Source organism: Schistocerca serialis, chromosome 1, assembly GCF_023864345.2.
Source record: "Schistocerca serialis cubense isolate TAMUIC-IGC-003099 chromosome 1, iqSchSeri2.2, whole genome shotgun sequence".
NCBI lineage: Eukaryota > Metazoa > Arthropoda > Insecta > Orthoptera > Acrididae > Schistocerca > Schistocerca serialis.
Window position 1 is genome coordinate 373723712 of NC_064638.1, and position 72089 is coordinate 373795800.

Genomic DNA, 72089 nt, shown 5'->3' on the forward strand with positions numbered 1-72089 from the left:
GCCATTTGAACCATTTTTCAACTAAGTCCCGTAAATTCCGGAGAGGGGGTGATGAGCTATGAGCCACGTTCAATCACATCCGAGATGTGTTCGATCGCGTTCGCATCTGGTGAGTTGGGGGGGGGGGGGGCAGCACATCAACTGGAACTCGCCACTGTGTTCCTCGAGCCACTCCATCACACTGCTGGCCTTGTGACATCGCACATTATCTTGTTGAAAAATGCCACTGCCTTCAGTTGAAACTTCCGGGCAGAGAGGCCGTGGTCGATGTATAAAATTTCCACCTAACGTTTCGTCTCCATCTGCGGGAGACATCTTCTGAGGTCGTCCGGTTTTGCCACTGAGGCTCTCGCATTTATAGAGCGCATAGAGGGCACCACCATTCGTCACGTGGTGCCGACGGTATGCCTATCTTTGGAAGGCGTCACCACTCTCGATTAAGATTAATCGACTTTCATTCATCTGGCGCAACGTCGACATCCATATTTTGTGTAACCTTAAAACTTCCTCTTTTCTATTAAAATTGTTTGTGAATCTCTATTGCTTCTCTATACAGGCGCGCATGATAATGGGATGTTCGTGCTAGAAGGCTTATCTCATTAAATACAATTTCGTGGTTCCCATCTCAAAAACAGGCTCAGCTACGGCCGATTTTTCGATGTGTCCTAAGCGACAGTTTCTTTTATGTTCGGCTTAGCGTGTGTTTACACTTCTTTTCGTTCTTCCAATATATACTTGTCCACAACTGCATGGAATTTTCTATACCCCACGTGTTGCTGGGGGGTGTCGGGCGTGTTTTGCAGTTCTTAAATATTCCTTAATCTTCTCGGTGGGTCTGAAGATTGTTTCGATCCCATACTTGGCCAGAACTTTCCCGATACGGTCCGTGACTTTATTAATGAACGGTAGGGAAACTTTTCCAGTAGGTGACCGTTGCCAGGAAGTTTCAACTGAAGACAATACCGGCCGTGAAAGCCTACATTGTATGAGTGCCACTGGCGTCAGGAACTTGATCAAAAATGGTTCAAATGACTCTGAGCACTATGGGACTCCATGGATGCCCACATCAAAATTCTTCGGAGCATAGTGGAGCCACCACCAGCTTTTCTCTGTCCTGCAGTACAGGTGTCAAGCAACCGTTCTCCTGGAAGACGACGGATTCACGCCCTCTCATTGGCGTGATGAAGAAGCCATCGGGATTCATCAGGCCAAGCAACGCTTTGCCAGTTCCAAAACGTCCATTTTCGACAGTCACTTGCCCATTTCAGTCGCAGATGCCGATGCCGTGACGTTAACATTGACACATGCGCGGGTCGTCGGCCGCGGAGGCCCGTCGCTAGGAGTGTTCGGTGCACTGTATGTTCAGACACACTTGTAATCAGCCCAGCATTAAAATCTGATGTTAGTTCTGCCACAGTTTGCCGCCTGCCCCGTTTTACCAGTTTCTCCAGACCAACCTGACGACGTCTGGAAGTGGTTTCATTTTGGCTTCACGACATGTTGAAGACATTCACCACAGCACTCCTCGACCATCCGACAAGTCTTGCAGTTTCCGAAACGCTCCTGCCGAGCATCCGGGCCATCACAATCTGCCCTCGGCTTAACTCAGATAGATCGCGTTCCTTCCCCATTATGCACACGGACAGCACGCTGACTGACACTACGCACACCTTGCGTGTGTCTGACTAGCCGTCGTTCCTCGCCAGGTGACACAGCTGTCGCCTGTACGGGTGTATGTCGATAGTAGGTCGGTGGACATAATGTTGTGGTTGATCAGTGTTTATCTATTGAAAAGATCATGCCGGCCGGGGTGGCCGAGCGGTTCTAGGCACTACAGTCTGGAACCGCGCGACCGCTACGGTCGCAGGTTCGGATCCTGCCTCGGGCATGGATGTGTGTGATGTCTTAGGTTAGTTAGGTTTAAGTAGTTCTAGGTTCTAGGGGACTGATGACCTTCGAGGTTAAGTCCCATAGTGCTCAGAGCCATTTGAACTAATTTGAAAAGATCATAATAATACAGTCGGTGAATATGGAGGCCATGTGGAAGCTGACCAATAGTCGTTCTTCTACGTAGCATTTGCGAGTGTTACATGAAAATGATAGTATCCTAACTGCTCTCTATTACAAACCGTTTAAAATGGTTCAAATGGCTCTGAGCACTATGGGACTTAACATCTGTGGTCATCAGTCCCCTAGAACTTAGAACTACTTAAACCTAACTAACCTAAGGACATCACACACATCCATGCCCGAGGCAGGATTCGAACCTGCGACCGTAGTAGTCGCGCGGTTCCGGACTGAGCGCCTGAACCGCTAGACCACCGCGGCCGGCCGTTACAAACCGTACATAGAGTGTAGATGTATGGTGAGTGAACTCCAAGGCCTTACAGGAGATTCAAGTTCATTACTATCAAACCAGTGTGAAGCAACGAGGAAGTAGTTCGTGTTGCACATGTACAATGAACATACGGATATTCCAAAATATGGTAAAGTACGCTGCAACGTTTCCGCATTATATTTCTCGGAGTGTATAGTGTAGAGTGTACGAAACTAATTATTTGATAATGTGATTACTTAAGCCCTATATTGTTCAGTCGAATGAACAGTGATGTGTTAACTGATTTCACAGTGGACAGTTTTCAACAATTTGAAAATACTTCAAAATGAAGCCAATAAAAATTACGCATCAAATGGACCTCTAAATTTTGTCTCAAGAAATTATTCAAATTATTTTAGTTAAAGCCCACTGCTGATTTATGTACCTAACTTGCGAAACAAAACTTGGAATACGAAAAGGTCTTACATACTGACATATTACACGGTTCACTGCAATGTACATTGTATAAAAAGAAAATAACTTTCAAAATGAATGGATCTAATGACTGACTAACATTAGCAGTGACATTGTTCTATATGTATAGTGTAACTGTATGACTGTGGTCCCGACTATTCTTGCACTTATCTTGCTACAACAAAAATGTTGTCTCGGTAGTGGATCACAGCAAGTTGTTACGCAGATCAGCTAAAGTAAAATGATACGCTAAAAATGATAATAAAAACCTTGTCTACCGCCACGGGCTAGCAGATACAAGCAACATGGAATTTCTTGCGTGGGAATAATTTTGGGTGCTTATATTCTACAAATCATTTTTTCTAAAAGAATTATATAGAAAAGATTTACTTTAAAACTTCACTTTCAAGATCGTGAACAATACCGACTTTACACAAAAACGACTTGCTTTATATACACCTCTAACTGATTGTAACTGTGTACCGGACCGAGACTCGAACGGGACCTTTGCCTTTCGCGGCCAAGTGCTCTACCAACTGAGCTACCTAAGCACGACTTATGCCCGGTCCTCACAGCTTTAATTCCGACAGTCCCTCGTCTCCTACCTTCCAAACTTCACAGAAGCTCTCCTGTTTTTGAAAGGTAGGAGACGAGGAACTGTCGTGCTAGGGTAGCTCGGTTGGTGGAGCGCTTGTCCGCGAAAGGCAAAGGTCCCGAGTTCGAGTCTCGGTCTGGCACAGTTTTAATCTGCCAGGAAGTTTCGTATCAGCGTACACTCCGCTGTAGAGTGAAAATTTCATTGTACCTTTAACTGATTAATTACTCAAAAATTTTTCGCTGTGAGCAGTACTTGAGATAAATGCTTCAACCAAAACTCGGTGTGAGAATTAATTTTACAACAGAAAGCTAACTACGCGGAATTATGTTAAGCTGAGAATTTACTTGAATCACAGTTTTTCACAAAACCCTTTTCAAAATCCATAAATACTCTCATCAACTTATTCAATCATTTCCAACAAATCCGGATTCAGTGCTTAGCAGCTCAATTACAGATAAAAAAATTCCTGACCATTCAGTTTCACATATGCTTCTTCACACACCGCGACTGATAATAGTCATGGTAATTTTGAAGAATGATTGCGTATCGAACGCGCGTCGCTAACGATATATATGGAACATGGGGTTCTATGTACACCATATGACTATGGTGGTGTGTGCTATAGATACTGTTTACAGCTTTCACTAGCGCCGCAGTAAAAGACGAACGTTTACTTAGTTACAATTCATTACAAATGACAGTAGTAACTTTACTTGCTAGTACTTTATTCGTCACCCACGTCTTCTTCAAGTGCTATTCTTCGTGTTGCATAAGATGGATAGCTTGGAACTGTCAAACCACGTGTTCTTTCTTATAGATGTTCTCTTGTGACGCTGGCCGCAGTATAATTGCAAAGGAAAATCAACATCCACAACTTTCTTGCGAAATTTCACGGAGCTGAGTCCATGACACTCGAAAGAATTCCTGCTATCCTCATTTGGAAGCAATCCGAAGTTACAACAAAATTTCAGATAACTTTCTACGCTGCATAACTGAGAAATTAGATTTCGGCATGTGAGACTGCAACGTTTTCACTCATCGTCATTCACGACAGAAAACGATAAATTATGTTCTCGTGGCAACGCACTAAACATTTACCAGAATTCGCGCCACCTGGGTCGTGTAGTCGACATACAGTCGCACTTTCGATGTCTTTCGATACATATCGTTAAGGGCCCTCGCGTTCGATAGACAATCGTACTTGTATTACCATAATCTCTCTCTGTACGATGTTACGCACATACGATGTAACAACACGACCAAAGATCGCGGATCAACATGGCTTCCTCTCAGAAATGTGCATATCGGTATATGACAGTAAGAAAATGTAATAACCAAGGCGAATCGCACACCTCACGTAGTCTCCTCCTTCCCCCAATCAGAATTTTGGTTATTTGCAAATGGCAGTGAGCCACAACAAATTCTAAGAAAGTGTGAAGAACTGTACTACAAAGTCCGATTGCAGAATAACATGAAGACATAACTCAAAAGTTTTGTTGATGCTAAATAAAATGACTTTACAAGAAATAGTAAGTAAAAATCTGACAACGAAAAACCTACAGGTAAGACAGTATATGTAACAAGTAACCAGTAACCAGTATATGAATGAAATCTAATCTTCCTTACTTATTTTGCAGTTATTGACGTAAAAATTCATAGAGCACGGTTCTGCGTCACATGGGAAAAATGTATAAACGTTATTCTGCACAGGGGCAAAGCGAGTACTTCACAACACAACTGGGCACACACAGCACTGTAAAAAACTGCGTAACAAATCTTGTTGTGTATAGAGATAGTAGGCAAACTAAGTGTTTGTTTGTTCGCACCGACAACCAACTATCACTGATGAGTGTAAGGTTCTTTTTTGGTGAACAAATGAGAGGCAGACTCGGTGAGGTATACTGATGTTTTCATCTGACAACCCACTCACTTCTTGAAGAAAATGTTGATAAACATGGTATATTTTGTACAGCACTGAAAATCGTCGTAGCTTCATTATGTGTCCTGCGACTTTATCATAATATCCAAAGCATGCATGGAAAAATAAGTCTCTCCCTAGCAGATCGCAGTGATCAATATTGTGTGTTATGAAACAAAATACAGAAAAGATTGCACTCTCTAACACTCACATTGAACAGCGAAAGTTAATATCGAGAGAAGAAATGATGATAAAAGCATGTAAACCATGAAGATGTACAGCACATGCAGTATTTTTTAAAACATATAAGAAAAGAAAATCTAACCACCAGGTTAGCCAGAGCGCTAATACACTGCATCCTGGACTCGGGTAGGTGGGCCGGCCCCGGATCGAATCCGCCCAGCGGATTAACGACGAGGGCCAGTGTGCCAGCCAGCCTGGATGTGGTTTTTAGGCGTTTTTCCACATCCCATTGGGTGAATACCGAGCTGGTCCCCACGTCTTGCCTCAGTTACACGACTCACGGACATCTGAAACACATTCGCTCTATTTCATGATTTACACTGGACACAGACAGCTGGGGTACACTGATTCCGTCCCGGGGGGTACAGGATGGCGGCAGGACGAGCATCTGGCCACCCCTTCATATTAACCTTGCCAAATCCCATTGTAACCACTGCGAAAACTGCGGGACAAAGGCGTACGCAAAAGAAGAAGAAGATAGGAAAAGAAAATCTGATGATTTGGTAAACTAGGATGTTTAGAAGTATGATATAGCGAAGAACATACTTCTGTGATAGACAAAACAGATAAAAATATCAAATACATGGTGTGATAAGAACATGAGAATTATTGAAAACTATAAAATCATTACCTACAATATTGTGTGCACATTGTAGCAGTCTTACAGTATTCAACAAAATGTGAAATTCTGAAACTACGTAACTAAACTTCATCACAACATGCTCAAAGAGAACTGATGCACCGAGAAAAAAAGAAATCTGTGTCATACAGATGTTCAGCAGGATAACACGTCTCTACACTTTGAAAATATCAATCGTCACGAAAATTAAGCACAAAAGCTTCAAAGAAACATTTCGTGCTCAGAAAATTTTTCATGGCAGCTGGGTGGCAACAAAATTCACTGCAATTCAACGAGACTCGTAACTGCAAAAACCGCTACTGAACGTTTGGTATTGAAACAAAGAGCGTAAAAAAGCACATATTTTCTCAAAATTCCTCAACAGCGGTGTATAACATCATTTGATGGTGAACATTCTTTACTCCATTTAGTATTTTCAAGATTGTCGCTGGATCTATACCATTTGTACCTGATGTCACGAAAACTTGACGTAAAAATAATACTTGTATTGTCTTTTATCTTATTGGTGTTACTTAACATTTCAGGTTTCTGCTGTGTTACTAATCAAGAAGTTGCTCATCACTTTTTTTTCACTACATACGAGCTAATGAAATACATTATATCCATGAAAAGAGAGAAATGAACTTCAGCAAAACAGCGTCCATTACCTGTTCATTCCCAACAATTACATTTCCTGTCATAGTGTAATTATTATCCTCATAATCATTGTCATTACGAACACTAATACTTACTGATCGAAATGCATGGGAGAATTCTGTGAAACCTCGAATATCTCTCCCTATAGAGCGCATCCTTGTAGCTCGCTTATTATCTAGGTATCAGCACATGAATTCTAATTTGTGACAAAGCGACCAATTAGGAGGTAATGAAAATTCAGATTGTCAACCTAAGCTTTCGAGTGAATCTCGTTACCAAAATTTCAAAGTACTTTGAATTTATAAATGTCAAGAAAAGTTTGTATTCGAAATTATCACTCTTCCTTGTTTTCCAATGTTTCTTACAGCACCATTGCGGTTGCCCACTATAATGCCTATGAAAGTAGTTTTGTTCTTTGGGATAATCACACAAACGCCATAAATTTGCATGTTCCTATACACTGTCTGAATGAGAATGAGCAAAATCACTAACATCATCGCTTCGAGTAAGCTTTCTTTCGATATTTGTGAGCTGATCACGTGCTGTGTTTACTTCTCGTTCCTGTCGTTGCTTTATTTTCGTTTGACTGTCTGTCAATCGTTTCAGAGTACAGTATTCGTCTGATCCCGAAAAATGAACCGGTAAAGTATTGTTAGTATCCTTATCTGCGCCGGGTGTCAAGTTGTCACTTTTGTGTTAAGTTCGTAAACTTTTTCAGAAATATCATCTAATTCATCGTTCACTGTTTGTGATCGAAACCTCAGTGCTCAAGCTTATTCACCTACTTCGCAAATAGTAGCCATCAAGTCGTTCTTTCTGTTGTTCTACTTGAGTGACCACAGCATTCGGCACTACATTGTTTATTCTTCCTAACAATTCCTTTTTATCCTGAATATAATCTTCTGATATAATATTTTCTCCTTTTCTGAACGTACTTTATTCTGTAGACGCTGTTATTTTTCAGTAGTACGAAACCTGGTCTGAGTTCTGTTTATTACTGGCTGTAAGTCATTACAGACCTCTTACCTAATTTGAACTGACATTTTCTGCATCTATGAACCTGTCTCTTCCAATTTCTCTTCCTGTGACTTGTTATTTTCTCCAGTTTGAAATGGTTGAAATGGCTCTGAGCACTATGGGACTTAACTTCTAAGGTCATCAGTCCCCTAGAACTTAGAACTACTTAAACCTAACTAACCTAAGGACATCACACACATCCATGCCCGAGGCAGGATTCGAACCTGCGACCGTAGCGGTCGCGCGGGTCCAGACTGTAGCGCCTAGAACCGCTCCGACACACCGGCCGGCCTTCTCCAGTTTCTTATTTATCTCCTCCCGTGTCTTTTCCTGTGACCTTTACACAGATAGCAACAATTCTACGATATTCACTTACTAGTTTCAACATTAATGCCAACAGAAGACGACGCGGGTATAGTTTGCACAAAAGAAGTTGACGCAAAACCGGAATCTGCCGTTGCGGTCTTCGTTTGTTGCGAAATGTCGCTGTGTTGCGGTGTCTCGTCCCTCATGGATTCTTCCTAAAAGACTAAACCTCCATTAGCGATGTCCTGTCCTATACTTCGACTCGACAACGTATTAATATAAGAAGCCAGCACGTCTGAGATGTTGTCAAGATTTTCGATCATGTTACTAATTTCTGGTAATTGTTCAAAAAGTTAATTTCCCTCGTGTAGAATACTCATTCTGAACTTCTCTCATTTCTCTTACACGATGACTGGAGTGTTTTAGCCATAGCGCTAGTTCGAAACAAGAATGAAATACAACACAAAGATTTATATTACCCACAAAAATGAAACTTCCTGTCACACACTATTTGCAAAAACCAAAAATAAATGAGTCTAAAAATCTTGCATAATCCAATGGAAAAATGAAAAATTACAACTGCAGCAACTTCAGGTAGCACAATTATTATCTACCAAAACCGCGAAAATGTCACGCAAATTCTCACAAAATAGCACATATCAGGACATACAAATAACAATACAGAAAGAGAAATACACAAAATTTCTTACACTACCTTTAGCCAGCAAAGCAGCTCATGCGCAAAAATGTTACCCGACGTGGTTGTCACTGCTTCAGTAACTAACTTCTCTTCACTATAACACTGTGTTTGTAGTGTAGAGTGTAAGTGGACGAAACTACTTACAGAAAAATGTGGTTATTTAAGACCTGTATTGTGCAGTCGAGTGAACAGTGACGTCTCGCCTGAAGTCAAAAAATGGTTCAAATGGCTCTGAGCACTATGGGACTCAACATCTGAGGTCATCAGTCCCCTAGCGCTTAGAACTACTTAAACCTAACTAACCTAAGGACATCACACGCATCCATGCCCGAGGCAGGATTCGAACCTGCGACCATAGCGGTCAGGCGGTTTCAAACTGAAGCGCTTAGAACCGCACGGCTACACCGGTTGGATCGCCTGAAGTCACTGTGGACACTGTTCAACATCTCAAAAATATGCACACCTCACAACAAGAGCACGTCATCTGACGTTTACTTCAAAGAGTAAAAAATAACGGAGGTTCCAGTTTATCAAACATAAACATGGCATATACTAGGATACAACTACCACATTTACAGGAAAAATCCATCGTGTGACTTGTGACACGTTCATAATCCTTCTGTCGACGTATATTAATATGTATCGTGACTTACGAGGTTAAGTGAGTTTTCCCGGCGTTCGTGTGGTCATTTATTATATTCCGGAATATGTGCTACACTCTTTACGCTGTGACAGGCCGTTAAAAGAGAGTCTAGCATGCAACAGCGAGTAATTGTATCCGGAGATAAGAGCTTGTTCTGGGCGACCTGGATGATCAAGAACTTTTGTTGTTCATAACTGAACTGGCGAGTTACACTATGGGCCACTAATGTGCACATCTGTAGCGACAGAACTCGGACTTCTGTTAGTTTAGATGATATAGCCAATACTTTAAAATACAATTCACTATGTTTATTTCTTTAGTATTCGGTGGTGTTTATAATACCACGATGTTATATGCATTGTCGGACGTTCCAAGTACCACGTCTTCTTTCCTCAAGATTAAGATCCAGAGTAATTTACACTACATTAGCTGTTTCTTGTTTTTTTCTGGTTTCAGCGATATATACGACGAAAGAGACTAGCCAGCATAAGCAATTCTCTGCTTTATCGCTCACTGCTAATGCAAAAATAATTACCATCAACTGAAACTTTTATTACTTTATTACTACGGCAAAAGAAATTCCGCTGCTGCCGGTTGTGGTGTAGTGTTATAGAGTGTTCTGTTGTCACGAGCAGAGCTGTTGCCGAGCAGCGGTGTCTTCAGCATCTTGATCAACACCTGAATTCGTTCGGAAGCGATGACTTTCCTTAGATTAAGGTAGGCCTACACGCAGCAGAGAATAGAAATTAACACCTGTGAGGAGTGATTGCACGTATTTGGCGATGAAATTTGCTGAGTGCCGATGATGGTGCCTCGGTTGAATCCACTGTAATCTTGTGTTAACCTAAACTGGACATTCGCCGAGGCTAAAAGAGCACCATCTCTTCGAACTCGGCGTCGGTGAATCACGGTATTCTTTCAAAAGCTTTACATCGCAGCACAATTTTCAAGAGCTTCCGAGTGCAAATAAGGCATTTAAAGCCGTAGCGCGCATTAAATTTTCTTGTATCAGAGTGATCCAGTTGTAAACTCTACCTTTCAATACACTTTTTGTTATTCCTCTCACCTATAACAGAAATTAAGTTGAATACTGAAAGTGTCTCGTAACTAAAGACGCAAGAATTTTACTTACATCTAGCATTGTCCTCGATAGACGTTCAAAACCGTGTTGTCTTGAAACACGTAGTGCTGTTATGCTGTATTTGGTAAAGAAATTTCTTACAGTATATCACTTAATAATCTTGGATAATCGATGTCTGATGATTGACATTTGTATGTATTATTTTTAATTCAGAACTTAATTAATTAGTTCTTAATTGGGATACCAACCGGTTTGTCGTGTACAATCCATTATAACTGAAATGTGTTGTCATTTAAGGCTGTGAGAATGAACGGAATTGATGCTGAAATTTTACCTTTTAAGTTTCTGGCGAGGTCGGGCTTCGTGCATGCAAAATTTATTCCTAGCGATGACGTCGGAACAGATGAGAAACGAGCGTGAACGGAGGTGCGAAACGGGCGAACAAAGCGTGCAATTAAGCAAGTTGGAGATTCGTTACGTGAGAGAAGCCGGACTGAAAAAACAGCCGCAGTCAGCGTCGCTTCTCCAGCTCCGAGTTTATAGAGACCCTGCGTGGACGGTTACTTACGAACGTGTGAAGTAAGCAGGGACACTTAAGAATAATTATGTGAAGGTATTTACAAGAAACTGAAAACATTTTATTTCATTTTTAAATAGTGGAATGTCCCAGCAATAATTACTGTGCGCTAGTCACTTGGTGACAAACACCGTTTTACTATAAAAGTTAGTCAATTTTTGTTCACGTGTAATTGGAGGGTATATTTAAGTTGAAAAATGTGCTCTAGAGCCACATGAGTCACGAAACCTGTCACTGTCGACTGATTGAAAAGAAATGATGAACACTTCGATTACATTCCGTCAAGGATGTCTTCGTTATCTCTTAGCCGAAATAATGGTGCAAAGCACGGCAGCGTATTTGAGCACGAGTGCACGCTCCGACTCTGTTTCAGTAGTGCATTGCTCAGTCAACATTTGAGTGACTCGTATTCGAAAGAATACGTTGTTTTATTGTCTTAAAGGCGCTGTCGACGCATATTAAGGTCTGCCTCATCTCTAATGACATCCCTCTCGAGAAAAACTCTTAAAGTCAACCGTCTATGCCTATTCTCACTCTATGAACAGTGAGTGAAATATTCTTAGTAACTTATAATCTTTAATGTGCAGTTCACCTCCCAATAAATCCCTTCTCCCTGTGACTGCTTCACCCTTTCTCAACGTTCAGGAATGAGGGTAATGTTCGGCTAACAATAATCAACCTTTCCTTGAGATACAAAACACAGTATATACAGTTCCACACAGTAAATGGAATGACACCATTGATAAATATAGATTTCGATCAGAAATCGGTAGCTAAGGTAGAATATTCAAAATATCTAGGTGTATGCATTGATGAATGGTTGAACTGGAAAAAACACACTGAGGATCTGCTGAAACGTTTGAGTTCAGCTACTTATGCTATTAGGGTCATTGCAAATTTTGGCGATTTACATCTGAGTAAATTAGCTTACGATGCCTGTTTTCATTCTCTGCTTTCCTATGGCATCATATTCTGGGGTAACTTATCATTAAGTAAAAGAGTGTTCATTGCACAAAAGCGTGTAATCAGAATAATTGCTGGAGCTCATCCAAGATCATCCTGCAGACACTTATTTAAAGAGCTAGAGATCTTCAATGTAGCCTCACAATAGATATATATCCACTTATGAAATTTGTTATTAACAATCCGAACGAATTCAACAGTAACAGTTGTGTACATGGCTACAACACTAGGAGAAAGGATGATCTTCACTACTCAAGATAAAATCTAACTTTGGCTCAGAAGAGGGTAAATTATGCTGCCACAAAAGTCTTTGGTCACTTACCTAATAGCATCAAAAGTCTGACAGATAGCCATATAGCCTTCACAAGGAAATTAAAAGAATTTCTTAATGGCAACTCCTTCTACTCATTAGATGAATTTTTGGATATAATAAGTGGGTAATTTCCCCAATCCCCACAGAAAAATTGAGTGTCATGTAATATTTTGTGTAATGTAATATCTTGTATAGACACCCTTTATTAACCTGACACGTTCCACATCATTACGAAGAGTCGTATTCATGATCTATGGAACAAGTACTAATCTAATCTAATCTAATCTAATCTCTTGTACTACGAAATCGTTATCAGATGGTGCCACTGCAGGATATCAAAGAAGTTTGCTTGTAAAGCTAAAGCAGCTATATATAAAACTTTTGATCACAAAGGATCCATTACAAAACAAATCGGGACTTGTACTTTCTTTCGGTTACCAGCCGTGTCTTCAAATAAACCCGACGCACTTGTGGCACTAACCGCTGAATGTCTTTCTTTTAAATATATAGGGACTAATTTTGTGTGTACTGCTGCTTTCAGGTGACTTATTCCTACGTTTCAAGCAATATTTTACCAGAAAACTGAAACTTATGAATGACACTTGTTAATAACGATTTACTTTTGACAAAAGCCGTAAGAAACAATTTTCAAACTAATTAACAAAATTTGAAAATCTTATTTCTGCTCCGAAGAAGAAATTACAGACCTAGTCGATAGCGTTGAATCTTCCATGAGGCTATTCACGGATGATGCTGTTGCACATAGAGAAATCACAATGTTAGAAAATTGTAGCGAAGTGCAGGAAGATCTACCTGCAGAAAACCCAGACTCGATGCAGTGACTTCTAGTCGACCATGAACATAAAAATATGTAAAGCATTACGCATAAATAGGCGGAAAGGCCAGTTATTGTACTGACCGACCACGTACAATTAATGGTAAGAAAGGCATTTGCAAGACAGATTGATTGGAAGAATCCTCATGGAGTGTAGTTCCCACACGAGGAAGATGCCAAACATAACTGTCGATCGCCGATACTTGAATATTCATCGTCAGTCCGGACCCCTTACCAGACACGATTAACAGAGAAAATAGAAATGATCCAAACAAGAGCAGTGCCTTTCGTCACAGTAACGTTTAGATAGTGCTCCTGCATCACTGCTCCGACTCCAGAGGCAGACGTTACAAGAGAAACGTAGGGCATCACGGAGTAGTTTATTGGTAAACTTGGAAGCCATACAGTACAAGAAGAGTCGACAAATATATTTGTTGCTTCGATATATACTTACCAGAAAGACCATGAAGGTAAAATTAGAGGGATATTCGACATCATACCACTCGTACATCCAGCACACGATTCGCGACTGGAACAGGAAAGGGGGCAACTGACAGTGGTACGCAAAGTACCCTCCGCCACACAGTAGAACGTGGCTTGCGGAACTCCAGAGTACTACATACACAAAAATGGGCATTCATTTTTAAGACCCTTTGCTGGAATGCCATACAAAATTCTTTCTTCTTTTGCTGGTACCTTGTCCCACAGTTTCGCAAGGTCGGCATAGTTAGGACGGATTTGGCAAGGTTAAATTTAAGGGGTGGCCAGATGCCCTTCCTGCCGCCACGCCGTACTCCCTGGGACGGAATTAGTGTACCCCGGCTGTCTGTGTCTAGTGTAATCCATGGAATAGTGCCAAAGAGTTTCAGATGTCTGAGAGACGTGTAACTGGGGCGGAACGTGGGAACCAACCCGGTATTTACTAAGCAGGATGTGGAAAACCGCCTAAAAACCACATCCAGGCTGGCTGGCACACAGGCCGATGTCGGTAATCCTCCGGGCTGATTCCATCTGGGGTAGTGCGCCTGCCTGAGTGCAGGAAGCAGCGCATTACCACTCTCCGCTAACCTGGCGGGTCTGGAATGTTAGACGAAATATTTCGTTTAATGTATGTTGTGGGCCTCTTGTCCGCAGCTCGTGGTCTAGTAGTTAGTCTCTATATTACAATACCACAGTGTTCTATTCCCTGCTGGGTCGGACATTTTCTTCGCCGGGAAACTGGGTGTTTGCGTTGTCCTAATTATTCATCTTATCTTCATAGACACAAAAGCCGCCGAACTGGCGTCAAATAAAAAGGGTTATACTAAGCGGCCTGACGACCCTAGATGGGGCCTCCCGGTCATTAATGCCATACCATCATTTCATTCTTTCCGCCTATCGAAATGTTCCGATACTAAAAAGTAAAATTCCTTATCGTCGCAGGCAGTTTCGTTGTATAAGGTTGGTGCATAAGTTCGCAGCGTTTTTCCATAACTTTAATAAATGCACTAAATACACATAGCAGATACTTAAGTCATGAATACTATATTGTCCTTCACTGTTTACAGCAGTCTGTCAACGCTCGGGCAACTTTTCGATTCCGCGACTGTAGAAATCACATGGTTTTGAGGCGATGAACTCGTCGAACCATGTTCGGAGCTCATTTTCATCCGGAGAGCAAGTTCCTTGATGGCTGTTCGATAGAGAGCGGAAAAGGCGAAAATCTGAGGGCGCGATATCCACGAATATGTTGGGTGCAGAATGACTTCACAATCCAACTGTTGTGCAGTGTTTTTTGTCAGTCTAGCAGCAAGCGGGCGGGCATTACCTTGGAGCAGCATCACTTCACTCAATCTTCCTCTTCGTTCTTCTTGGATACCGGCTGCAAGATGTCTTAGCTGTCGATAGTGGTTACACTTCGGCGAAGGAATTCGTAATACACCATACAGCCGCTGTTCTTCCAGATGCGTAACATTATCTTTTGGGGATGCGCGAAGGCCTTTGTACGGGGCGTTGCTGCTTTGTTTGGGTTCAACCGTTAGTTTCTGTTTCTCGCGTTAGCATAAAGGCACCATACCTCGTCAGCAGTAACGACATAGGGTAGTAATGGTCGGTGCTGGTCACGAACGAAATGACGACGAGCAAGCAGAAATGCACATATGACCTGTTAATTTTTGTGATTTTGGCTTGGAGCATGTGGTACCCATACACCCAATTTTTGAACCTTCCCCATTGCATGCAAATGTCGCAGGATGGTGGAATGATAACAGTTCATCACATCTGCCAGTTATCGAGTACAGTGACGTGGCTCATTGTGGATTAATGCGATTAAAATCATCAAACCCCGTAGGTCTTCCTGAATGTGGAGTCACTAATGTCAGAACTATCCTCCTTAAAACGAGAAAATCATTTTCTTGCCGTGTACTGTCCAATGGCATTATCCCCATACACGGCTGCTGTCACCCCTCTATTGAAGTGAAACTCAATACGTGGGAAATGATTCGATTTCTCTTCCTGGCACTCCATTTTCTAGTGTCCACAGCAATACTGTATGGATGTAGTGGAAATGAGATTTAATATCTGCCCCACTTTTCTTTCGATGTCTGCAATTAATTTCAGTCACGAAATGAACACAGAGGTCTAATTAATATTGTGCTGTTTACTCGCGTAGCAATAATGACACCGTTTTTCTTACCTTGCAATAAAAACCTGAAATTAGATTAACGTACCTTTAGTGAGTTCTCCATACAAAATAAACAAGTAAAATACCCTACTGGCCACTAAAATTGCCACACCACTAAGATGACGTGCTACATACGCGAAATTTAACCGACAGGAAGAACATGCTGTGATATGCAAATGATTAGATTTTCAGAGCATCCACACAAGGTTGGCGCCGGTGGCGACACCTACAACGTGCTGACATGAGGTAAGTTTCCAACCGATTTCTCATACACAAACAGCAGTTGACCCGCGTTGCCTGATGAAACGTTGTTGTGATGCCTCATGTAACGAGGATAAATGCGTACCATCACGTTTCCGACTTTGATTAAGGTCGGATTGTAGCCTATCGCGATTGCGGTTTATCGTATCGCGACATTGCTACTCGCGTTGATCGAGATCCAATGACTGTTAGCAGAATGTGGAATTGGTGGGTTCAGGAGGGTAATACGGAACGCCGTGCTGGATCCCAACGGCCTCGTATCACTAGCAGTCGAGATGACAGGCATCGTATCCGCATGGCTGTAATGGATCGTGCAGCCACGTCTCGATCCCTGAGTCAACAGATGGGGACGTTTGCAAGACAACAACCATCTGCACGAACAGTTTGACGACGTTTGCAGCAACATGGACTATCAGCTCGGAGACCATGGCTGCGGTTATCCTTGACACTGCATCACAGACAGGAGTGCCTGCGATGGTGTACTCAGTGTCGAACCTGGGTGCACGAATGGCAAAACGTCATTTTTTCGGATGAATCCAGGTTGTGTTTACAGCATCATGATGGTCGCATCCGTGTTTGGCGACATCACGGTGAACGCACATTGGAAGCGTGTATTCGTCGTCGCCATACTGGCGTATCACCCGGCGTGATGGTATGGGGTGCCATTGGCTACACGTCTCGGTCACCTCTTGTTCGCATTGACGGCACTTTGAACAGTGGACGTTACATTTCAGATGTGTTACGACCAGTGGCTCTACCCTTCATTCGATCCCTGCGAAACCGTGCATTTCAGCAGGATAATGCACGACCGCATGTTGAAGGTCCTGCACGGGCCTTTCTAGATACAGAAAATGTTCGACTGCTGCCCTGGCCAGCACATTCTCCAGATCTATCACCAATTGAAAACGTCTCGTGACAATACGCCAGTCACTACTCTTGATGAACTGTGGCATTGTGTTGAAGCTGCATGGGCAGCTGTATCTCTACTCGCCATCCAAGCTCTGCTTTACTGAATGCCCAGGCGTATCAAGGCCGTTATTATGGCCAGAGGTGGTTGTTCTGGGTACTAATTTCTCAGGTTCTATGCACCCAAAGTGCGTGAAAATGTAATCACATGTCAGTTCTAGTATTATATATTTGTCCAATGAATACCCGTTTATCATCTGCATTTCTTCTTGGTGTAGCAATTTTAATGGCCAGTAGTGTATAAGTTAGATTCATCTCACAAATAAAACGAGAGATCAAATAAGACAATGAAGGAAACAGGTAGGCAATTAAGCCTTATTTTAGATCATTCAGTTCTACTACTGTTGGCGGGACTTCTTAGATACACTTAAAGTCATAAATTGAACGTGGCCTTTAGTTATAAAGGAAGTCTTTCGTGATTCATTCACATAGATAGCAAATTACTCAAATGCAGTCCACTTGTCTTCAGGTAGAACATCAGTTGTTCATTAATTACGCACAACACGGAGTGATGGAGAGGTCACGGATACTCATTAGATGTCCGCGGAATGCTGTAATTGAAAGGAAACATTGCCAACAGTGACAGCGTGTGTTCAGAGTGAGGAAAGTGTCTGCGCTGAACAATGCGGCAGGAGCAGCGAGGAGTGGGTGTGGAGCGTGTCGATTTATGGAGACTCGGCCCGCCGTGCTGCCGTGCCGTGTTATTACCATCCCCGCTGGCAAGGCAAATGCCCTGGGCGATGTTTATCGCCTGCACACCCGGCTCTGAGGACGGAACGCGTCTCACGTTCTGCTGCCGAGTCCAGGCGCTCAAGGACGAGTGTAGGGCAACCTGCGGCACGGTCCTGCAGCTAGTGGAGGGAGCTGCTGGCGTCGTGACTCACCTCGGAAGACGCAACGTAAATCAGCGGGGCACTCTCTGCTGCGCTCCGTGACAGTCACGGGATGCGATAAATATTCGACGGGGGTAGCATTACCGGTACTCAACTAAATTTTTTCGCTATATTATGCACAACGTTACAGTTCTTATGTCGCCTGCGCAGTTAGCTGTGCGCTCTAACGCACGGCTTTCCGGGTTTGGTAGGAGTGCTTTGTCCCCGGCACGAATCCGCCCGGCAGACTTGTGTCGAGGTCCGGTGAGCCGGCCAGCCTTTGGATGGTTTTTAGGCGGTTTTCCATCTGCCTCGGCGAATGCTAGCTGATTCCCCTTATTCCGCCTCAGCTACACTATGTCGGCGATTGCTGAGCAAATAAGTTCTCCACGTAAGCGTACACCACCTTTACTCTACCACGCAAACATAAGGGTTACACTCGTCTGGTGTGTGACGTTGCCTGGGGGAGGGGAGGGGGGGGAGGGGTTTCCACTGGGGACCGAACTGAACAGTACCCCTGAAAGAGTGGTTCGGTGTGGGGCGCCGGAGGGGTGAAGTGGACTGCGGTAGTCGTCGTGCGGTTGTGGACCACTGCGGCTGCCGCGGTGATGGAACCTATCCGCCGTTTCTAGGCCCCCACTTAACATACAATACAATACATACAATACGAAATAAAGGGTGTTTCAAACACATCCATTCGATTTTAACAGACGTCTTCGATATTGCAGAGCCTGTGTTGTTCACAATACGATGCAAACTTCCTTCGGACATGTGTGCATGTCCGAAGGAACAGGCATTGCGGCGACTACTGCCGTTATGGAATACATGAAATATGGGCAACCATCAGCTGTATAGTGGAATAACGACAGAGGAAATTTGGTCCCCACCGGGACTCGAACCCGGATTTCCCACTTATCGTGAGCTGTCGCCTATTAGGTCATCTGAGCACGAACACGTCGTCAATCATGTGTCGTATTTACCATCCGACCTTGGGCAAGCGACTTTCAGTTAAAATGTCTACACTATATGGAAATATACGTAACCGATGGACGAGTTAAAATTTTTTGTTTGTTTATAGTCGCAATCACATTCTTATGACTGTCATAAGAATGTGACTGCGTCTATAAATAAACAAAAAAAAATTACTAAATAATCAATCACTCACTCCATGGACAAAATGTCGTTTTTTTCCAAAATGTACGAGTGCAGCTTCTAGACGCATGGTTGACGACGTCTGGATTTGTAAGTCTCGCCATAGGGCCGCGCGGGGTAGCCGTGCGGTCTTAAGGACGCCTTGCCACAGTTCGCGCTGCTCCCTCCGTCGGAGGTTCGAGTCCTCCCTTGAGCATGGGGCTGTGTGTTGTCCTTAGCGTAAGTTAGTTTAAGTTAGATTAAGTAGTGGGTAAGCCTAGGGATCGATGACCTCAGCAGTTAGGTCCCATAGAACTTACCACAAATTTGCAAATGTCTCGCCATAGGTCGTGCTCGGAGAGCCCAATAGTAAGGCGACCGCTCGCAATAAGCGGGAAAACACGGTTCGTGTCTCAGTTCGACACAAATTTTCATTGCCATCATTCCATTATACAGATGATGGTTGTCCATATTCGCAACTGCTAACACATTTCATGGGCTACATCTTCTGTATTAACGAAGACAGAAACTTGAGGTAAATTTTAAGTTAGATATAGACCTACAAAGGTTTTATTTTCAAATTATAAATCGAATTTACAAGGCTTTGTAATGGGTGAGAAAGTTAAGACAGGTCACATAAAATACATCCAGCATAAATAAATATATAGAGGTGAAGTTTTCGCCAAGTTATAGCAGACAATATGGCGAATTCCCCAACGTCCGCAAGTAATTTATATCGTTCATAGTCGCCAAATTACGTTTTTTCTGATGGAATTACATATTTTTTTCCATGGCATGTGAAAGAGGCTTCTTTAGGGACCTTCGACATAACATTTATGGTAACTGGTCAAATACTCTCAAGGTAACAACGTCGCAAACCACTGCCCCACCATCATAAGAACAGCTGCCACAAACTTTTGTCTAGTTATGAAAAATATAAATAAGCACATAACCGAGGTACGGTTAATGTCGGTCATACCAAGTGCTCAAAATGTTCACCTTGAGCACTGACACGTGCTATAAAGTGATTCTTCAAAAATAACACTACACATCGAATTTCGTCCACTGTCAAGGGCACCACAGACTCACAGAACCCTGTCGTAGGGCATTTCATGCCTCCGAGAGCCGTCAGTGTTTCATAATAGAACTTTTGTTTTAATTTTCGCCGCAGATTAAGCTGTAGATGTGTTAGGTTTGATGAGTGTGTATACCATCTTCTGTTGCCTGAATGACCACTCCAGTACTCCCCAAATGTTCTGCCGGCCGCGGTGGTCTAGCGGTTCAGGCGCTCAGTCCGGAACCGCGCGACTGCTACGGTCGCAGGTTCGAATCCTGCCTCGGGCATGGATGTGTGTGATGTCCTTAGATTAGTTAGGTTTAAGTAGTTCTAAGTTCTGGGGGACTGATGACCTCAGCAGTTAAGTTCCATAGTGCTCAGAGCCATTTGAACCCAAATGTTCTCATGTCGTTACCTATGCGGAATGGGAGGGACATCTGTCATGTTGGTACCTTACTGGATGCCTTACGTCCAGTGCGATGTCTTCCAGCTGCGTATCTAACTAACTCGAAATACCTGAGTGTTGTTAGATTCCCTTCAATAAAACAAGGATCAATAATGCGGGTCCTGAAAACCATGCACCAAACGTTGGTAGACCAAGAGCGTTCTTTTTATCCGACTCTTTGAGTCAGCGTGGATTTTCAGCTAGCGATTGGTGCATATTGCGAAAGTTGACTTACATAGGGTTTGTTTACGATGCTTCCTCCTTAAACAAAATTTAGCACAGATATGCCGTATTATTTTGCACCATTTTTAAATAAATTTCGGAGAACTGTAACCAATTTTGGAAGTTATTGCTAAGTAGCTGTAGAGCAGAGAGATGTGAAGAGGATGAAATGCGACGAAATGTATGTTCACAGAACACGCGTTTGCTTGATCACCGCCGGCCCGGGTGGATGAGTGGTTCTAGGCGCTACAGTCTGGAAAAAAAGAAAAATATGACAAACCGTGAGATGAGGCAACCTTGGAGACCAATGTTGCAATGCTAGATCCTTAAACCTGTCACAGCCAATCAATTTTTGACGCAGCTCAGCGTTAAAAAATGCTCTTTCTCACCCACACTGCTCCATATTGCTGAAAAACGATGTATTCGGCACATTCTCGCAAACTTGTAAAAAGTCGGATATGCAACAAACCAGGAACGTGATTACTGTAACTGCCTCTTCAGTAAAAAGGAACGGGCCATAAATCGTTTCCCTGTAAAGAACGCGAAACACATAAATCTCTGCAGACTATTTCTTGCGTTCGACTACGGTATGCGACTGTGGCGTACCCTATACTGTATTCTGACGTTGTGGCGGTTCAGTTTTCCACTTAAATGGGATTCAGCCTCATCACTGAACTGTTCAGGAAACTGTTGTTTTCTACGCCCAGAACGAATTCATATGCACAGAACGCCCAGAACGAATTCATAAAATTTTACACGAGTTTGCCATCAGCGTCCTGAAGGGCTTCTAGCAGTTGATTCCTGTATGATATGAAACACAAACGTTGCCGCAAAACCCGCCTGACAGACGCATGACAAATGCGTAACTCACAGATAGCCCGATTAGACTTCCTTGCACGACGTGGAAAACTTAGTTGAATGCGCTCTAGGTCTTGATCGAGCGCCCGTGAGCGACATGTCAATTTCTCCTTACGTAATCAAACCATTGTCTTGAAACAACGGGTGCCTTCGTCGAGTCCTTTGAGTTGTAGGAGGTGCACTTCCGTGCTCTAGATGAAATTAACGCTATAGAATGCTTCAAATGGCTCTGAGCACTATGGGACTTAACATCTGACGTTATCAGTCCCCTAGAGCTTAGAACTACTCAAACCTAACTAACCTAAGGACATCACACACATCCATGCCTGAGGCAGGATTCGAACCTGCGACCGTAGCGGTCGCGCGGTTCCAGACTGAAGAGCCTAGAACCGCTCGGTCACAACGGCCGGCGTGACGCCATAGAGTTCTAAGTAAATTGTATCCCTGGAAACGAGAAACACAAAACCCTTTCTGTTATGGCCACCTCGACTCGAAGTAATGAAGCGAACCAGCGAAGTAGGTAGCTGTATCAGGATCTCGCATCTGGCGCTAAGGTGAACTTTTAGTATAGTGCGTAAGTTAAAACGTACTCATAGTTTTCATCTTCATTGATATATACGGTCCAGTCTCATAGATATAGTCACCTGTCAAAAGCTCAAATAACCGCCTTTTGCAGCGCGAACGTGCTGTAAGAGAGTCAGTGAGGCTCCGGGAGGTACCGACTGGTATGTGCTGGAGTCATGCCGACTCCAGAGTCGTGGGCAGTGGCGCTAGGTTTCTCCACGGCGCGAACATCTCGATCGAGTGGCTCCGCTGATTCTAGAACTAGTTTAAAGCCGGGGAGTTCGTTGGCCAGGGGAACACGGTAAACTCATACCGGTGCTGTCAGAACTATACTAGTAGATGCCGTAGTGCCGAGCAAAAACAAACTACATGTGAGGGTGGACGTGGTTTTCAAGAATAGGTCCATACTTGTGTTGATCCATTGTCTCTTCCAGAATCGCGAGATCACACAGGGAATGCCACGAAAACATTCTGCATGCCATTACGCTCTCTCCTCTGACCTGGACACTTCCTGCCGATTACTACAGGGACGTACACGCCAACTGCCATCTGTCCGATGGAGCATAGAAAGTGATTATCTGAAAACGTCATCTGTAGCTACGCACGGGACGTCCAGTTGCGCCGGCCCTGTGGATGAGCGATTCTAGGCGTTTCAGTCCGGAACCGCGCGGCTGCTACGGTCGCAGGTTTGAATCCTGCCTCGGGTATGGATGTGTATGATGTCCTTAGGTTAGTTAGGTTTAAGTAGTTCTAAGTTCTAGGGGACTGATGACCTCAGATGTTAAGTCCCATAGTGCTTAGAGCCATTTGAACCATTTTCGTCCAGTTGCGGCACTGGAGTCTAAATTCAAGCCTTCGACCCCGATAAACAGCAGTCAGCATGGTGCATGGACCAAAAAATGGCTCTCAGCACTATGGGACTTAACATCTATGGTCATCAGTCCCCTAGAACTTAGAACTACTTAAACCTAACTAACCTAAGGACAGCACACAACACCCAGCCATCACGAGGCAGAGAAAATCCCTGACCCCGCCGGGAATCGAACCCGGGAACCCGGGCGTGTGAAGCGAGAACGCTACCGCACGCCCACGAGATGCGGGCGGTGCATGGACCAGAAACCTGCTGCGGATGTCCATACGCATCAACGTTTACTGGATGGTCGTTGAGGAGACAGTGTTGATAGCCCCTTGGTTCATCTGGGTGGCCAGTTGTTCAACAGGCACTTGTCTATTCGCTCGTACACGTCTCCGCAGCTGTCGTTCACCCCTCTCATCTATGGGCCATGGTGCACCACAGTTACCTCGGTGTCACTTTTGGATAGCGCCATTTTCCCATGCGCGATATATTGCGGCACGCGGACAGTTTGAAGACTTAACCGTTCCTGAAATGCTTCCACCCTTGGCATGAAAGCCAATGATCGTCCACTTTTGGACATCAGATAAATCGCTCCGCCGCGCGGCATTAGCCGAGAGGTCTAAGGCGCTGCAGTCATGGACTGTGCGGCTGGTCACGGCGGAGGTTCGAGTCCTCTCTCGGGCATGGGTGTCTGTGTTTGTCCTTAGGATAATTTAGGTTAAGTTGTGTGTAAGCTTAGGGACTGATGATCTTAGCAGTTAAGACCCATAAGATTTCACACACATTTGAACATTTTTTAAATCGCTCCGTTTCTACATAAAGACAATGACTGCACAGGTTTTCGAGTCCCTCCCGCCCTCCAACACGCTTTGTATACCTGTCACTGGTAGTGGTGCCACCTGCCGTCTGTGAGTAGTTACTGGACGTTGGCGTCGAACACAGGCGGGAATAGCTGGACCTTGTGTGAGGTATCGAAAAAAGACGCTTTCTGTAGAAACAAGCACTGCGTCTCTGCCAAAACGGACAGTCAATTCCACAAGAAAGTGTAAGTCGTTGTCTGAATGAAATAAAAGAAACTATTATAAATATGTGTTTACATGAAAATACATGTTATTAACAACTGCACAATTACCTAATAGTTAATCCAGTTGCCGGCATTATCGATTGTAGCTTGGCCCTTAGCCCTCTCTCCGGTAAATCATCCACGATTACAACGTCTAGATACCGTTTAACTCACTTTGCAAGGAACATCTTTGACTTTATAAGAATTTTGCAGCAGCTCCACATGAAAACTTGAGTCCCTTTGGATGATTTTCAAGAAACACTGTCTCGTGACGCTTCAGATATTTTGCACTCATTTAAAACTGCAACCAACAAAACAAAACATTAACTCTCACACTGTTTATCTATACACTGTGCAAAAGCGCATTGATTACAGATTCGAGAGCACTACCATTGATGTCGCTGCGGACGTTACATTTACACATTTACAGTTCTTGCAGAACTGATTGTACCTCGCCTGCTCAAAATGTTCCCATAAACGTAAAGTATAATAGCATTAATGATTACCACTATTGTTGACGTCCATTGCAATGAGAAAATCGGAAAAGTCTATAGTTCGAGATAGTCAAGTAACTCATTTCACACCAATTTATCTTGCACCAAATGTTGAGTACGAATCTACCTAATTCATTTATATAGGTAAATGAATGGCAAGGTGGATGATTGTAAAGAATGTTCAAATGTAAATTGTTGTAAATGAGCTCAAAAAATGAATAAGTCATAGCAATACAGGTGTAACTTGCGCCTAGTGCTCACGTGGCACACAGACAACGTGTAAGAAAATTTAATGAAATATGGTGCAATACACATCGCAAAAAACTTATGAAGGTTCACAATAAGGAGTGACTAAATTAGCTGTATCAACAGTCGGATCAGTTAATAGCAAGCAGATTTTGTTCCGAGTCTAGAAACGTAACCTCCTCAGAAATACACAAAGAACCGATAGCAAAATATGAGACGCAAGTCCAGCACGTGAAAGTTGTAGCAATTCCGCGACGCAAGTCAAAGAAAAGCATGAAACAACCAAGCTACATGTTATTACCTCACCGTACAGCAGCACAGTAACACGCGGCATTGGACATTAAACACCTCTTCCTTCCACACGAGGGAACACAGTAACAGCTATCCAAACCGAGGCTCCAGCATTTTCAATGAACCATCTCGTTTGTTCCCACGCCTGGAACTCAAAGATGACTATCAAGTGCCTCACAGACCAATCCCAAAGATAACTAAGTTGTTAGTAGAATAGCATCTCTGCTGTAACATTGGGTTAATTAGCACGAGAAAAAGATTAAATTGTAGAACAGCGTTATCTCCGCCTAGAGAGACCTTTTCTGGTTACGTACAATCTGAAATCGCGATTAGCACTTGATTTTTGTTTTGTTTGACTGAATGAAATTCTAAAATATTTAACCTTGAACGTTTTATTCCTACATTCATTGGACAACTGATCGTTACATTCTAAATTATCGTTCCCTTATAATTAACGAGACACCTGATCGTGATATTCTAAATTATCAGACTCCTCATACCATAAGCTATTACGTGAAGTCCTACTGCACTGAAAGCACTCGAGTATGGAATAACTTTCCCCGTAACATCATAGAACTTACGCACTTCTTCATTTTGAGAAACAGTTTATCTCCTGAAACAACGATAGCTTCCCCTTACCTCTAAGGTGGTCCATATACTTCACTGATCACAACCTCAATACTTTGCCCTAAGTATTAAGGAAGTTGGAATTCCTTGTCTCGTCTTTTTTTTCATTTTCTTCACTCTGTAAGTATTGATTCTGTATGACAGTTACTGTGGTACAAGTGCATGCACAAGTACCAGTTCCCGTCTGTATCTGACAAAACGTGACTGCTATTGCACTGTATTTTCTCCACTCCTATCCTAGGCTCTTGCGTCGTTGGTGAAGGCATGTTGGCAGATGGAATACGCAAGATTAGCGCACTGCACATCTCTGTTCGCCGTTTCTTGGAAATAAATTTTTGTTACGACCTGCTTTCAGTTCGATATTTGCAATTTTGCCGCTTATTATGTTTGAACCGTCTGTTTGTGTATTCTTTGGCGCCATTTAGCAAGCTGTTCAACCTTCACACCTCCTACTTGCAGTGCCTCATGCTATGCCTGACTGCATCCTTGAAACGAAATCTTCGACTTCTCTTTCTATAGCTCACTATATAACATCCTCTTACGATGGTGATAATGCTGCATTCGTATCCTGTATCCGTTTATATGTGTTGGTTTTTCAACAAGAGTGTCTCGGTAGATGACATGTTTATCGCCTTAAGTGTAGCTCAATTCCTGATATAATCACGATGTTTCTGAAACGTAAGGAAGACCAGGAGCGACAACGGCTCTGCGTACGGAGGGTTTCGTGCGTAATTGCAGGTGATATGCGATGAAGACACGTTTACGAAACACAGCGGCCATTAGCTTCAGCGGCATGCTATTTTATTTTAGTTTTTTACATCAATAAGCTATTCAGGTCGTTAAATTTATCCACGAATGTAAGTTTCCTGACGTCATTGTGGACAACTACAGGTCCTTTATCTTTAAAACGCACTTCACACGCCGTTATTGAGTTTTAGTCCAAATCAGCTGTACGATTCATATAGTCTTTTGCACTGCAGTTATGGCATTATTAGATAACACCACTGCGTCTATTTCTTCTAATTGAGTTTTCCTTCATTTACGAAGCTTAACTGTGTTTGAATGGAAGAGGCATTATAATATTAGAAATGTCTTATAACAAATATCCTTTAGACATTTACGTGCAACATCTTTAATTCTCACTTAATAATATGTAAGTCCGCTTTGTGAATTGCCTGATGAAAGCTCTGCTCAGCAACAACGTACTATCCCAACCTTCAACCCTCTGATTATCAATAGCCTTGGACCGTATGGTAGAAATTAAATAAGGCAGCGTACTGGAGGTCATCCCACCGAGGACAAACCATGAGTTGCGGACTACAACAACCAGAAGATGATCTTCCGTGTCAGAGGAATTAGTGTCCCACTTTTTGCGCTGGAACTATAATCCTCCCCCAAACACACACAGATAATGTTTTGGCATGAACTCAGATACAACATAACTGATCAAACATCTCAAACACAAGTGAGGAAATGATGCCATTGTTTCGAAAGCAAAATTTAGCAGCGACCTGTCTGTACCAAAACAATGTACACATTTTGTTTGTTGTTTTGCTTTGAATCCTAGCTCTTGCATTTTCTGTGTTTTGTTACGATACTGAAAACACACTACATAATTTTAAAGAACGGCTGTAGAATGTGTCCATCAAGCTCTATCTGGTGTTTCAGCCGTTTTAAAATAATGTAAATTAGGGAGCTGATGTGCATGGCTATCAAGCTTCCAATGGACCACAAACTTCAGGACACACCGACAGTACGTGCCATGTATGCACACAAATTTAAGAATCCCTCAATAATGCACACTTTAGCTGCCGACTTCCAGGTTCGCATTTGTTTCATACCACAGACCAGTCATACCATATTCACAGTTGGTGTTCAGTTATCGCCGGTCTAACACGATCCTATTAAAAATAAAGTCTAATAATACATTCGGAGAGTGAACACAACGAAATCGGCAAACTGTCAAACTACAGCCTTCTACTTTCAGAAATCTATTAGGACGTTTCCATGATAATTATAAGTGGTTTGCTTCAACATTGACAACTGAACTTGGTTAATCTAGTCGAAGTTCCGTCAATCATTTATTTTTCCACCAACAAATCGTATTTCGTAAATACCATCATGAAGAGGAATCTTATGAGATGTGAAACGGGCAGAGTTATACATTAAAAGGCAGAAGCAGGCCATGCAGGTTAACTCAGTAAAGTATGCTAACAACAAATTATGATAAAAACTTTTATATATTTATTCATTTACAAACAAACGTTAAAGCGCATCTACTCACAGATTCCTTTAGTTGCATACATGTACATTAGCATGAAATCTGGTACTTTGAAGAAAACCTACGATTCTTTCCCTTGTATTACTCTTCTTTCGACTGTGTCTGACTCTTCGAACAAAGCATTTCCGTAGCTTTTCACGGAGTAGTATCAGCAGTACTAGTAATGTCAAGATACGTTTAATACAAAAATTAGATTATGCAAATTTGCTTCCCTGACGTCATATAATCTGATAAATTGTAGAAAGAGAAGACAACGAAGTATCTAATTACTCAGTTTTTGATTATCTGGATATATTCAGTTCCCTGCGTGATGTCTGTTGGTAACTTGTTATAGACTTTAGTACAAGCGTGATGTCTGTTGGTAACTTGTTATAGACTTTAGTACAAAAGTATAAAACTACATTCTGAGTCCTAGACAGGGATGCATAGTCTATATGGAAATTATTTTTACTTCTAGTATTGTAGTTGTGAATTGCACAGCTCATCACGAATTCACTTCTTGCTCCAAGCTACTAATACCATTATGGAGTATATGTACTGGCAATTTTGGCACATAAGTGTATGAATTCTTAGATACCTGAAGGAGCTACGGCAAGACGTATTCTTATTGCATGTTTCTGTAGAATAAATACTTTTTTGATATTAACTGAATAGCTGCAAAAAATTTTTTGCCGACGGAAAGTACTGAGTAGAAGCATTCAAAGTGTTCCGTTTTGCAGGTGTGCATAACCAGAGATTTGTGAGCGCAGAGGAAACACAATTGCTCCTTTTGGTGAACTCAGACACGTTTTCGTGCAGCCACAGTTAATCATCCATTTCTGGGAACTCTTTCATCTCTGCATCTAGTTGTTTGGAAGTAAATTATATGCATTTTTTTAAAATTAATGGTCAAGGTATCAGCCGTAAACCAGTTGTAACCCTGCTCCATTATTGTTCTGTCTGTGTCTGGTATGAATGTGCTTGGACCCTTTATCTGTATACTAGTGTCATCAGTAGACAACACAGATTAATACGAGATAAATGAGATATGTGCTTCAAAAGATACTGAAACCATGTGAAATGCAAAAAGAACACCTTTAAATACATGAGATAGAAATATTAGATTTGCATGGTCCGCTTTTATTGGGCTCTAAAGGTAGTCGCCAAAGCGCAAATTTGTGTGTGGCGTAGGACCAATATAGTGAGCACGAAAACCTTGAGACCGGAAGAATGGTATGTGGCTTTCTGAAAGAATGATCTCTAAGTATCGCATTAGATTAATGAACATTTCAGACCTACTACAATGTTTTATAGGAGCATAATTTGTGCATGTAACTGAATCTGAGTGAGATCTGAGGGATGTTGGATAGCCACTCCGAAAAACTGCCTGTAGCACTGGACATGTGTTTTCATATTTGCATCAGTGTTCGTGCTAGAGCTCTCAGGAAGATGCTGATGCGTATCGTCTTTGTTACGATACACACCTGTAACCAGATGCAGACATACACCTGGACCACAATGCCAGACTAATTCAAATCTGATTCAGCGAGGGCAGCACAGATTGAGACAAAATCCAGCCACACTGTTACCAGGACTTGTTTCCAGGAAGTTAAGATGCGATCGAGAGTGCCAGTTTTCCTCTCGCACCACATTGTTATGTGGTTCTCCCCGATTGGTCTACACTGATGCGACAAAAGTCATCGGATAGCGATATGCACGTGTACAGATGGCGGTAGTATCGTGTGCACAAGGTATTTAAAAGGGAGTACGTTTGCGAAACTGTCATTTGTACTCCGGTAAATCTTGGGAAATGGTATCTGGTGTGATTATGGATGTAAGATGGGAATTAACAGGATTTGAACGCTGAGTGGTAGTTGGGGCTAGACGGAAGAGACATTCCATTTCGAAAATGATTAGGAAATTCAGTATTCCGAGATCCACAGTGTCAAGAGTATGCCGAGAATACCACATTTCAGGCTTTATCTTTCACTACGAACAAAGCAGTGGCCGACGGCTTTCACTTAACAACCGAGAGCAGCGGGTTTTTCGTAAAGTTGTCAGTACTGACAGACAAGTGGCATCCATGAAATAACAGGAAAAATAAATGTGGAGCAAACGACGAACGTATCCATCACAACAGTGCGGCGAAATTTGCCGTTAATTGGCTATGGCAGCAGACGACCGACTCGAGTGCTTTTGCTTTCAGCACGACATCGCCTGCAATATCTCTCCTGGGCTGGTGACCATATTGGTTGGATCCTACACGAATGGAAAACCGCAGCCTGCTCAGATGAGTCCCGATTTCAGTTGTTAAGGGGTTAAGGAGTGTGGCGCAGATCCCACGAAGCCATGAACCTAGGTTATCAACAAGGCACTGTGCAAGCTGGTGACAGCTCCATAAAGATGTGAGCTGTGTTTACGTGGAATGGAGTGGATCCATTGGTCCAACTGAAAACGATCATTGACTGGAGTGTATTATCTGCAGCCATTCAACGAGTTTGTGTTCTCAAAAAAAGATGGAGTTTTTATGGATGACCATGTGCCATGTGACAGGGTTACAGCAGTTCACGATTGGCTTGAAAAAAATTCTGGACAATTCGAACGAATGATACGGCCATCCAGATCGCCCGACGTAAATCCAACCGCACATTTATCAGACATAACCGAGAGGTCATTCGTACACAACATCCTACACCAGAAACACTTACGCAGTTATTGACGGTTGTAGAGGCAGTATGGCTCCATATTTCTGAGAGGATTTCCAGCGACTTGTTGGGTCCATGCCGAGTCGAGGTGCAGCATTACACGGGGCAAAAAGAAGTCCGACGCGATATTACAAGGTCTCCCAGAACTTTTGTTATCTCAGTGTAGTAGCGGTAGACACAATTCAAGAGTTCAGTACGTTTATTGATGAGAACAGAGTTTTCTTTGGTCTCACTAATAATCGTCTGTGACTGCGATATCGATCAGGCAGATAAAGCAATGTGGCGCAGTGGTAAATTCACTGGACTCATATTCAGGATGACGGCGGTTCAAACCCTCATACGTTCATTTATAATTGGGTTTACTGTGATGTCTCCAAGTCATTTGAGGCAAATTTTAGGGTGGTTCCTTTGACAGAACATGGCTGTCTTCCTCCCGAGGCCTTCTTCAACACGAGTTTGGGCTCGGTCTCTAATGATCTTATCATTTGCAGGACGTTAAACAGTTTCCATTATCTTACGGCCTACAAAATAAAATCGGCGCGTTATGGTATGGAGAGACATAGACATACAGTGAGTGCACACTTCCGGTGATTGTTGAGTTGACACTCGACAAAGCAGGACTCATTAAGAGTATCATACACGCCATCTCTAACTATTCCTACAACACTAAAAAGACATACAGCTCCAGCTGGTCAGTAGTGCTCACTTTACATAATACATTCTCCAAGACGTACAGTACGCTCATTATATTTATTCTCCAATGAGCGTCTAAGGGAACTTGTGAGGCGTCTAGCCTAGTCTTCAAATTCATTAGTATTACTTGACGATGCAACAATTGGAGACTGCATGGGGCACTACCACCTTGGCTACATTCGACCTTTCTGCGATCGTCTCTTTGCACTACTGCAAAACCGCTCTGCAGCAAGAGAGTGTTACAGCAGACAATGGAATTTTTATCCGAGGTATCCGTCCCTGTGCTTGTAATAACTACAAATAATTTATGCAGTATTTGGCACTTCATCCTCCGTTATTCCATCTTTTCATCATCCATACCATAACATAATCTCGCAAATTGACCTTGCTCAGCATTCTTCTTATAGTAGTGTAATGTTCAGTGTTACATAGTTAGTAGTGATAGTTCGCGTATATGTGTTGCTGAGTTCCCTTCATGATGTTGCATTGAAGTCTCCAGAGCGTTGATAGACATCTCCTTATTACCTCCTCCAAATATACGAAAACCAAAGAGTTTCCAGCAGAAGATGTCCTCCGTCAGAGGTATCGGAACAATTTTCACACATAACTGTCGACTCGGTCATTTCCGGAACTCAGTCCAAGATCTGAAATTGATACATCATCGCTGAAAGTCTGTGACGTCATCACGTAGACACGCTATAGGTGAGAAAAATACGAGTCTGAGAAAAATTAGGTCCGTTGCTGACGACAGAGTTGTGCGGTGCAGCCCCCCTGGCCCCTTGACCTCCGGCAGCGGAAAGCCCGGTGTGCGGGCGCGGCCACTGAACTGAGGCGGGAGGCAGCGTCAATGGCGGCGTCAGCGCCGTGTGTTCCCGGTAGCGGCGCTGCCCGGCCGCGGATATATAGGGCCGGCCGCGGCTGCAGTCGCCAGTCCACCGGCAACAGCACGATGGCCGCCAACGCTCACAGACTGCTGGCCGCGAGCGCAACTCTCCTGCTGCTGCTAGCCGCCGTCACGGCGCGCCCAGAAGAAAAGGGTGAGTCCGACAGCAGCACCGTACTTCTCATACGTGACAGGACCGCAGTTCCATACTCCGGGATGTCAGTACTAAGTTACACTTGTGGTCAGAGTGTTAGGAACATCGAATTTAGACTAACTGTCTCACAAACTGCCCAGTTTCAAAAAGGGATCTACGATGACCTTCTTCTTGCCGACAAGTGTGAAAGATTGTGAGGACACCGCTTTTACAACGGCTGCAATGCATGACATGTGTTCAGCTGCTTTACTCCGCTAGTTTATGTATTAACATATTTTAAATTCCGTTTTAGAGAAATAATACGCAAACCCGTAACAGAGAAAGACCCCAGAAAAGATGGGAACACCAGTTTCGAATCTTAATAAGTGTAATAATTGATTACCATTGCCTGTCTGGTGTCTGTTGTTTCGCGAATGGCGGAAAGAACAGACGCCACACGTATAATAGTATCATCTAGACCTTGGCGGAATTTCATGATATCTTCATTGTGGATGCATCCTAAGTCCGACCGCTCTGCGGGAAACATGCGAGATGCGAGCAATGAGGAAAATGTACTGGGGGCGCTACGAAAGGAGTGTGCGACAAGTTGGGAATTTGGATGGCCATGAAGCGTGCTCGGATATCCGAAGCATTTAAGGCGCGTAGGCAAGAAATCCGGTTTGTAGTCCCGGTCCGGCGCCAATGTTCACTTGTCACCATTGAATATTTCAACGCCCTCATGCGACTGATATCGGTATTTCTCTTTCATCGTGTAATCGTCGATATTGATGATTATCACGACAGTAGTTATAGTGTAGATGTCAACAACCTTTAAATAAAACGAAGATATTGGAAAAAGGTATCATGAGATGAAAAAAAAACTGTTTACTAGAGTAAGGGAAACGGAAATTTAACTGTGGTGGGAGGCTGGAATTCGACAGTAGGAAAAGGAGGAGAAGGAATATTACTAGGAGAACATGGACAGATGGAAAGCAATGTAATGGGAAGGCACCTGGTAGAATTACATCAAAGCAAGGTTTAATTCTTAACACTTAGTTTAAGAATCACGAATGATGGGTTGTGCGTGGAGGAATGGTTCAAATGGCTCTGAGCGCTATGGGACTTAACAGCTGTGGTCATCAGTCCCCTAGAACTTAGAACTACTTAAACCTAACTAACCTAAGGACATCACACACATCCATGCCCGAGGCAGGATTCGAACCTGCGACCGTAGCAGTCGCACGGTTCCGGACTGCGCGCCTAGAACCGCGAGACCACCACGGCCGGCTTGTGCGTGGAGGACATCTAGAGCCACCGAAAGGTTCCGAATAGGTTATATAATTGCGAGAAACAGATTGAAAAAACAAATTTTAACGGGCAAACTGTTTCCAAGAGAGGATATGCACTCTGACCTAGTTTATGAGTTTCGAAATGCAGATTAAAGACTTTCCAGTCGCAAAGCTTCCCTTATAGCACCTTGTGCATTGTAAAAATATCAAAACCTACCTGTCGTTAATCAGCACGATTTCCTTTTTTTCTCGTGCCTTTGTCCAGAATTTTCTCAGGCTCGGCATTGTTATGGTCGGATTTGGCAAGGGTAACTGAAGAGGGTGGCCGGATGCCCTACTTGTCGCCACCGAGTTATATGAGATGATGACAGCCGAACGCAACACCCAGTCCCTAAGCGGAGAAAATCTCCGAACCAGCAGGGAATCGAACCCGCCCCCTTCGTAAGGCATTCCGTCGTGTTAACCACTCAGCTATCGAGGCGGACTCGATTTCTAACATACATTGTATTTAATACCAATTCAATCTCCTGGAAGTGAATGTTCCGATATCCGACTCCAATACGATCCACGAAAACAAGTCGTTCTTGAATCTCATAGCATTTTTAATCTGTTGTGCTAGTTAACCACCATGTTTGTTTGTCTCAGTTATCCATTGCTAATGTACCTCCAACTTAAAAATATTCGGCGTTCCGCTGAACCGATGGGTGTATTGTATAAAACTTCGTTACCTGGAAAATCTTTCTCTCGTTTCTATCACAGCTCGTTTTTTTGCGATCATTTAATATTTTAAAAAATCTAATGTCTCATCTTATCTCATTTTGAGGCTATAGCTAGCGCTCATTTTGCTTACAAAAATCCCATTAGCGATACTTCAGACACATCTTCACTCGGCCGTTATTACCAATCGGCTTCAGTATTCCATCAAACTCCACTTCTGCAGGTACGTTAAGAGACGCAACACATTCCATGGGTTTCATATCATCGAAGAACTTGTATCAGAGTAGCTGGTGCAGCACCCTACTATCAAATAAACTGATGGGGGCGCGTCTGGGAAATTGCTTTTTCAGATATTGCATCTCTGTAGATTTGCTAATATTTACCGTTAAATCTCACATTATGGAAGCGGCTGCGCTCAACCTACTCGTTTCTATGTAAAAATAACCGTCTACGAAATCTTTTTTCCCGAGTTCAAAACTTTTTGTAAGTACCTTTTTCCCAAGTAACGTTACGTTCGTGCAGCTCGCTGTGTAGGGGACAGTATTAGCGAATAAAAGAGCCCGATGACATCAGCTCATCTTCAGAGCTGCAATAAACGAGGTTCTGCACGTCATACGGAATGATTGTGCAACTCTATTACGAAAGGTCAGTCCACATGAGCGTCGCTAGCAAGAGGATGACACGTGCCTTAGAAAAACAGGGTTCTTTACCGTAGCAGAAACCTCTCTCGCAAGAAGACTAATTTAACGGGACTTGTAACGTCTACAGAACTGCGATCTGTGTGACTTGCTTTCCGTTACATACTCAATATTTTCTCATTCATTGCTTCCCCCACATGCTCTCATTTTGAATATAAAGTGATTTATCGACGCGGTACTGGTCTTCCACAGAATGAAGCAAGCTTAGCATACGACCGCGCCTCTATGCAAATTTGCAGCACCGTACGGGCGTTTAACACGTACTGTCAAATGTTGCTTCAATCTTTCAGAGACGTCATTTATCCAGTGTCACGAGCAACGCGTATGTTATTAACAAAACTGTGTTCCTTAACAAATGTAAAACATCACTTCACTACGTACAGTGTCCGAAAGACAATGCCGGAAATTAGAGGTAACAAACTCGCACAAGTTAATTTTGTTCCGTTCTTATCACACAATAGAAAACATTTCCCCAGTGCATAAAATTTCTGTCTGGTATCAATAATCCAGGAAACAACCACCGACATAATTCGCTTTATGGTGAGCGGAAATGTATCTCTTTCAAGCTGGACGTTGAAACTAGAAATCATTTAGATATTTTTGAAATAATTTCTTCATTTTAGTATACGATTTCGAAAAGCATCAGGATACTTGTACTCTACTGAGGTCGCCACTGAGTAACCCCTATACTGACTACACACTACACATAGTCTAAATGCCGGCCGGTGTGGCCGTGCGGTTCTAAGCGCGTCAGTTTGGAACCGCATGACCGCTACGGTCGCAGGTTCGAATCCTGCCTCGGGCATGGATGTGTGTGATGTCTTTAGATTAGTTAGGTTTAAGTAGTTCTAAGTTCTAGGGGACTGACGACCTCAGTAGTTAAGTCCCATAGTGCTCAGAGCCATTTGAACCAAGCCATAGTCTAAATCAGACTGAACCCACATGGTGTTAATGTATGAGTAACCCACCGTCAATTGACTTGTATTTTATTTGTTATGCACACTGCATCCTGAGGCCTGTGGTTTCATTATCCGGTACAGGTTGTTGAAATTATACGTTTCCCTCTTCTGCGGGCGAACAGGTTTGTTAGCTCATGATACAAGATTACAGGTTGTCGCAGATGAAATGTAATTAGATTAGTTACAGCACTTTACGGTGAAATGATACATCTGCCGTGACGTTTTACTGCACAGAAATTGAGGTAACTGGTATTTATAACGTACAGCTGCGATGTCTGAAAACTAAACTGAAGTCTATTGCGGAACGAGAGATATGGAATCTGTTATCAGTCGCAGTGGTCTCGTGTAGCCTGATAATAAATTTTTAGTAATGCAATGTGATTTTCATTTATCGTGCGTCATTAACTAAAACAGAATATATCTGAGACAAAGGAAAAAAGAGTTAAAAATTAATAACTTCCTCTTTGCAGATGGAAATGAGACATTTCGGTAATATGCACATGCCTTTATTCATTTATGCTTTTTATTACAAGCGGTAACATCGTGAAATATCACAACCAGCTGTTCTCTTTGGGAGTGGAACAGGGAGAAAAGATGCTAGTTGTGGTACGAGGTACCCTCCGCCACTCACCGTATTGTGGATTGTGGAGTACGTATGTAGATGTAGATGTACATCCAAAAATGGAGGTGATTAGTAAACAACAAACCTGTATGACAACTGTCGATTTTCATACTTACTTGTGGCGCAAGAAGTAATAAACTCGAAGTTTTAACTTCTGTCTTCTCTCACCATTATCGTTTCCGAAGATCGTTCATAATAGACACTGTCTCATCCAAGATTCATCAAGCATTGTGTTTGTGTTGCTGTACACCAGCTTTGTCATCACACCGTCGTTTGCCCGAGGTGCCCTAGGATAGAAGAAAAAGTCGTATATTAAAGCTGTATGTCAGTTGTGCAAATTTTCTCTTTTTGAGACAATGTTAATGTCCCAGCCTATTGTTTGGCTAGAAGGGTGAGGAGACTGCTTAAAAAATCACACCCCAGCAGATTATTTTACAGAGACAACAGTTGTTAATATGGTGAACGGTTTCAGTCCGGGTGTGGCTCGCCTCCCTGTCTCGCTAGTTGGGCAACTGCGCTTTAAGTGTTCTGAAATACTCTAATTTCAGTAGTAGTGGAGAAAGGGACTAAGGGATGCTTAAGAGCCCACTGGCAACGAGGTCGTTGGAGACAGAGTGCTATTTCAATTTGTGATAATGGGAGAAGTAATCTATTATGACCATTTTCAAGGAACTATCCCGTAATTGGCCTGCGATGATTTAGTAAAATTAGCAAACGAACAACTCAAAGAAACTCTGAAACAGATTAGAACTCCGCTTCCCCGAACCTGAGTCTATTACAGGAACAGCCGCCCCACATCGCTTGGTTACTAGTATTGTAAGTGTACGCAGTGGAGACGCAGGAGACATTACGCTGATACCTTGTAGCTCCGCGTCTAGTCTCGATAAAGCCTCAAATTCAGTAAGAAAGTCCGTACAGAAGATTCTTTAACTATGTCATACCAAGCTGAACTCAATTGTTGATGATAATATTTCTTAGCGCAACTACACTGCAGGGACATTGATTGCTAACTTTGACCCGTTGATTCAGACAGGTCCAGACACTTTCTGTGAGATTAAGATCGGGTGGTTTAGTGCGCCAATTCAAATGAGTTTTCGTCATACCAGGGACATGTGAATACTGCAGTCGTCCTCTTGGGAGGTGGGAGTGGCCACAGTTACCAGTCTTGGAGAAGTAGAAGAAAAGGTAACAGTTGTCCGCAGAGAATGTCGAAGTAAACAAACCTGTTTACGTCCCGGTAATCTGTTGAGTTGGCCCAAGTAACAGCAGGAAAACATCCCCAAAAACCATTTCCGGCTTGGATTAAAACCTCCACACATTGAACGCTAAAAAGCCAAGATTTGCATCATTTGAAAAGAGCCAAAATGGCGACTCGTCGGCCCATGCCACACGCTTCCGGTCAGCAGGTGACAAGTTTCTTTGTTGGTTAACACACTGAGCAAATGGCTCTGAGCACTATGGGACTTAACATCTATGGTCATCAGTCGGTTAACACACTGACTACGTGTAGCATTATTTGTCGTTACTAGCATTGACCTTTCGCGGGGTACCCGAATGGTTTCACGCAGTACGCTTATCAATGTCGTTTCGTAGCTGGGTGAGCTGGCTCACCACTGGGTGTCCACTGACAGCTGAAGTTGGTACTAGGTTTAAAACAGAGTGTAATTGACAAGCTACGATCTTTTAAGCAGCACTGTTCTTACGGTGTGTTACACGGCTGGGAGTCGTCGACAATTTCTCACAGACACGTTTTACTGTCTGCGTGAATACAGCAAAAAATAGGGCAACGTTCACAGTGTAGTCAAGCACGCTAGCTTCTTTCTACCGCCGGTCGGAGTGGCCGAGCGGTTCTAGGCGCTACAGTCCGGAACCGCGCGACCGCTACGGTCGCAGGTTCGAATCCTGCCTCGGGCATGAATGTGTGTGGTGTCCTTAGGTTAGTTAGGTTTAAGTAGTTCTAAGTTCTAGTGGACTGATGACCACAGCAGTTAAGTCCCATAGTGGTCAGAGCCATTTAACCATTCTTTCTACCATTGTGTCTCCATGTTCAACCGCCTAACGACGCTTATTCCATACAACCGACTGACGCGCCACTTCATAACGTCAGGGGTGGAGAGTTTGAAGATCCGCATGATAACAGTTCTGCACCATCTACACCGCTCCAAAGCGACCATTTTTTGTTTTCACGAGTTTCTGGCTGATGAGCTTAGAGTTTCTGGCTGATGAGCTTATGGCTCTGAGCACTATGGAACTTAACTTCTGAGGTCATCAGTCCCCTAGAACTTAGAACTACTTAAACCTAACTAACCTAAGGACATCACACACATCCATGCCCGAGGCAGGACTCGAACCTGCGACCGTAGCGGTCATGCGGTTCCAGACTGTAGCGCCTTTAACCGCTTGGCCACCCCGACCGGCCGATGAGCTTGAGTCGCATGTCTAATAACACTTTTAGGCAAGCAAACAGCTGTCACTGCTCGTTCTAGTGCAGTGGGTCTTCAGCAAAGAGCAGAGATGCGTTCCGCTGAGAGACGTAGCGTCAGCAGCAAGTCATCGTGCTACAGGTGGTCACGCACAGCAACCAGTTTCAAGCGAGCGCCTGTCAGACAAGGCCGCTTGCCACGTCACACGGTGTTTATTGCGAGGGATTAGCATGTGGCGCGGCCCCGCCAGTAGTGCTGCGTGTGTGTGCGCACCAGCGCTGGGATTCCCAGCAGCATTCAGCGAGTCGCCTGTGTCAGATGCTCCAGTGACTCCGGCCGGCATGCAACAGTAATAGTAACGCTTTCCATTTGTCCTTCAGCTGCAGCCGTCCCACAGTGCCTTTAAATTTATCTTGTAACGTTCTTTATATGCCGTACTTGTTTACGTTAAATTATTGTAAAACGTTTACATCTTCCCTATTGCTGGGATTACTCCTGCAAAACTGAATATTGAGTTTCCTTTGCTTTACGTCTATGGTCACCAACTTTTTGTTAACAGATTACCGGTTTCGGTCTATAATGACCATCATCAGATCTCTTTCGCTGGCCGGAGTGGCCGAGCGGTTCTAGACGTTACAGTCTGGAACCGCGCGACCGCTGCGGTCGCAGGTTCGAATCCTGCCTCGGGCATGGATGTGTGTGATGCCCTTAGGTTAGTTAGGTTTAAGTCGTTCTAAGTTCTAGGGGCCTGATAACCTCAGGTGTTAAGTCCCATAGTTCTCAGAGCCATTTGAACCATTTTTTTGAAGATCTGTTTCATAAAACAAAGTCCTGATTCTCCATTTAACATTTGACGATGCCACTATGGCTGCAGTACATTAGGACTTTGTTTTTACGAAACAGATCTGATGATGGTCATTATAGACCGAAACCGGTAATCTGTTAACAAAAAGTTTGTGACCATAGACGTAAAGTAAAGGAAACGTATTGCATATACAGGTCACTGTTTTATTCGCGACAATGTCGCAGCTTGTCAATATCGCATTGTTAGTTGATTCAAGAAGAATAAAATTTGTAATGATAAACTGTGCATTGTAGAACTACGAACCTTTCTCAGGAAACTTGGCTAAATTCCGATAGAGAGAAACTGAGAATAGTTTTAATGTCACTCCGGTGTTACAGCCGTTAGAGACACAATTACAGCTGCCCGCATCTCGTGGTCGTGCGGTAGCGTTCTCGCTTCCCACGCCCGGGTTCCCGGCGGGGTCAGGGATTTTCTCTGCCTCGTGATGGCTGGGTGTCGGGTGCTGTCCTTAGGTTAGTTAGGTTTAAGTAGCTCTAAGTTCTAGGGGACTGATGACCATAGATGTTAAGTCCCATAGTGCTCAGAGCCATTTGAACCAAGCCACAATTACAGCTCAGTCGGAGCGGACCATCTTGGCAGGGATAAAACTGCTGTTGCAATGTCAAAACCACACCGGCGTTACCTGTGATGACGTTCACTCAGTCACAGTCATTCGATGTTAGGAAGGCAGGCAGGCTTCTGAGTCTCACTTATTTCGTATCATAACCAGTGCTACACTTCGCCTAGAAACTGCTCAACCGTATTATTGGCCAAAAGAAATCTCCTTGTATGAAACATAGTCCGTAATATGAGGAAGAAATATCTGACAATGTACATTTGAAGCACAGCACTGTATGGTGGTGAAATATGGACTATGAGAAAAAAATCGAGGAGGAGGAAAATCGAAGCGTTTGAGACGTGGTGTAATAGAAGGATGTTGAAAGAAACTTATGGAGAACAGTGACAAGAAGAAGGGACAGGATAATAGGACGGGTGTCAAGACATCTGGGAATAACTTATAAGGTTGTAGAGGGAACTATAGAGGGCAACAACTTTAGGGGAAGACAGAGACTGAAATACATCCAACAAATAATTGAGGACGTAGCTTGCAAGTGGTACTCGGAGTACTCCGAGATAAAGAGGTTGCACAAGTGAGGGATTCATGAAGTGCTGTATTTGTTACTGGAGTAATATAGGGTAGATGCCCGTCCGGTTAGCCATGCGGTGTAACGCACCCCTTTCCGGATTGGGAAGGAGCGCCTGGTCCCCGGCACGAATCTGCCCGGCGCACTTGTGTCGAGGTCCGGTGAGCCGGCCAGTCTGTGGATGGTTTTTAGGCAGTTTTACATCTGCCTCGGCGAATGCGGGCTGGTTCCCCTCATTCCGCCTCAGCTCCACTATGTCCGCGATTGCTGCGCAAACAAGCTCTCCACGTACGCAGACACCACCATCACTCTACCCCGCAAACATAGGGGCTGCACTCGTCTAGTGTGAGACGTTCCCTGAGGGGTCCCCCGGGGGCTGAACCGCACAATAACCCTGGAAGAGTGGTTTGGGGCGGCGGAGGAGTGAAGTGGGCTGCGGTAGTCGTCGTGGGTTGTGGACCACTGCGGCTGCGGCGGGGACGGAGCCCCTCCGTCGTTTCTAGGCCCCCGGTTAACATACAATACAATATAGGGTAGATACTTCCCAAAGCTGCTACAAATTATCTGTTTCTTTTCAACTGCAATGCTCACGTGTTGTATACTGAGGAAAGAATTGGTACATCGGCTCTAATAGATTGTCTCGCAAAAAGTTCAAATAACCAGGCCATGCCAGATCTTCGCGCCCATAATGCAAGACTAAAGTAAAACGACATCCCAAGTAAATCCAACGCCGTTAACATTGCTCCCAGTGTCATATGTAACTTAATTTTATAGGAGAGAAGCGTTACAAACGTGCAACGAGAATAAAGCTAACATAGAGTCGCTACTGACGGGTAAAGTTCATTGCAAAATACAAAATTCAGTACAGCTGTGCCTTAGTGTTTAAGTATTCCAGCGCGGAATAAATCTGTTTATTCTTACTCTAGAAGCGCAGCACGTTTCTTGAACTAAGCGTGACGCAACTGATCACGACCAGTTCTCTTCTGCTAAGTGCAGTGCTGCTGTCTGCTGTTTGACGGATGAAGTCACGAAGTGTGACGTCATTCGGTGGTCTTACAGCAAGGCCGACGGCACCGAGGGAGCGCTGCTGCATTCGCTCTTGATGGCGCAAAGGCCGGTTGTTGACGTTGTTGTTGTTCTGTTGTTCCAGGCGGTGTCAAGGGCGGCGTCAAGGGCGGCGACAAGGCCGGCGACAAGGCCAGCGCGGACGGATTGGGAGAACGCTTCGGAGGGCCCTTTACTCCAGAAAGTAAGCATATATATATATACTCTGTCTTGCGTTGGAAAATAGTAAGATTCTGCTTTAAATTCATAGAAGCCGAGAGGAACAGATCCATACGAAGCTAATCATATATCACAATTTGTTTGTGTATTTCTGTAGCACTTCATGGTATACACTCGTGGAGGTTCATATCACGTATCCCTTTGCTCATGAACGTACATACTACCCAGAAATCGACCTTTATTTGGGTCTCATCAGTTCAATTCTTCTCATTTCCTAAGGCTGACGGCCATCTGGAGGGTCTGGAAGTGTAGGTGAGAAGTAATGGTTGATTGAACGTTTTACGTGTGAGTGACACTTTTTTGGGTAACTCAGCTAATAATACAAGAAAAGAGTTGAAACCTCCTGGCAGATTAAAACTGTGTGCCGGACCGAGACTCAAAACTTACTTTAGTTCATATGGTAACAATACAATTTATTTCCTCTTTTACAAACACAGTCATTTTTGAACTCTCAAAACTTACTTTAGTTCTCATGGTAACAATACAATTTATTTCCTCTTTTACAAACACAGCCAAATCCATGCCTCAAATCAAAAACTACTCTAGCTGTCTACGAGGCTTACCACGTATCACCTGATTACTACAGAATAGTCACTCTAAGTTAGAAACTTCTCTTTCAAAAATCAGAAGAGACCAAATCATCTTAGCTTCGCACTGATAAGGCCTACTACTGGCTTTATGAAATATCGAGTTTATAGCAACTCTCAAAAATTAATCAAAATTCTACTTATCGGGCAATTAACCCTTTATTCACAAATTCAAAGTTTTTCCCATATAATGGTTATTCTCATTAGCTCTGCACTGACTGGCATAAAGAAAATCCAGTGACTTTATAATGGACTCCATCAGAGGAAGCACTCATCTACTCAATTTGGTCTGACATGTCTTATACGGATGGGTTACATAAATGCTTTCTTCCATCTCAGTGACAGAAAATTATGTTCATTCTACAGTGGCGTCTCGTTCCACACATAAGGTAACCAGACTTTATAAAGTTGTATCTCTATCCTGTAGGTTAGAGCGGATTGTTTGAGACAGAGCCTACTGAACGGACCAATTCGTTTCACCTAGGAGTGGAATACATGGGTTCCCAAGCAGGAATAGTAGGAGGGACTTACCAGCTCAGGTTTCTGCCTTACAACCAAGGGAAATCACTTCAAAACCTTGCTCAGAATCGAGGAGTGTCAGTTATGGTTTACATATTTCTATGGTAATATCTCCTTGCCAAAATATTATGGTATAGAATACTTTCTCGAAAAAGAGTTGAGTCATGTGCTATGTATGTAGTTTTTAAACGATGTTTTTTATTCTCTGTTGCAATGGATATTTCTTTTCAACAAAATACCAGCCGAGCTTGTAGTTGCATAGAAAAGACTCATTGGGAATATTTGGAAGGGATTTCAAATCTGGAATTTGCATTGAAAACAAAGGAAATCTACCACTAAACTGGGGTGGAACTGCACGAATGGATCTATTTTTATTTGTCTTTTGGACAAAATGCTTCAGACCTACTTACAGAGTACTAGTGTGTGTTGAGATATCTGTATGTGTGTTAGAGAGTGAAGAAGGCAACTAGCTCGATTTATGCAGTCCCGCTGTCTTCCAATAACAATACGAACTTTCACAAACCTAAAACCTGGGCTAGACAGTTCAATTCTGTGTAAGACTGTTTTCTACAGGGACGAGAACTATTTTAGAGTACCATAAGTGGAAATCAAATATTTTGGTTACTGATAATGTTTATTCCTTGTCTGATGCAGGTTTCAAGTTCGGATTTGGCAACTTGGGCACTGGCTCGGGCAGCTTTTCCAAGTCGTCGTCGTCCTCGTGGTCGTCTGGCGGCGGCGGCTCAGGAAGTGGCAGCCAGTCTGGCAGCAGCTCAGGGTCCTTCGGCACTGGAGGCTCCGGCTCCGGCTCCGGCTCCAGCAGCGGGTCCTCTTCCTCTGCAGGCTCCCTCGGAGGTCTCGGCGGCTCAGGCTCTGGAAGCCACAGCTCCAGCCAGGCTGGATCCCTGTCCGGAGGAGGTGAGGGTACACCCTAGTACAGTGGCTAGTCGTTACGTCTTTAGCTCGTGTTACATGGCGAACAAAACAATGACGGAATAGAACGCGTGAGTGTAGTATTCCTAAGATTCTGCATAGCTCCTGGCAAGTTCGATCACCAAGTATACTGCGCTAACAGCAGTTCGTTCGTCATGCAAAATGGGCTTCACACATAGCTCCAGGAGAAAGTGAATCCTGTGCAACTTTCCGTAACTAGAAGCTTATTGGTGATACTTAATTCATAGCCACAGAGTAATAGGATGTTATGTATGAGACATATCTTCTGGTCTCGAAATGTAATAGATAGGTCTCTATTGATCTCTGAAGACAAGTAATTCACCCTTGTCCCTCCTGAAATACGGTCCATATCGTAATTATGATACTCAGTCGTAGAAAGCCAACAAGTCATTGTTCTGCACAATTATGCAACTTGTTTCAGGGTATTTCTACATCCATCATCAGGTGAATAAAATCATTGGTAGCTGTTCATGAGGTGGATTTATCAGTAAAGAGTGACAGTATCGCCTTAACGATGATGGGACCGTCCATAGGATTGACATTTATGAGATACTAACAGTTCAATACGCCTTACGATGGAAGTATGAATACTCCAAAACTGCTTTTGAAATCAGCTCATACAGTCACAGGTCTAGTGTATAAAACTCATATTCAGAAACATTTTAAAAGGTGTTTGCAAATTACCAACACACGACATCTGTTTGCATCATGTTCATATATCCTTTCAACGTCACAGAAGCGTGTGATCAAAACCAAGAAAAAATTCAAAATGTGGAACGATATCTCACAAATTGGACGCTTTTCAGCTTCCAAACACGTTAGTGTAGGTTTCTTGCTGCTACAATCTCGTTTCAATGGCAAGGTTAATTGGAAAAAATACCTTAACGCTTCACTCACATCATGGTTATGCACCTACTGTGTTTCATCGAAGTTAGGTCGCCAGTCTCACATTTAGGAGGTCAGGGTTGATGTCTCCAATCCCTTCAGAAACGAGACTTTCTGTGGTTTTCCTTAATTTGTCAAGTTCATGCTAGCATGGTTCCTTTGAAAAAGGATGCAACCAATTTCCTTCCCTACTCTTTTCCTATTTTAGCTAATGATCTCGCTGATGACTGGATGTTTAAGTCTGAAGCTAACTTTTACGGGTAACTAGAGGTGGAAAACTAGTTGATATGGATAAGAACAGACAAAAACATATGATGCTGAAAGCATAGTAATTTAGAGAAATCATACAAAAGCTCAGCAGGACGCTTTAATGTGGTTTATGCGCTCACCACTCCTCAAAAAAAGAGTTCAGGATGCAAACCATGGTGCGACATCATTTGGTAGACCATCTGAAATCTCGGAAACTGAGGTTGTCGCTTGTCCATAGAAGGAAAAGAGCAAGTGTCGTAATTTCTGCTATAATTGGTCATGATATTTAATGTAGTTTATGATTTATACGAGTAATTTATTAATTTCTTAGTAACGATCACATCCTGCAGGTCAATGTTCACGAGATAAAATATTTGTTCCATCCATAACTTACCATCGGACTGGTTTCAGGCACAGTTAGATTTACATATCTTTTCGTCACATGAAGTCAAAAAGATTTTTCTTTGAACCACATTTGACAACAAAAATTGTTTTAGACACTCGTTGCATTTGGATTTGCCAATGAATACATATTTCAGCTCTGATATCAGATATTGAATGTATCTGTAAGTAGATTCCTACATAATGTGTTTTTGGCTTCATACTTTAATTATATTTATTCAAAACTTTCATTTAGTTCAGTCACAACACACAGAAAATTAATAAAAATGTAGTGCTAAATAATGACAACAAAAACAGTGTATTTATTTTTGTTCTCTCTTTCAGTCTTTCTTTCGTGTTAGTAGTCAATACTGTAGCACTGTGATTGGTCCAACAGGTGGCAGCAGCTCAGGGTCAAATTCGGATTCGGCAGCAGGCTCTTTGGGAGGTGTCATTGGTGGTGGTGACCTAGCTGGTTCAGGACCCTTCCCTGGACCTGGATCAACTGGAATAGGAGGTGGATCAGCTGGTGGGCATGGTGGAGCCATTGGTGGTGGAATTGGAGGTGGACCTGGTGGCTTAGGTCACGGTGGACTGGGAGCGGGTGGTGTTGGAGGCGGCCCTGCATCTGGAGGAATTGAATTTGGAGGTCCTAGTGGACATGGAGGTGTAGCTGGTGGACATGGAGGTATTGCAGGTGGACATGGTGGTATAGGAGGAGGATATGGCGGTGTGGGAGGTGGACATGGTGGCTTAGGAGGTGGACATGGGGGTATAGCTGGTGGTCATGGAGGCCTAGGTGGTGGACCTGGAGGAATAGCTGGGGGACCTGGAGGACCTGGAGGCATAGTCGGTGGTCATGGTGGATCTGGTAGTTTTGGCGGTGGTAGCTCTGGCGCTGGAGGCTATGGCACGTCTGGATCTGGAGGTGTTGGAGGAGGATTTGGACCTGGAGGTATTGGAAACAGTGCAGGTGCATCATCTGGTGGATTTGGCACTGGTGGTGCAGTTGGTGGTGTAGGTGGCATTGGAGGCATTGGTGGACCTGGGCCAGTTGCTGGAGGACATGGAGCTGGAGCTGTTGGCCATGGAGCTGGATCTGATGGCCTAATATTTGGCAGTGGACCTGGAGGCTTTGGCCCAGGTGCTAGTGGCCCTGGAGGCTTTGGCCCAGGTGCTAGTGGACCAGGAGCCTTTGGCCCGGGTGCAGGTGGACATGGAGGCATTGGTTCTTCTGGTGCAAGTAGCTCTTCTGGTGGAAGTGCAGGAAGCCTTGGAGGAGCTGGCGGTATTGGAGGTGGGTCAGGATTTGGTGGCATTGGTCACAGTGGTGCTGGTGGAGCAGGAGGCGCTTTAGGACACACTGGGTCTGGTGGAGCAGGACATGGTGTGGGAGCTGGTGGAGCAGGTGGTATTGGTGGCGCTCAAGGAGGATACTCAGGAAGTTCTAGTGGTGGCTCCTCTGGATCTGGCGGTTTGGGTGTTGGTGGAGGAAATTTGGGTCATACTGGATCTGGTGGAATAGGTTTTGAACATGGAGTAGGTGGATCTAGCGGTGGAACAGGAATTGGTGGCATAGGGGGCCCTGTAGGGGGTGGCTCCCTGGGTCACGGTTCTGCAGGTAGCCATGGGGGAGCTGGGAGTGGCAGCTTTGGTGGTAGTGCAGGTGACTTTGGCACTGGAATCGTAGGAGGTGGCCCTGGAGTTTCTGGGCCTGGCCTGATTGGTGGTGCTGGAGGTTATGGTGGATCTGCTGGAGGTGCTGGACTTGCTGGAGGCGCTGGACACGCTGGTGGCATTGGACATGGAGGTCTCGGAGGTGGTGCCATTGGGCATGGTGGCGGCGCTGGTTTGGACTCTGGTTCCTTAGTTGGTGGTGGGGCAGGACATTCAGGGGCCGGATCTTCATCTGGAAGCTCGGCTGATTCCAGTTCTGGTAGCTTATCTGGAGGTCTCGGTGGCGCTGGTGGCAGCTCAGCTGGCTCCGAGGCAAGCTCTGGCAGCTCTGCAGGCAGTGGCGCTGGTGGCGGAGCAGGTTCTGGAGCGTCTTCCAGCAGCAAGGCCAGCTCCAGTGCAAGCTCTGGTAGTGGGTTCGGCCGAGATGTTGAGGAACTGGGTGTTAAGGGCCACGGCCATAAAGGAGTCAAGGGTGGCTACCACTAGAAGTGTCTACCCTTTTTTTTTGCACACATGTCAGAAAAAGTTTTCTAAAGTGTTTGAGCAAAACATAAACACATGTGTGTAACTATGTACTAGTACAGGCTCAGTATGATGTCATTTCGTATACCCACTTCCCACTGTTTCATAACTCACCATTGCATTTCAAAGAAATTCTCGAACTGTATCAGTTCTAAACTGCACAGATTGATATGAACAAAATGTCGAGGAAGTTTGGTAGTTGAATCAGCTGAATTGTTGATCAGTGATTACATTACCGCATTGATCGCATATAATTGTTATTTAATTTGATCATACAGAATACTGATGTATGAATGTCTATTGTGTGAGTTTAAAGTTACAGAACATTGTTGAAAATACATTTTTGTTGTATGACATTGTTCTAAAATAAATTTTTTATTACATTTACCTCTATTTTTTATATTGTAGCCAATACTAAACTTTGAAGACATCTAGTGTACATGATCCCTTTCAATAACACTTTCTTATGATATTGAGTCATTATTTCATTTATATTGCATAATATTTCTAAATTATTAGTCTGTGATCATCATTAGATTCTGTTTTTTAATGAAAGAACATAATATATAATGAAAAAGTGCTAACAAGCACATAAAATACATTGGATAAATAAGAACCTAGAACGCCATTATTGTCTTACAATATAAGTGCCTTTTCATATATACAATGAAAGTCTCTTGCTGAAGAGTTAAAATAGATAGCTAGAGTTTAGGTACACACAACAAACGGTAGGTATTGAATAGTCTAACAATAAACATTACTATAATCTACAAGCCTGAATAACTTCAGCCATGTGTACGTCAAATTTCAAGAAAACATAAACAGTGTGAATTTAACTTAATCGACAAAACTTTGGGAGTTGCTCAGGGATGTTTTGTGAGTATTTCTGAATATGGAGTCCTGGTTCCTTTACAGAGCAATAACGTAATTATAAGAGCACACATCAATAATTTTTTTCCGCGTGTGTGACTAATTGTGGCTAGCGTTTGCTGCTTCATATTTGTTATTTGAAAGGAGCAGAGCTTTATCACGTACAGTGTTTTGACTGGGTGACAAGGGCTGTCTGATGCTATTGCTGGGAAATTTGATGTGAGATTTTATCGATTGTCATTGGCAAATCTGGTGAAGGGTGGAGCGGTGCTTCACGTGTAGTGAACTGTGGCGCCTGCAGACTCTCAGTGTTCGGGACTGCCCGTAGTGCGGTGTTAACTGGAACAGTTCCACCAGCAGCGTCGGCCCGCCGGCATATAATTACTGGTAATCATAATGACGAATGTATGCAGCCCTCCTTGCAGTTTATGCTGGATGGCTTCTTTGCTATCTCGACAGCCTCGCTAATGTTCTGCTTAGTGTTAAGTGATTGTCTAGCTAAGACACGGGCTTTTTTGACTTGTATGGACACGTCATACTTGTCTGCTTGTTCTTCCTCCGGCTATTTGGTATGCCAACCAATCCACATGGACTGCTTATGCTCTGCAATACGTGTTTTAGTGGGACATCCCGCCTCACAATACAGATCAGTCCACAATCACAGCTATGCTGATATACTGCTGGCATGTGAGGTTGATCTACAGAGTAATTAGTGGCGACAACTCCAACTACGTCCACACAGGTCTCTGAAAGCCCAACAGTACCTCAGCTGACAGGTGTCAAGGGATGCAGATATAAAAGGGCTGTGGTCAGCACACCTCTCTCCTGTCCGTTGTTAGTTTCCATGACCAGAGTCACTACTTCTCAGTCAAGTAGCTCCTCAATTGGCCCCACAAGGGCTGAGTGCGACCCGCTTGCCAACAGCACTTAGCAGACTCAGACAGTTACCCATTCAAGTGCCATGTGGCCAAGCGCGCTGGCACTTAACTTCAGTGATACGCGGCAAAGCCATTGGCAGTGGAAATGTGGAAGTCTCTTATTTTGTGTTGCTCGATAGGTCGGTTGGATTATCTGTTGTGTTAGAAGCTTGTCCACCCTATCTAGAACTCCTTGTACATATGGTAGGTGGGCACTTTGCTGTGGTGGTGCTTTCTGGGTAGTCCTCACCTTCTCCCTTGTTATCATAGGCTTCCTTGTGGTACGCTCGCTTATAATTGTGGCTGAAAATGTTCAGTTGATTGCTAAGTTTACCTTTCAGACTGTCGGTATCGCTGATTCGGTGGGCTCTTGTGGTGTGAATTATAGAGTTCTTTCGATTGAAATGACCGTGGGACATGACGTTCAGGTACCTTTCCATGCTTATTGGCTCCCGAAAGACTGTACGAGTTTCTCTTCATGTTTGTTAAACACTTCTTTTCACTGGAAGGAAGGGGTCGTCAGGCAATTGCATGTACCCGAAGCAGTGGTCTCTTGCAGAATATTCACTGCGTGCTGTACTGACATTACGTTGGTAAACAAGTATTTGACTTCAAAGCTCACCATTAAGTCTGTGGGGGGATGGATAGCCCGATGAGGCGTTCAATGAAATGTGCAGAGTCTGAACATATTATTCTGTATGACCCATCGAATATCTCAGTTTGTTCAGAATTTCGACCGTAGGTGTGTGGTGGAGTTAACGTTATTAATTATGGATCCTTGTGCATTATCTCCCTTATGTGCCTTAGGTAGTCCATAGATGATCGGTGCTTTCGGAACTTCAGGGATAACTCTTATTTGCTGTGTTGTTTTGTAATTTTGGTTCCTTAACTACAGACTGCGCCAACGACCTTGCCACAGCGGTAACACCGGTTCCCGTCATATCACCGCAGCTAAGCGCTGTCGGGCTGGACTAGCCCTTGGATGGGTGACCATTCGGTCTGCCGAGCGCTGTTGGCAAGCGGAGTGCTCTCAGCCCTTGTGAGACAAACTGAGGAACTGCTTGATTGAGAAGTAGCGGCTCTGGTCATGTAAACTGACGTATGATCGGGACAGCGGTGTGCTGACCACATGCCCATCCGTATCTGCAGCCTGTGACGCCTGTGGGCTGTGGATGACATGGCGGCCGGTCGGCACCATTGGGCCTTCATGGCCTGTTTGTGCGGAATTTAGTTTAACTACTGATTACGTCTGCCCAGTTATGTTGGATGATCTGAAGCTTGAAGTTAGGCACCTCTTCAAGGGACCTACTCCCCCTGGTAAGAGGCGGCGGACGGCCTGGATGGAAGGATCTTAATTGTGGACCCTCTCTTTTGAGCCCAACCCGACGGGTACCTATGGTAGATCGGGGAAAACCACCGTTCAGGTCGTGTTGTCGGCGGGGCCGGAAGGTACTTGCGCCGTATGTGCTCTACTAGGAGCCTTGTAGGCTCAACACATACCGTTAGCGCCCGCATCTCGTGGTCGTGCGGTAGCGTTCTCGCTTCCCACGCACGGGTTCCCGGGTTCGATTCCCGGCGGGGTCAGGGATTTTCTCTGCCTCGTGATGGCTGGGTGTTGTGTGCTGTCTTTAGGTTAGTTAGGTTTAAGTAGTTCTAAGTTCTAGGGGACTGATGACCATAGATGTTAAGTCCCATAGTGCTCAGAGCCATTTGAACATACCGTTAGCGTCATTACCCTTATTACTATTACCACAAGAACCCTTTCATTAGCAACTTTGAGCCAAGCACAAAATCAGTTACCTCTCTATTGTATATCGCAAATAGTTTAGCACGCTGGACATGGAGGTCTTAGTCGTAGTTTTTAGCTTTAACGTACCCTAATCTCTTCTAGTTAAGTTAGTTTTTAGGATGGTAGATGTTAAAGACATGGTGAGCGATGGCCAGCGTCTTGAGGGTCATTGAAAGACCCGGGCCACCGCCCACAACCAGGTGACGGGCAATATTATACCTATCTCTTCTCTATTCAATTCGCTTCCATCCCTATTTCTAAATATTTAATTCCGTTTTGTTTATTAATATCTCACTTGATTTTGTATTAGTTATACGTTTTTCTAATGCTGCACAAAAAAGATATCAAATGGATGTAAACAAATAAGGCTCGCTCCACGTGGCGGGACACGGGCAACGGTGTGAGTGGGGACGGGAGCCGGGGTGGAGCTACTTCCAGTCACTCCGGACCCCGGACCCAGTCACAGCGGCTAAGTGGCAACATACGACCCACCATAGGAAATTAGACGGTGGGTCATAAAAAATAAGCAGCTAGTGAAAAAAAAGTGTGCAGCCACTCGTACTCTTTTTACACAGTGAGCATATATCTGAGACAACAAAAGATTTCAGATCATACAATGTAGGCTTTCACGGCCGGTGTTGTCTTCAGTTGAAACTTCCGGGCTGAGAGGCCGTGGTCGATGTTTCAACTGAAGAAAAGATTTCGGAACCTTTACGTTGGATTACAAAACAAAAAAATACGTGTTCAGTATTTTTAAATGTGCTATCTGGCGACACCGATGTTGACCTCCTCCCCCGCCCCACCCCAAAGGGGTAGAGCGGAGGGCAGCCGTGAAATCTTAAATAGAAACATTCTATTTCTGTTGCAGATTACGATTCTGTCGAAAAATACGTAACTTTTGGGTGTCACACTTTTGTCAGCGGACGATACACGGTGTCATAACACAATTGAGTTCCAAAACGGTATTATTTCGATAGTAAGGCATTGGATAAAAAAAGCAGATGTGTTCAGTAATCGGAAAAAAAGCTTGGCTGAGGTATGTTCTTTTACCTCTCACAAATGGGGTGCTCGTTTGAGGTGTGCTGTCTCACCTCTCGCCAATGAAGTGCTTGTTTGTAACAATTACTTCACAGAAAGTGCTCAAGAATGTCGCCGCCCATTTCGATACACTAGTTTATCCGCACATGCAATTATTCGACGCAACTGAGAAGTGTTTCCTATTTAATCTACTGACAAGCATTGGTGGTTCGCTGAATAATGTTATCGCACATTGTTAGCACTTCATTACAAACTTCGCTCTCCGAGTAACCCCACAAACAAACGGCAGACGAAGTAAGCTATCTTGCAGGACAAGACACTGGACCACTTCTTCCGATCCACCGACGATTGTTCACGCGATATAATACTTCCCGTGCTACTACAGAATAATTGATGGGCAAGCAACATGTTGAAACCGGACTGGTTGTCTCAAGTCCAAGGGAAGCTCCGCAAGCAATACTGGAAGCTTCTCCTCCAAAAATGTTAGATATTTTCATCATTTAAGGCGCTGTCGATAAAGAATGGACCAATATAATTTTCATCAGTTATGCCAGACCAAACACTCGCATTCCACGGTCGCTGATGTTCAACTTTCCGAAACCACTGTGGGTTTTCCACATTTTAGTAACGCATGTTGTGTCGATTAATCGTACCATGGTGAGTGAAGGTCGCCTCGTAGAGAACAATACTCCAGCAAAGAAAATGGGTTCTCTCAGAGTATTTGCTGAAGTGACCACAGGCAAAATGTTACTCGGTTCTGGATATCACCCCATGAAGTTCCTGATAGAGAGGAATATGAAACAGATGATACTTTTATATTCTACGTTTTGAAATTGGCAACAGTAGCTCATTCCCGATTAACGACTTAATTCCCGAGTGTTAGTGTTGGAGTTATGATTGAAAACCCGCAAAAAGAAGCGCGTGATCACGCTATGTTTGGAAAACGTTGAGCAGAAAGTGTTACAGCATTATCGACATTCCTGCCTTTTTTCCTATGGCAATAGCGTATACTCTAACTAATAATGCAGTCAGGTTATGAAGTACCGTATTTTAGAAATGAGGGACGGAGTGCATGTAATGATATCAAGCCATGTAATGAATGAATGAATGAATGTTTCGAAACAGCTACACGGAGAAAACTGCAAACACCGAGTCTCTTTTCGCACACGTCTGTTTTTCTTCCAATGTTTTTTTTTCAATGTTTTTTCTGGAGATAATACCGGTGGAGGGCCATGGAGGGGGAAAATAACATTGATATCACCGGATGGCATTTTTAAAAATAATGAACGCGTATTTTCCCGTTTTTAATCAGCAGCGTAGTTTTTGAGATATACCGTTGTCTCCAGATAGAGGACTCACCCTGTACGATAGCTCATTTATGCGGTTCCTCATGCTTTCATCACTGCCCGTAATGTTCAGAAATGACGGACGTATTTTTTGCCAGCATGTAACACCACAATATCGGGATTATACCTCATTCTAATTTTGCTGGTCAGGCTACCCTCGAGGTATTATTAGCTCATGGCGGCTTGGTCATGCTGAGAAACGCTGTAAAACGACGGTGGTTTTATCACATATGACGCAGAAACTCATTTATTGAAATGTAATTATGATTTCTATGACCTATGAAGATAATTTCGTTTAGTTTCTGGGAAAACTTGTTGACAAAAGTGTAATATTCAAGCGCCGAAATGTACATCAAAAACACTTAGTAGTGCAAACAGCCCTCAAATAGTGGAGAATGTGATGTGGCCGCTGTAGCTGCGGGAACACTCCACCATAGCGTCGAGGCACGGGTCTTCCATTACGTTCAGTTAACCCATGCATGAGATTCATATCTGTCAACTCTTCATCAGCAAAACTATCCATACTGCTTTGCATTACTGTTAACGTGCAGCTAATACTGTCGGAAAGGAATAGTCTCTAAACGGAACCGAGAAGTACTGAATACAAGCTTAAGGAAGAAGAGTAAAGTGGACATTACCGTTCTCAACAACAAGTAGTGTGAGTGAATAGAACGAGTTTGTTTCAAAACAAGACCCACAGTATGTACCTGTCCGTATTTGCTCTGTTTGGAAGATATTTTCAGTGCAGTATGGAAAGAAACATAAATGCACATACGAAATCAAAGTAAATATTGTCACTTTGTAACGAGCCACGCGTCTCTTATACCAAAATCATAAAAAGATCGGACTTCAGGCTCACCCTGTACAGTGAGATCTTCAACAACGTGGAACATGTTACAAAAGCAAAAACAAAAAACATATAATACATATGTACAGAAGAACAGATAATCTAACATTCCTTCCACAAATCTTGAGTGAAATGATACTCGAGAAAGTGGGATATGTAAAAAATGTGAAATAGTTTCGTTTATAAATTAATGGTGTTTTTTTACCAACATTAAAATGATAGCCTGTTAATGTTGTAGTTTTGCGCGGGTCTGTTGCCGCCTGTCGATGGCGCTATTTTCATGTATGTTATGAAATACATTCTTCTTATATCATCATACAGTGCACAACAGGATTAGAGGATCTCTACTTCGAAATCCCGTAAGTCCGACACAACGCGAGGCTTAAGTTTCAAATATGGCTCAAGGGTGTGTACAACCTTTCTCTATAATGGTACAAAAGCATGTCACCCTGCGAAGTCAAATGGTTCAAATGGCTCTGAGCACTATGGGACTTAACATCTATGGTCATCAGTCCCCTAGAACTTAGAACTACTTAAACCTAACTAACCTAAGGACAGCACACAACACCCAGCCATCACGAGGCAGAGAAAATCCCTGACTCCTGCGAAGTCACCCACGGACCCTACGACGCTTCAGACAGCAAGGTGTCCACACATACGGATAAATGGCCGCAGCTCAGAAGTTCATGTGACGTGTAAGGTGGGGTAATGACGTCACAGTGGCACCAAATTTCACCACAACTCCGTCCAATGCCACCGTCGACGTGTCACACCATTTGAATGTCGTCTCATTGCCCCCCCTCTCTCATCCACATTTCATTCTTTCTTAGACGCCTTTGGCGTTGGAGATCCTAACCGTAACGCCCAGCATTGATGTCATGTGATTTTCTTACGAGTGGCCGAGGAAAACATTTGAGACACAACGCCTTTCGGAATCGGCACGAAAAGGACGCAGGCGGTAGCATAAAGGGCGTCAGTGAAGCTAGCCTCTTTCCAAGGGCGTTGATTCCCACACATTTCGCGGTCGATAATGACAGTTTGCAGTGTGATGAGCAACAGGAAGACTTTCGTCACACTCTTTGACACTGCTGACACTCTCGGGCGTTTCTGCCTTTCTCTAAGAACACTGTGGGTCCGCATACCCAACGAACACGATAGCATCCATTTGTAGCACAGCGCGACCACAATTTTTGTTATCGTGTACAGGTTGGAACCACTAAGGGTCGTTCAAAAACCATTCGACGAAATATGAGCTTGATCGAAAGCAGCTAACGATGCTCATAATATTCCAGCGCTGCTGTTTTGTGTCGTCCTGTGGCTGATCACAGGGGTTTGCGACACGTGAATAAAACTGATGAGGGTCGATTAAAGTCTCCACAGTTCGGCAAAACCCTCGATGGTACCCGTCCAGATCTACTGAGAATCTTAAAAATGCGCCTATACAGACAGAAGCCGTGATGAGAGTACGAGGCGCCTGCAGGCAGGCTCCTCTGGTGCTCTCTCGCAGCCACAATGCTGCTCTCGTTCGTGATGGTGCGTCATCCGGAATTGCTAACCTGCAGGCTAGTAAAACGTCATGTCACCAACTGGCGCCCGTGTGGAATGTCCTTCCCGGTCACCATTTGTAAAACCTTCTCATTTCAACACTGGGCGTCGCTGCTCTGATTTCATCGCAGAGGCGCCAAGAGAAGGGGCGAAATTTGGGTAAGAATGGAATTGCTAACCTGCAGGCTAGTGAAACGTCATGTCACCAACTGGCGCCCGTATGGAATGTCCTTCCCGGTCACCATTTGTAAAACCTTCTCATTTCAACACTGGGCGTCGCTGCTCTGATTTCATCGCAGAGGCGCCAAGAGAAGGGGCGAAATTTGGGTAAGAATGGTTGTGACGATCCTCAGATCGTACAACACCTCCACGGTGGCACTGGTCAGAATTGTGGTGAAATTTGGTGCCAACGTATTATTTCCCCACACTACACGTCACCTGAACTCCTGAGCCGTGGCCATTCTTACGCAGGTGTCGATACCTTGCTGTCTGAAGCGCCGTCGTGCCGGAGGGTGACGTCGCAATGGAACCCCGATTTCTCGCGTTGCTCGAACGGCCTCGCCTTAACCAGATTTGGCAACCCGTGCACGATTCACGGCCAGACTCAAACATTCGGATGTCGTCCTTTCTGCGTCACAAAGTGTATTCGTACACAAATTATGTGATTCCCATTCAGGGGAGGACATTTTAATTGAAAGTTCCTGCCTGGTATCGGCGGATGAATACGATATTGTGGTGTCTGTGTTGTTAAGAACAACGACATAGTGCTCCTTCTAACAAGCATGCAGAACTAGAAGTGCAATATTGTATTGCGGAGGAAGATTTTATACACTTTTGAGTCAAATGTGAAACTTGAGCATCGTGGTGGGTGAGAACTACGGGCTTTCGAAATGGTGACATGCATGCATGTCCGAAAACATTGCATCATTCTCCTTAACAGCATAGGCAGTACAAGCCGTATTACAGAGGAAAGTTGTACGCACGTTTGAGGCAGATTTGAAACGTAAGCGTCGCAGTGGGTCGGAATTACTGGGTTTCGAAAAAATGGTCCTTTAATTCTGTTGCGCAATGTAGTGTTCATTGTGTTAGAAGATAACGCAAACCAATTGTCCTGCATGCAGAGATGTTAAAATGACAAATTAAAATTACTGTACAATTAGTATTTAAAAAGGCGCTAAATATGAATATGCAACTCCCCATACTAACATAAGCGTAGCATTAAAAGACCAATTTATTAATGAAAACAGTTCTCGTAGTGTAACAGCTAGCCATTGCCAGATTATATGATCTCTATTTAGTAGACGACAAGGGTATGAAACAAGTTAAAACAATGAAACTACTCCAGTGACTAGTGCATCAGTATATAGGTGCTGTATTGCGTCTTCACAGGTTTACTTGCGGCAGTCTCGGAGTTCTATTGTTTATTTTTCATTTACTTATTTACTCGTCAAATTCCGTAGGACCAAATTGAGGAGCAAATCTCAAAGGTCATGGAACTTGTCAGTTCATGAAATTACACCATTAAAGTAATAACAGATAAAAATAAAATGTTTAAGAAGCCGAAAAAAGTCGATGCATAAGTTTAAGTAAAAGCAATCAACAGTACAACAAGAATTAGCTTAATTATCAAGGAACACCTCGACAAAACAGAACGAGTGACCCATGAGGAAACTCTTCAGTTTCCGTTTGAAAGCGCTTGGGCTACTGCTAAGATTTTTGAATTCGAGCGGTAGCTTATTGAAAATGGATACAGCAGAATACTGTACACATTTCGGCAGAAGAGTTAAGGAAGTCAGATCCAAATGCAGGTTTGATTTCTGCCGAGTATTAACTGAGTTAAAGCTGCTTATTCTTGGGAATAAGCGAATATTGTTAACAAGAAATGACAGTAACACATATTTTGAGAGGCCGTTGTCAAAATACCCAGACTCGTGAACATGGGTCGACAAGAGGTTTGTGAACTTACAGCACTTATTGCCCGAACCGCCCGTTTCTGAGACAAAAATTTCCTTTTAGAATGGGAAGAGTTACCCAAAAATATAATACCATACTACATAAGCGAATGAAAACAAGCAAGGTAGACTAATTTTCGTGTCGAACCATCACTCACTCACTTCAGATACCGTTCGAATAGTAAAAATGGCAGCATTAAGTCTTTGAACAAGATCCTGAACGTCGGCTTTCCACGACAGCTTACTATCTATCTGAGCATCTAGAAATTTGAACTGTTCAGTTTCACTAATCATATGCCCGTTCTGTGAAATTAAAACGTCAGGTTTAGTTGTATTGTGTGTTAGAAACTGTAAAAACTGAGTCTTACTGTGATTTAGCGTTAGTTTATTTTCTACAGACCATTAACTTAGGTCATGTCCTGCACTATATGCAACCGAGCCAATGTTGCGCACAACATCCTTTACTACCAAGCTAGTGTCATCAGCAAACAGAAATATTTATATATATAAGGAACAGGAGTGGCCCTAACCTTGATCGCTACGGCACCCACTACTTGACTGTACCCCACTCGGAACCCACATCACAGCCATTCTCGACATTGTGAATAATGACTTTTGCTGCCTGTTGCTAAAGTAAGAGGTGAACCAATTGTGTGCTGCTCCCCGTATTCCGTAATGGTCCAACTTCTGGAACAATATTTTGTGATCAACATAATTAAACGCATTAGTTAAATCAAACAATAAACCTAGCGTTGGAAACCTTTTGTTTAACTCATCCAGTACTTCACAGAGAAAAGTGGTGATAGCATTTTCACTTGTTAAACGACTTCTCAAGCCGAACTCTACATTTGATAGCAAATCGTGTGATATAAAATGATCAATTATCCTTACATACACAGCCTTCTCAATAACTCCAGCAAACACAGATGGCATAGAAATAGGTCTAAAATTGCCTACGTTATCCTTTTCTCTCTTTTTACAAAGCGACATTACTACTGAGTACCTTAATCGTTCAGGAAACTGACCATTCCTAAAGGAAAAATTACAAATATGGCTAAATACAGGGCTAACATGCGCAGCGCGGTACTTTAATATTCTGCTATGCACTCCATGATATCCATGAGAGACATTAGTCTTCAGTGATTTAATTATTGACTCAATCTCCTCGTTATCTGCAACACAGAGGAGTATTTCAGACATCAATCTCGGAAAGGCATTTTCCAAGAAAGTTTTATGATTCCTTGCAGAAAGTAAATTTTTATTTAATTCACCAGCAATGATCAGAAAATGATTGTTAAATACTGTACATATACCTGATTTGTCAGTAACAGAAATATTTTTACTACGAACTGACTTTTTATCTTCGACCTTGTGCTGCTGACCAGACACTTGTTTCGCAACTGCCCATATGGTTTTAATTTTATCCTGTGGGTTAGCTATTCTATTTGCATACCACATACTCTTTGTCTTCCTAATAACATTTTTAAGCACCTTACATTACTGTTTGTAATGGGATACTGTACCTTGATTTTGACATTTTGATATAATTCCCGCTTTGTTCTACGTGATACACTTATCCCACTAGTCAGCCACGCGGGCTGCCTATTACTGCTAGTACCCCGTTTAGAACGTTTTGATGGAAAGCAACTCCAAAAGAGCATGAGAAATGTGTTAAGAAAAGCATTATATTTATAGTCTATGTTACCGGCACTATAAACATCCGCCGGCCGCTGTGGTCTAGCGGTTCTAGGCGCGCAGTCCGGAACCGCGCTACTGCTACGGTCGCAGGTTCGAATCCTGCCTCGGGCATGGATGTGTGTGACGTTCTTAGGGTAGTTAGGTTTAAGTAGTTCTAAGTTCTAGGGGACTGATGACCACAGTAGTTAAGTCCCATAGTGCTCAGAGCCATTCGAACCATTTTTTTATAAACATCCTGCCACTCTTGTTCCTTGACAAGGTTTAAGAAACTCTCTATTGCTGTTGGATTAACTTTCCCACATAGTTTGTAATTATATGTGGCATTTGTTTGAGTACAAAACCCTTTTAGTGTTAAAATTTTGCATCATGGTCTGAAAGGCCATTCACCCTTTTACGAACTGAAATCCAATCTATGTGGTTTCGCCAGCAGCCAGCGTACACTGTCCTAGACCATATTGTTTAGCGGTTGATGCACATGAAGAGCTACATGTTATTTTGTTAGCACACATATCATAGTATTCATAATTTCATTTTCGTTTGAATTACAATTACGCTGGGAACTCCTTTTCGAACGCAGAGCAATAGTCTTGGGATTTTTTTGTTCCAGTGGTGACTGGTAGGCTTGCCCTACCGAAAGTTTGATTTCTTATTCAATTTTTTCATACCTCATTAATATTGATAATTCGTTTCCTTATTACTGATTCGTTAATATCGGTTTAATTAATGCGAAACTCACTTACCCAACTTATTTCTTATCCCTAATAGCCACCATGACTTCTAATTGAATTTTGACTATATGTTTTGACACAGAGCTGCAACATAGCTCCACGCGTCAGAGAAAAAAATGCAGCAGCCTCAGGCTGAACGACCAACAAGCTGCTGATGGCTCAGTCTACTGGCTATCAAGTGAATGAATCGGGGTGCATCCAGGACGTTACATGAACGGTATCACAAGGTAGCAGAAGACAAAAAAGAAGATAAGAACAAAACACTTTGATTCATGTTTATTGTAATATCTATTTCTGAGGATATTCTTTTGTAAAAGCTTGCAAAGATGCTGCAAATAGTTAACGTAGTAACTGTCATGATCCAGAGAGTGTTTCTTTATACTGGCTTCACTAAGCAAAACATTTCCACCTTCCACATTGGTTATCTATTATAGTTGCTGTTTCTCGTAATACTGTCGGGAAAGAATCACAAATGCAAGTGTTAGTAGAAAGCACTAAAGCTCAGATCACCATAGATTTGGAAAGCTGGCTAAAGATGTTGACAAGTGCAGACGATGGTTTTACCAAGGACGTGATGGTGTTCAGAAGTGACAGATTAAATTCATTTGGTAGTGGAGCGTTTGTAGCTGTTGGACGTAGTTTATCTGCTAGTGAAACTGAAATAGGTACTAACTGCTAGTCAGTATAGGTAGAGATTATACTTGACAACCGGAATATATTAATAATTGGTTCCTTTTACCGATCTCCGACTCAAATGATAAAGTTGATGAACGGTTCAAGGAAAATTTGAGTCTCATCTCGAACAGGGACCCTACTTGTAGAATTATAGTTGGTAGTGACTTCAATCTTCTCTTGATGTGTTGGTGAAAATACACGTTTCAGGCTCGTGGTAGGCATCAAACATAGCCCGAAATTGTGCTAAATACAATATCCGAAAAATATATTGAATAATCACTTCAGGAGCCCACACCAATTGTAAATGCTTGCCTTTACGTACTCGATATCTTAGTAACAAATATTATCGAGCAAACAGTAAGCATCGTGGAGGACACAAGTTTGTTGCAGCGAGACTGAACACCGTAACACCCAAATCCAGCAAACACAAACGCAAAACACATCATTTAAAAAAGCAGATAAAAATTCGCTTGGCATCTTCCTAAGAGGCAGCCTCTGTTCCTTCTAATGAAGGATGAAACGCGTATGTATTTAGTACCAGCGAAGGCGAGGCATGACAGAATCTCTGACCAGAGAGTTATTTATCGTGTCTAGTCTGCACTTGACTGCGCGAGAGTTCAGTTGCGAGTTGTACTCAGTCGGAGTTATGTGTGAGGAGTCGGCGGGCGTCGACATGGGTCTCTGGTCAAGGTTCGGGACGAGGTATATTGTTAAATAAGGTAATGAAGCAGCATTGCGCACATCTGATAATGTAATGTATGTTAATTGTAATTAATTTGTTCAAGAAATGCCCCAATAATAATTTTGTTTTCAAAGTGATCGTTTTTAAGAAATGAATCATTCCAATTGAAACAATATTTCCTATGTATTTCCTCCCAGAATCAATTTATCAGGTTAATTATTGCACAGGGCCTAGGGTCAGCGATGCTGCCCTATTATTGTGGGTTTAATGATTAAATTTCGTTTCTCAATTTTTGTGTCGAGTTTACATTTGTGTCATAATTATTCTATAATTTTTGTGGGGACCAAATATTTGGCTCGTTTTCATTATCATAGACTTTTCTTTTATTTCTGCTGGGAGGCTACATTTAGCACGATGCCCATTCACATTTGAAATATTTCATTCATAATTTCTACGGGGAGGTTACACTTGGCGACATCCGGTCCAGGGTCGTATTTCTTTGAGAATCTTCTGAAAAGTAGCCAGATATCTGCTCTTATTTACTAAAATATAATTAGCATTTGGCGCAACGCTTTTACTAATTTTGTGACTTTCTTTCCACAGATCATCGGCAATTCGTTGCTCTTTGTTGTATTTGTATTTGTTGGATTTTGCATTGTCTTTGTCTCATTAGTGAATAATTGTGACTATTGTTAAAATGCTGCGAAAGACTGTGAATAGTGCATCGCGAAGTATAATGAGTGAAATAACCGAATTAAACAACTTGACCAATAGTAGTTGTGACATGCAATGTAATGATGACAATCCTCCGTTTATTGACAATCAATATGTACCGACCACCAATGTTGATTTTGATCGTAGTGATGAACAGACGAATTCAATTGTGTCCTCTGTTAATTTGACGACAATTGATGACGCGGGGCGTTCTGTTGTAATGAGCGCTGCCCAGCTTAACACAACCGGTTTGGAAAATTCACGTGACGAACAGACAAATTTTTCTAATGAAAATGAACAGTGTACTGAAAGTACGACGGATTCATTTAATTCGGAGATAGTGACTAAAAGTGCGCATCCGATGAGCAAACTTCTTGGTGAATCACAGAATGACCAAATGGTCACACAAAACGTGACAATTGCAGGTACGTCATCAAGCAGCACCGAGAATAGAGCCGGTAATATTGACTTTGAACAAATTATGGCAAGGTTGCTACAACAACAATTTAGTGAAAATAACAAATAATTTAAAGAAGATTTCAAACAACTTAATTAACAGGTCAGACAACAGAATGAAAAACAAGACAAACTTAGTGAAAAATTAGACAATAATTACAGACAGCTTAGTGAACAGATCAAACAGCTTAATGAAAAACATGACAGCCTTAATGAAAAATTAGACAACAATTCCAGACAGCTTAGCGAGCAGATTACAGCCGTTGCCGCGCAGTGTCATGATACTAAGGAACAATTGCGCGAGGAAATTCAGGCTTGTGCTAGGAAAAGTAACGAAGAAATTAGGTCTGTTGCTCAAGAATTAAGGGATATGCAAACAGCTGCAACAGAATCACTCAGAGACGAAATTAGTACGGTCGGTAAACAGTGCTCTGAGGAAGCTACACAATTACGCGACGAGTTTAAACTAATGACAGCAGAACTTTCGCGCACAATGGATGCAAAGATAGACCCGAAATTCGACCAACAGAACACTCAGATTGACGAACGTTTTAATCACCACATACAAAACAGTGATACGCGTTTCCACAAATTTATACAGGATCAAAATAAAGTAAAACGACAAGTCATGGAAACAATCACTGCACAGAGACAAGAAGATAAACGTAAAATGTTTGCGAAGGCAAAAACATAAGTAGACAACACTATTGCTACAGTATCGGACAAAATTAATACCATCGAACAGTTGAACACCGAATTACGTGATGAAATTTCTGATCTTAAATCAAAAACAGATACACACACACAGTAGATATTCAAACAGTGACCGACAGACTCGAACAATTAGAACTAAGACAGGATTCCGATGACATCAAAGCTGACGTTAAAAAACTGAACGAAACCACACGTAAAATGCAAAAACGGATTAATGCCTCTGACACTAAAACCGATGATCAGGTGAAAATACTGGCTGAAAAATGTGTTGAATTGGCCAGTCGTATTGATATTATTGAAAGTAATAATGACAGCAAATCAGACGATACTGCACCGATTTTGTTTAACCAAACACCTGAATTCCAATATTTACAGCAGACAATCAATGAGATCGATTCATCTAATAACACCTTACGTAGAAAATTGTCAAGTTTACAGCAAGAGGTAACAGAGATAAAAAATGTTTCAGGGTTTAACACATCACAGCAGACGCCACTTAGTGAACATTTGTCAGACTCACGCAGCGCATATAATTTGGGTAATCTACAAAGAGTACGGGACTTAGATTCCGAACAGACAAAGACAAATAGATTCTCTTACAATCGTGAACCTGTTCCATCATACAGAGACGATAATTTTCATTACAAACATTTTCTGTCAGTGAGAAAATTTAAAGTGTTTAAAAATGACAGAACACAGATTCATCTGCTAGATTGTTTACAACAATTTAGCTTTGCTTTTCCACCGACTTGGCCCATAACACATAAACATGAATTTATTTGCAGTTTATGGAAGGCGAACCGGCAACTCGTATGAGACCGATCGCGAGACAATGTTATTCAGTAGAAGAATTTCAGAATGCTTTTCTGTCAGCGTATTGGTCGAAGACGACACAGCGCGGAATTAAAGATCAACTAATTAGTTTACCGAATTATGAGAACTCGAATTTTCCCAGTGTCACGCAATTTTTTGAGCACATGGTCCAACAAAACCAGTACCTAAGTGAACCATACAGTGAATCTGCACTTATTCAATTATGTATTTCTAAATTGCCACGATCATTAAGAGTGTCATTTTTAACGGGTCAGCAAAAAGAAAATATTTCAGCATTCAGAGATCTGTTACAGCTTTTGGAAGTACAGCAATCGGATTATTCCTTTGTAAACAAAAATTTTAGATATAATAACCAAGGTCAACAAACTTACATTAATTACGATCAGTCACGTAATTTCAATAGTAAAGGTAATAGACGCTTTAGGAATGACAACCAACAGAACTTTAATAACAGACAAAATTCTAATTATCAATATCGTCAAAATTTTCAGCAACAGGAACCACATTTTAGAAACAATAAACATTTTCCACCACAACAGCATGAAAGTCAGGCGGCTAGCGTACCTAACCAACAATGTAATGCACAAGGTCAACCAGGCTTTAATGTTTCACCGCCTGCACGTATAGTCCCAGGTGCAACAAATAGTAACGCATGGCAGCAAGGAAATAACTACGTGCAGAAAAGACAGTATTTCAATTCCTATCGCAATGCACCGTATAGGAATGACTATCACGACAGATGTAAGAACAATGAGCATAATTACCAACATACGTTTAATAACAGTCGGTCCTACCAGCAGCAAAATTATCCACAAGAACATATTCTCATGAATGAACCAGACAGTAGATCTCATCCAGAGCATAATACATCTGGCAGAAACAACAGAACAGTTCAAATAGTTGAAATGCCACAGAATCCTCCTGAAAATAACAACACGCCAGATAGAATTTGACTAAATACAGTACAGGTTGCATCTTCCAGCAACGTAAGCAATACTTCAGATACACAGAATCTTATTCACGAAAATGTTATTACTTTCGACGACATCCGAGACACTCTTTGGCAGAAAAGACCAATTGTGCAAAAATCCATTTCACATTCTGTCATCGAAATTAAAATTGGTTCATCGAAATTTTCAGCAGTAATCGATTCCGGATCATCTATGTCAGTAATAAATGAAGAAACTTTCAACGAGTGTAATAAAGAGAATACCTATCCTACATTACCATTAGGCAAAACGAAAGTGAAAGGAGCAGTATCGAGTAAAGGAGTAGATGTTAAATTACAGACGCATTTATCATTTTGTATTGCAGGTCATACTTTTCACTCAAATTTTTGGATTGTGCCTTTATTGACAGCAGACGTTATTTTAGGTACTAATATTCTGGTACAACACGACGCAGTTATTGATTTTCAAAATTCCTATTTAATGCTAAAGGATGATAATGTACAATTGGCTTTAGAATTTCAGCACTCTTTATCTGCGGAAGAACAAAGAATTAATCGTACAGAGGTCATTTCCGTATCGCATAGCATAGACTTTAATTCCACATTGTTCACGGATACGTACGTACATAGCTATAACACTCCAGACGAAGCTGACTACGACGTAATGCAGATGATTTCTGATAAAGTTAAACAAAGCAGTGCAAATACAGACGACGAACGCACGCAACTACACAAAATTCTTTTACAGCAAGCTCCAGTTTTTGACAACATTCCTGGTACTATGTCCGGTTTTATGTATGAATTTCAAGTCAAACAGCACGACACATTTAAAGCCAAGCATTATCCCATTCCATATATCCATAGAGAACAAGTTAAGAAAGAATTGCAAGATATGCTCGACCAAGGAATTATAGAACCAGCAGTTAGTCCGTACATAAACCCGCTACATATTGTTAAGAAGAAAGATGGCTCACTTCGCCTCGTACTTGATTCACGTCACATCAATGACATAATTATTAATGAAACAGATCGACCACAGACATTAGAGGAACTTCTACAGAAATTTCATGGTACGGCTATTTATTCCACACTAGATTTGAAATCGGGATTTTGGCAAATTCAGCTTCATCCGAATTGCAGAAAGTATACAGCTTTTCTCTGTTTTGGTGACTGTTATCAATTTTGTAAATTACCGTTCGGCTTAACTATTTCTTCTGCAGCTTTTATTCGCGGTTTGAACACAATACTTCCGACAGAACTTAAAGACAGAATCACAACGTACGTAGATGACATTCTTATTGCAGAAGCTAACTGGACTGAACACAATCTGATTCTAGAACAACTGTTACAAACTTTTCGTGCACAAGGACTCACGGTTAACCTCAGTAAATCGCATTTTGGCAAAACTTCTATAAAATTTCTTGGACATGTAATTTCAGCAGAAGGCATTGTGCCTGATCCGGGAAAACTTCAAGCTCTACGTGATATTACTGTTCCTACAACGAAGAAGCAACTACGCAGTTTTTTGGGTTTAATTAACTTTTTTCGTAAATTTATTCATCACTCTGCTTTTGACACACCTAGATTATGCCAATTGACAGGTAAAACCACTATTTGCTCCTGGGATAAGCAAGCACATTCTGAGTTCATGAACCTGAAACATGCTTTGTTGAATGCACCACTTTTATCGCACCCAGATCTTACCAGAAAATTTTCCGTTGCCACCGATAATTCTAACAACGCTTTAGGCGTACATATTTTCCAGGAAATTGAAGAAGATGGCTCTACAATAATTAAAAACATCGCATTTGCAAGCCGCATTCTGTCACCTGCTGAACGAAATTATTCCGTTACAGAACTGGAAACGTTATGTGTTGTTTGGGCTTTTACGAGATTTAGGCACTTTCTTTATGGAAGACATACCACCGTCTACACAGACCACAGAGCGATACAATTCTTACTTTCGGCTAAATTCACTCACGACAGATTAAGCAGATGGAAAATTTACTTGCAGGAATTTAATTTTACAATAGTTCACACTCCCGGCACACAAAATGTTATAGCAGACGCACTATCTCGTTCTCTCAGCAACAATCAGCAAGATATCGCAACCAACTTCTGCAAAGCAAATTTCAGCGTCATGTACATTCAACAAGTTGCATTTGAAAATTTTATTTCGTCGTCATTACAGGACATAGCAAAAGAGCAAAGTAAAGGCAACGTGTGGAAAGAAATTAAACACCTTTGGCAAGATAAGAATAATGTTGCGATTAGAAACCATTACACTGTACGCAATGACATTCTGTTTCGCCACTCTCATCCTAACAGCAACAATTGGTTGTTATGCATTCCTGACGAACTGGTTAACAAATTAATATGGTATAGTCATTTAAGTTACGCACATTACGGAGCCAGAAAATGTTTTCTTATACTGAGAGAGAACTGTTATTTTGCCAACATGGAGAAACGTATACGACGAGTTTTAGCGTCATGTAAAATCTGCCAGAAAGCTAAGTCAGACACAACTTTACATATTCCTCCATTACATCCCATTGTACCTGTTAAATTAAGACATATGGCCGCTGTGGACATTTTTGGTCCGATTCCAAGAACTAATAGAGGTTTTTGCTACATCTTTGTCGCTGTTGAACTCACTTCAAAATTTGTTACCTTCACTCCGCTACACAAAGCTACTGCCAAAACTGTTTCGAAAGCATTTGTAAAACATTTTCTATTTCATGTAGGGCATGTGTTGGGAGTGATTTACGATAATGGATCGCAATTTCGTTCTGCTGTATGGACACGCGTGTTGCAAGCTAGAAACATTTCTCCGATCTATATATCCAGGTGCCATGCTTCTTCGGGCCCTTGTGAACGATTGATGAAAGAAATTGGTAAACTGTGTGGAGTGTGCTGCCACGGAGGACATATTGATTGGGACACACACATATTCTCATTCCAGGATGTAGTTGATTCCATTCCAAATGGATCCACTATGCTGTCTCCGTCTGTTATGCTGAAGGATGTTGAACCACCTAACAGAATTGCAGAGTTGGTGAACTTTCCTACATCTCGTCGATTGCGACACCACGAAGTGATAGACATTGCGCTGAACAACATCAAGCGTGCCGCGGAGCGCCGGAGAAGACAGCAAAAACAGGTTTGTACACGCCGTGACTTTCACATTGGACAGAAAATATTAGTACGTACACACTATTTATCCAACAAAGGAAAAGGTAGGTGCAGTAAATTTGAACTTCTATACGCAGGTCCATATCGGATTCGCAGCATTCCTCACCCCAATGTTGTACATGTCGAAACTTTGAGAACCAGAAAATCCAAAGGCAACCACCATTGGTCAAACATCATACCTTTTATTGAATGAAGACACTTTATGATTTAACATGCTATAATGCTATTTTGCTAATTTTATGATCACTTATGCAATTATATTCACATGACTACTTACTGATGACTATCGTATTTTTTCTTGGCAAGTGCCCGGCAAGGTAAGGTTAGCAGGTCGCTTTTCTTGTCGTTACACATCAGACCGTGCATATTTTTCCAGATGAATTTACACATTTTATGACCACTTATGCAATTATATTTATGTGACTACTTATTGATGATTATCGTATTTTTTCTTGGCAAGTGCCCAGCAAGGTAACGTTAGCAGGTCGCTCTTCTTGTCGTTACATATCAGACTGTGCACATTTTTTCCAGAGAAACTTACGTATCTTATGAATAATTATGCAATGCGATCTAGTGACATATTAATTTTATTAAATTTTCTCTCCATTAAAGTCTTTAATTCTCGCCTCTATTAACTACACAACATACAAGCTGAACACAACGAACGTCACATTTTTTGTCTTTCTTAGGTATATACGATTGTTTCATGCTTTGTTTGTATGCACTATGAAATACACTCCTGGAAATGGAAAAAAGAACACATTGACACCGGTGTGTCAGACCCACCATACTTGCTCCGGACACTGCGAGAGGGCTGTACAAGCAATGATCACACGCACGGCACAGCGGACACACCAGGAACCGCGGTGTTGGCCGTCGAATGGCGCTAGCTGCGCAGCATTTGTGCACCGCCGCCGTCAGTGTCAGCCAGTTTGCCGTGGCATACGGGGCTCCATCGTAGTCTTTAACACTGGTAGCATGCCGCGACAGCGTGGACGTGAACCGTATGTGCAGTTGACGGACTTTGAGCGAGGGCGTATAGTGGGCATGCGGGAGGCCGGGTGGACGTACCGCCGAATTGCTCAACACGTGGGGCGTGAGGTCTCCACAGTACATCGATGTTGTCGCCAGTGGTCGGCGGAAGGTGCACGTGCCCGTCGACCTGGGACCGGACCGCAGCGACGCACGGATGCACGCCAAGACCGTAGGATCCTACGCAGTGCCGTAGGGGACTGCACCGCCACTTCCCAGCAAATTAGGGACACTGTTGCTCCTGGGGTATCGGCGAGGCCCATTCGCAACCGTCTCCATGAAGCTGGGCTACGGTCCCGCACACCGTTAGGCCGTCTTCCGCTCACGCCCCAACATCGTGCAGCCCGCCTCCAGTGGTGTCGCGACAGGCGTGAATAGAGGGACGAATGGAGACGTGTCGTCTTCAGCGATGAGAGTCGCTTCTGCCTTGGTGCCAATGATGATCGTATGCGTGTTTGGCGCCGTGCAGGTGAGCGCCACAATCAGGACTGCATACGACCGAGGCACACAGGGCCAACACCCGGCATCATGGTGTGGGGAGCGATCTCCTACACTGGCCGTACACCACTGGTGATCGTCTAGGGGACACTGAATAGTGCACGGTACATCCAAACCGTCATCGAACCCATCGTTCTACCATTCCTAGACCGGCAAGGGAACTTGCTGTTCCAACAGGACAATGCACGTCCGCATGTATCCCGTGCCACCCAACGTGCTCTAGAAGGTGTAAGTCAACTACCCTGGCCAGCAAGATCTCCGGATCTGTCCCCCATTGAGCATGTTTGGGACTGGATGAAGCGTCGTCTCACGCGGTCTGCACGTCCAGCACGAACGCTGGTCCAACTGAGGCGCCAGGTGGAAATGGCATGGCAAGCCGTTCCACAGGACTACATCCAGCATCTGTACGATCGTCTCCATGGGAGAATAGCAGCTTGCATTGCTGCGAAAGGTGGATATACACTGTACTAGTGCCGACATTGTGCATGCTCTGTTGCCTGTGTCTATGTGCCTGTGGTTCTGTCAGTGTGATCATGTGATGTATCTGACCCCAGGAATGTGTCAATAAAGTTTCCCCTTCCTGGGACAATGAATTCACGGTGTTCTTATTTCAATTTCCAGGAGTGTAGTTAAGATATAGCAAACACCAGTTGACTTTGACATTTTGTCTTATGATATCTCAACATCGTGAATACTTTACTGCTACATTGTAATACACTGAGTGCATTTTTGCCTCTGAACACTATATAAGTTTTTCACATATTACGTTTTTTGTCATGTTATGCTGTATGCTTAATTATGTTACCATAAACCAGTCATTATTTAGTGAGTATATGATGTAAATGCAAGATATTAATCTTTGTTCATCAATTTCAGAAAGAAATGATGCGTGAAAGAAATAAATTAAACAAAATGGGAATTTCACCTTTGGAATGAACGAAAGAGAATGCAATACTTCGTGATGAAGAGTAAATGGATCAGAATTAACAAGCATTAACAAGAATATACTGTACACATCGTAGAATAGCAGTCTTAACTAATTTTTTCTTTCAGAATACGAGGCGATTGATGCAGGCTGTCAGACAGAACTACACATCTTAGTTTTAGTGATGAAATTTGATAGAAATAAGGAATAGTTGTATAATGATTAATGAAGTTATTTTTTGCAGATGATAATGAATGCTGATGAATAATGATGAAGAATATGCTACTATGGATAGTGAAGTTTTTCTTTATAGGTGATGAAAATAATGGAGTTATGATAATATAGATAATGAAGTGATGGATAATGAAGTTTTTCTTTACAGA

General features: G+C 42.9%; 1 protein-coding gene across 1 annotated transcript; it reads left to right on the top strand.

The window, feature by feature from the left end:
* The first annotated feature begins 32420 nt into the window (after positions 1-32420).
* LOC126470808 (uncharacterized) lies at positions 32421-48692 on the top strand. The gene is made up of 4 exons (XM_050098823.1): positions 32421-32571; positions 42398-42496; positions 44292-44555; positions 46504-48692. Exons 1-4 carry the CDS (start codon positions 32484-32486, stop codon positions 48267-48269), a joined length of 2217 nt encoding a protein of 738 aa, XP_049954780.1. The 5' UTR covers positions 32421-32483; the 3' UTR covers positions 48270-48692.
* The last annotated feature ends 23397 nt before the right edge of the window (positions 48693-72089 follow it).

Coding starts and splice junctions, on each gene's coding strand:
- LOC126470808 (XM_050098823.1), top strand. CDS start 32,484: ATGGCCGCCAACGCTCACAGACTGCTGGCCGCGAGCGCAACTCTCCTG. Junction 32,572..42,397: donor GGCGCGCCCAGAAGAAAAGG/GTGAGTCCGACA, acceptor CTGTTGTTCCAG/GCGGTGTCAAGGGCGGCGTC. Junction 44,556..46,503: donor TGGATCCCTGTCCGGAGGAG/GTGAGGGTACAC, acceptor TTGGTCCAACAG/GTGGCAGCAGCTCAGGGTCA.